Source organism: Chanos chanos, chromosome 10, assembly GCF_902362185.1.
Source record: "Chanos chanos chromosome 10, fChaCha1.1, whole genome shotgun sequence".
Lineage (NCBI taxonomy): Eukaryota > Metazoa > Chordata > Actinopteri > Gonorynchiformes > Chanidae > Chanos > Chanos chanos.
Genome location: NC_044504.1, coordinates 24117260 through 24189348, shown reverse-complemented (window position 1 = coordinate 24189348; position 72089 = coordinate 24117260). Strand labels below are relative to the sequence as shown.

Genomic DNA, 72089 nt, shown 5'->3' with positions numbered 1-72089 from the left:
GAGAAAAGTTTCTCATTATCACTTGGCAAAACACCTTTTTCGTCTCTCTTGTGGCAGAAATCGAGTTCTATACTCTATACTTTCTATTTCATGCAAGCAGTTACTGGAACATAGTTGCTACCTTCTGTCTGTAAATATAGTAAGCTACTTTCAGTCTGCGGTTTTAATTTCCAAACTTTGGTAATCAGAGAGTTGCAATGGTCACAGTGAGTAGTAACATGCCTTGTGCTTGTGCAATTTGTTGGGGGCAGGACTACTGAAAATGAGCTACACCAGTGAAGAAAGATGTACTGAGTTATTTGCATGGGCAAAGCCTCCAGCCATACCACTTACCTTGATTTTTCTTTGTGTGGTTGCATCCTGCCCTTTTTATGAAAATAAACGTTTTTGTGTGGCAAACATAAAATGGGCATTCTGCCTAGACATTCATGCTAGTACATGCAGCTCATATCCCTTGATGGTTTCCAGTTCCTCTTATGCATTCACATGATTCTTTTTTTCATTTTACCATATTTTGTGGCAGCCTTGTTCAGATGTGATATTGAAGAGCTGATATACAAATTTCAGCCTTTGCCTAGCTGAATAAGATACACAGATCCTGCTTTCATATACATTTTCAGAAAGTGTCAAGTGGTAGTAATTTGAACTTTCCCACCCAAATCAAGCTTGCCCTGTGCTGTTCTCTTGTCTTGGATGTTAACTGTGTTTCCAGTAGGTGTGAGTGTGGTCCCTTGGTAGTCAGACTATCCCACTGAATTTTTGTTTTGAATTAAATAAACCTCTGGATCTTGAAGTTAAAGTGTTTAAACAGATATTCACTTTCTCTATTATGTGGAGAATCGTTTAGATGGAAAGATAAACCTTTTGTAAGTGCTAAAATAGTCTCTCTGTGCATGCATGCATTTATTCCTGTTCTCTGGAATAAAACAGGGACTTTCTTGACCTGAGAAATGAAGCTGTTTTGAATGAGGGCATCAGTCAAGAAAAGTTTTGGTTTGAATCCCGACTAAATTAACCATGCCAAACAGTCTTACAGGTTGCCACAGAAAATACCACAACATGAAATTTTCTGAGGGTCCTTGAATCAACGTGTTTACTTTTCTTGTTTTTACGATATTCAAAACATTTAAAGAGCGTTTATCCAAGATAGATCGCTTCATTTCATGTACCGACATCAGCTCTCCCTCATCATAACAGTCTGCTGGAATGACAGTTTGTATAACAAGGTCAAGTCATTCTTTTCTGTAACTGGAAAGAAAATGTAGCATTACACATAGAGCACTACATAGCCCACCCACTGTTGCTGTCCTTTCGAGGGATGAGCCCAACTATGCGGTGAAGATGCCCATCAAAGCCGGGGGCATGTGGTTCAGATTCAGTTTAACTGTTATTACATAACCTTCTCCAGCTGGAAAATAACCCAATAACATTAATGTAATCATTGTATACCTTTTAGAGCTATCAAACATGCTTACTCTTGAATGATGAATGAATATGGAACTTACGGACATGGTACTTAACTGTGTTGCATGTTATCTTATTATTCTGTACTTGATACTAAACAGCTGAGCTCACTTAATTCCTCAGTTTTCCATCTCAGTTCTCCTTGAAACTTTTTTACTGAACATCCACAGTAGTCATGTTATTGTGTCCTCTACCCAGTGTATCATGTGATTTAGGTCCATGACACAACAGAACATTCAGTTCCCCTTGTTGCATCTTTCCCCTTTTTTCACTTTCTGCAATAGCTACTATAAACCAAATAAACTGATAATTCAGGATATCAAGCAGCGATCTTGTAAACTTCTTTTGTGAACTAAAACACACATTTTAAACAAAGTCCTTAAGCAGAGATGGTCTTTTATAAATTCTACCGCTCCTTGCTCTTACAGTCTCCTGTATTTCATATTCTGAATGACGTCTGTGTTTGTGAGGTAGCAGTGGCAATGAGGTTTGTGTCTTTGGATTGTGTATGACTTCTTAGTCCTGTTCTGTTTCAAATTTTTCAAGTCTCCTTCCCGTAGTTTCCTGTAGCTTCTGGAGATCTCTCATTCTTGTGTTCTCATTCCAGTGGTTTTATCCTTCTGTTCTTGAGTTTATATACTGAATTGGTATTGAAACATGGAGATGGTGCATTTCCAGATTCCATAATAGAAAGACAGGGCTCTGACTTTGCCTGTTTTTACCTGTTACTGTACACTGTTTTGGGGTTTTGTGACAAGTTTTGCTTTACTATTAGTTTGGGGATAGCCAGCACATGCTTAAAGTTCCAGTCTTTACTGGAACTGTTTGAATAATAGCAAATGGACATTCTCTGGAATACTGTGACACGTGAAGTGACCTTTCAGCCTGTAAGTAACAGGGACTTAGCTGGCGCCTGAAAAATAGTCTTTAGCCACAAGACATTCCTTGTAACCTAATGTTGGTTTACCCATGGCATTTCCTATGTAGGTCTTAAAGGCTTCACACACTGTGAAGCCTTCCACACTGGATTGATACAGACATTTGCTGTTTGGCCCCATGCCGTCTAGCCACAGGCCACTCAACGTGAATGATTTCTAAGAATGAATGAACCCGGTGTGAATATTAGTGCATAGTGCAAGCATTTTTTTTTGGCATCTGTGATTCCAGTTAACATTCTATGCCTCTGCTGTAGTGAAAGATCTGAATGTCAAATTTGGAAAACAAATGTTGTAGGAGCCATTATCCATATTAGTATTATATTTATTTATTCTATTCTACATTTAAGTTTTTCAATAATCCAAAACGAAGTAATAGAAGTAATTCAGAGCTTGGTCTTTGACTAATTGTAGTGGTAAAAACAGGTTAAGTTTTGTTCCTTTGTTTCCTCTGTTCCATGAAACTTTCCCCACTTCTATCGATGGATCCACTTCATTGGAAAACGAGTGCATTTGTCTGACGCATGTTATAGTCAAAATAAAGATGCGTTATTGTTGTTCCGTTGTTTAGTTTATTTGAAAAATAGAGTGAACATAAAACTGCGAAAATAAACTTAAAGTCCAATCTAAAGTTTTACTGTTTCCATTAGGGTTTGCAAACACGGTCAAAGACCGTTTCCGCTCACGTCTTCCGCCCGGCCCGCGTCACCGCACCATCTTAAATCAATTTTATTCCCGCTCCTGTAGTGGGAACGACTAATGAAATAATAAATGAACACTAAACAATAAACAATAAAAGCAAGATAAACTCCACAACAATTAGTCAAAGACCAAGCTCCTAATTATTTCGATTACTTCGTTTAGGATTATTGAAAAACTTGGAGAGGCCTACACTTTGGGCAGGACGCACCAAACAAAGGAGAGCGTCTCAGCGGAGGTATGTGCTTTTAAAGCCGAATAATTTGAAGGAACTTGGAATGATATGGACATAACTGGAATGGAAATTAACTGGATTTCACGAGGTTTATTATTTTGTTGGAAAATCCGATTCATCTTAAGAAACTAAATAAGAAAATAAGTTTTATTTCTATTGGAAAAGAAGTAGAAATTTATTTTAAGGAGCAGAATGGCTGACTCCGACTCGGACGTAAACTCAGGCTTACCTGAAAAGGATTTAAATGAAGCCAAAGTGCGATTGCGCTCATCTAGAGCCAGCAAAATGTTGCATTTAACGCGAAGAATGAATATTGTTAATTCTCTAATGGCTGACAATGAGTATGTTGATGAATTTAAAGGGAATATGGTGAAATTCAATGACATGCTCAACGAATTCAATGCTCTTCATGCATCATACATTCAAATGTTGAATGAAGAGGATAAAAAGGAAGATTTAAAAGGATGGTATGAACCGAAAGTTACACAAATTAACGCCTTTCTTTCAAATGTGACAAAGTGGATATCTGCTATCGAAAATCCCGATCCTCATAGCCTGCAGGAAATGGAGATCCATGCTGAACAATTGATGGCTCAACAGACAGAACTCCAGGGCTAGGAGACTAGAGCAACAGGTCAGGAGACCCATGTTCTCTACCCAGCTGAACTACAGAAGCTCAAAGTGCAACCCAGTTATTGGTGAGAAACTAAAAGAGACAAACAAAATCCCTCCTAATGATGTGCAATGAGGGGTGCATGGAGCCGTCACAAACATGTAGGATTCTACATTAATGGGGAAAAGGTCCACTGGATCTCTCTAACCAGTTACTTTCATTTTCTCTCGCAAGCAACTTTCATTCGCACGCGCTGATCATTGGACCTGCCACGAGAGGCCTTCAATCCCCCTTGCAAGGTTTCAATTGCTCTTGTGGGCTAACAGGACCTCTCTCGCCTGGTAACTGGATCTCTCTTGTGCAAAAAGGGTTCGCTCTCTCGCGCGTTTCGTATGACTTCTGTCCACAACAGCGCCTCATACCAGCCACTACAGTTAATGCACACAAATCGGGTGCCCTGCGGAGCAGCATCCACTAGTGATGGGAAGTTCGGATCTTTTTACTGACTCGGATCTTTGAATCTCGTTCAGTAAAATGAATGAATCTTTTTTCAAGTCATTCGTTCATTTCGTTCATTGGAACTAGTGTGGCACTGTAGCTGTCATCTGAGTGATGACAGAAAGACGGTTCTCAAACACTAAGAGTAACATGGTTTGCTTCACTTGGTAATGTTAAGCTCTTAAGCAACCTTTTGGACCATAGCCTACTGAGTTATTGAGTTGAAATGATGGATTACTTGATTTGCCCGTACGAGAGCACTGTGCCTATCAATAAAAAATTACCATTCTATGATAGCTATTCACTTTAGCCTACCTGATCACTGGAGACTCGTTGTGTATGAACTCGTTCCAACTGAAAGGCAAATTAAACATCCATTCAGTAGCTACATTGCACACTGCTAAGGAAATGTTCTCGTTGACCAGCTAACGTTAGATAGCTCTCCTACCCAGTAATAATAGCATTGACCATGTTACTGCTGTAACCATGTCAATAATGAACGAAAGACCTGAAGACCCATAGTTATGATTCAATGAATCAGTCGTTCCTACACTGAGCCTGCGCAGTGGCCATGTGACAAGTGAACGAGAGACTCACGACTCGAAGATCCATAGTTATGAGTCGTGAACAAATCACTCATTCCTAGATCGAGCATGCACAGCAGCCATGTGACAAGTGAACAACAGACTCAGGACCCGAAAACCCATAGTTATAAGTTGTGAACGAATCAGTCGTTCCTACACTGAACCTGCACAGAAGTTACGTGACAAGTGAACGGAAGACACAGGCTGTGTCCGAAACGGCATACTAGTATACTGCATACTGGCCCAGTATACACTGTGTACTGCACATTACTCCCCACCCTAGTATACAGTATGGTATGCAAGTATGAGAACTTTTGTGTAGTGTACCACACATTTGATATGGTTGGGCTATTTCTTCTGTTAAAAACGAACAACACATGACTACAGCAAACATCTATCAAAAGTATCCCCATAAGAAAACATACAAAGATTTATTACACCAAAATAAGCAAGTGATACATTTATATTCGTAACTGGAGCTGGAGCTGAAGTTGGAGCCGCCACTGTTGCTGTCCACTATGTTTTCTTTTTTCATTTTTGGCAATTGATAATAACCGTGTTGCATCATGGGATGCAGTAGCCGACAAAGTGAGCTCTGCTAATTTTCACCAGAGTAGTACGTCATCCGGTTAAAGGCCAATTTATACTTCTGCATCACATCTACACTGTAGGCTCTGTGTATCTGTGTACCCTACGCCGTAGCCTATGCCACAGCCTGATACGCACCTCCCCAGAAATGTAACTACATGTTGCAGCGATGCACGTCAACGCAAACCGCAACAACTATGATTGGTCCACTTGGTAGCACCCTCTTCCTGCCTCAATCAGTTCAATGGTAATACACACCATCTCCTCCGACGTCTTCTGTCTTTTCTGCATTGCAGAAATTTCAATAAAAGCAACTATTGTTCAACATAGCTCCAGCTCCAACATGATCTGCTCAGTTTCATTCGCCACTGAAAAATTTCCAGCAAAATGGTGAACTGAGCGTGTTTATTTTGAGGGCTCCGTTTGTTTGTCCCCCAAAGCTCAGAAGCTAGTCCGTTTGTTTGTCCCCCAAAGCTCAGAAGCTAGTCCTTCTTTTTAACGTAAAACTTGTTTATAGATATTGCTGTGCAAAGACTGAATTCCAACTTTTTATTTAACATTATTCTCGCCACCGTTTGTAATGCGCAAAGAAATTCAACACAGTGGCATAGAAACCCCACTGCAAACTAGTGTTTTGAAGGTTTAATTACAGAGCAACACAGACACACCAACGCACAAGTTGAAGTGGTCACAATGGCGTAGGCTACTCGTGTAGGCTCCACGCAGAGCCTAAGCAGAGGTATAAATCAGCCTTAACTGTCATGTACTATAAAATTTTTATTGTTCTTGTACTGCATACTACTTACTACTTTTCCGTCAAGATCAGTATATGAGTAGTATGTAGTATGCCATTTTGGACACAGCCACAGACCCGAAAGGCTCGTTCGTGAATGAAGCTGAGCCTGTGGCGTGCATGCACGGCCCAGGGAAAACTGAACGACACCTTGAATGACTTACTGTATTTTCACACTGAGAGCAGCAAAATTCGCTCAAACCTCCCTGCCAACAACGCTGTTGAACACTGTGGACGATCTGACGTTGATGAAATAGGCGGGTACAAGTTCGTTCGGAATGCTTGGTTATGCAAATGTTTTTTAAAGGGACCACAAAGCAAACAAACAGGTCGAGTGGTATCTTTGTGCTGACTGACCACCGGCAGGGTATAAGTTAACCTTGAGTTAACCGTGAAATATTTTAAATGTGAAGGTGATAAATCGATCGATGACAGAAATAAATTAACAATTGTAATTGCATATTTGGTAACAAAATAAACTGACAAAATACACTACTTAAAAGCCATTTTAATTGTGTGTCTTTTGTGTTGATGCTAGGCTAGGTCAAATTTCAGCATGGAGTTTATAGGACATATTTACTAGCCTTGGTCTTTAATTAACATTAACGTTAATTTGTGCGTAACCTACATTACAGTAACTGTGGTCCTGTTACTGATTGAAGTTTAGTGACTAATAAGTGTAACTGGTCAAGTCGGTGTTGTTTTGAGCTAGTGAATTGCATTCCCGCTTAAAAACAAGCATTCTGGAGCGAAAATGTTGCCTATAAATTGTGTTGAGCTTCATATCAAATTTATCTTATCACTAAGGACAAACGAGAGGTCGTTGTGTTTGGTGCGGCATTGTACTATCTGAGGTGAAGACGTTGGAGATCTGACTGTGTTCACCCGATTCTTCAGGCCCATGAGCAGCTCAGGGAATATCACCGGCCGGTGTAGGAGTTACGGCTGGACGACGGCAGGTTCCAGTCATACTTTAGGCTTGACAGGAGCCAGTTCGACAGCCTGCTGTCGGGCCCCGGATTGCCGGGCTGGACACCAACTGTTGGCGCCCTTAATGTAATTTTTTTTCTTTTTTTTTTTGCAGATACTTGGCCACTGGTGATTCCTACCACACCATAGCTTTCAGCTACCTTGTCAGAGTTAGCAGCGTGGCAGGTATTGTTGTATAGGTTGTCAGGGCCATATGGGATGCCTTAGTGTCAGAGTTCATGCCAGTCCCCACCACTGAGGACTGGCAAAGCATCGCCATTGACTTTCTCCATTGGTGGAACTTCCCCAGTTGTCTTGGGTCCATCGACAACTCAGGGTCCCTGTTCCACAATTACAAGGGGACTTTCTTGGTTGTGCTCCTGGCAGTGGTAGATGCCCAGTACTGCTTCTGGAGGACAAACAATGGCGGTGTGCTGGCTAACTCCACCTTCAGCCAGGCACTCCGAGACGGGCCCTTGGCCTGCCACAGGATGTTCTGCTGCCAGGTGCAGAGCATTCGGGACCATAGCCATTTGTGTTTGTGACAGATGAGGCCTTTCCACTCCATCAAGACCTCTTGCGGCCTTTTCCAGGAACCAACCTCTCCGGCACAGTGCTTTCAACTACAGGCTGTCACGTGCAAGGCTGATTGTTGAGAATACCTTTGGTATTCTTACAGCTCAATGGCGTATGTACAAAAGAGTCATTGGCATCAGCCCTGCCAACATGGACACCTGTGTCCTGCATAACTTGAAGGCTACCTGTGTCCTGCATAACTTCCTGAGGAGGACCACAAGCACCACCAGGATGCCCATACCATCGGCTGGAGACAGAGAAGCTTCTGGCCTACAGGAGGTCACCCAAATGGGCAGCAACAACTCCACACGGGAGGCCATACGTGTCAGGGAGACATTTGTTTCCTATTTCTCCGCAGAGGGAGCTGTCCCCTGGCAACCAGTGGCATAATTCATGGTTACAAACGGCTATTTCAAGAGCCACCAATTACTCAAAAAAAGCCTTATTTCAATTTTCAGCACAATATTATTATGTGATGGATAATTTAATTACACAACTTACCCATTGTTGCTGACAATTTAACTTCTTATGGACCAGGTTATCAGAAGTACACTCTCGGCTAATAATTTAGCACTGAAATATCATGTGACAATGTAATGAACATGATATATGTGTCCAAGATTAAGGTGTTCCATTTAGTATAATATTTTCAACATTGACGTATTGTTAGAAAGTGACAAAACCTGCTCACCCTACACTTTTTCAATTAGAATATGCTTTGAAAATAAAACACACATAAACAGAAATGTTTTCAAATTTATTATACAAAATGGAGACAGAAGAACTGTTTTCTAAATTGAGTGTGTGAGGGAGAGCACAAGGTGCAGCTGACCAGACTGCGAGGGAAACAAGCTTACTAATACTCCTCCCAGCCTTATCAGCTGCACCCCATTACTCTCTCCTCACTGTTCAGTGTTCAGTGTCTTCAGCCTCCAGACATTTTGCTTCATAAATTAATTTATGTATCTGGAACTTTAAGTCCTGGCGCCTCCTTCAGGACAAGGTCCTAAAGTCCTCCAGCACACTTCTAAAGACTAGGTTGTTGCTGTCCTCTGGAGCAGGGCTGGAAAGGGGGGGTTGGCTGCTAACAGCCTCAAGAGCTGTTAGCAGCCTCTCCTCGAACTCAGCGGTGTTGGGCCTCTTCCTGCGTTTCTGTGCGCATCCCTGACCCTCGGCACTCCACTGGCTCTGGCTCCTCTCACAACGGTCACTCAGCACTTGCTCTCTCTCTCTCCCTCTATCTCTCTCACTCTCTCTCTCTTTCTCATTCGCCTCCCACTGATCTTCTGCCTGACTGTGCCCAGCCATGACATCCTCTCTCTCCTCTGGGGTCATGGTTAGATCCATGCTTCTTCTTTTTTGTTTTTGTCCCTGTGCGCAAACAGGGACACGTCGTACAAGATGGGGAAACCCACCACAGCAATTATCAATTTCTCTTCCATTTTGCTTAGGACCAAAAGTTTGGTGGGAACAATAGCTTATACTGTTGTGTTCTCTAAAATTCTGTAGAGTGGCGCACTTCCAAATTCCTATTGGTTGCCTCGCTGCGATGCCCTTCGCCGTGACGCTCTTTGCTGCTTAAAGACACTGGGTCATAGAAAATGAATGACTGCCGGTCGCTTTGACGCTCTCGCCGCTCTCAATGTGAATGTACAGTTAGACGCTTTGTTGCTCTAGAGTCATACAAAAGATTAGTTCAAAATGAATTAATCGTTCACGAACAACACATTACTAGCATCCACATCTCCTTGACCTGCCTTCATTGGTGACAGCCAGGTAGCGATAGTGTTTGCCCAAAGCCTCGGCATTGTTTGTCATTGTTGTGAAATTAAACCACTGTTAAAACATCACAATACAGCCAGCCTAACTTAAGCAATAGCCCACCATTAAGCTTAACAACAAGCAAGCAAGTCTGGCGTAAAATAGCATATTCAATGAAAACGAGTGAACTCCGGTAGGCTAGCTCCTTTGTCAGGCAACTGAAACAAAATATACAATATACAGTTGTGGGCAAGCCAACTTATTGTCATTTCAATCTGGTAGTCCAGGACCTTAAAGCTCAGATTTTAAAGTTTAACCATTCATCTAATTTTACTAAAATCCTATTATAGGCCCACAATTGATTTTAACCAAACAAAGTGATCTTGCAATTCTAAATCAGACATGAAGCTACTTTAGCTGAATATTTGTGTTTTGTCAGCATTACAGTTGAACTAACCTTATATAAGTTATGTCTACCTTACAGCACTTGCAGTAATCTGTATCATGTATTTACCTTAAATATTATTAAAACATTGCCAAGTGACAAATAGCCCATTAAAATTTGTCTGCAGACAAAATAAGTGGTATATATTGTTGTAGAAATCTGTTGAGTATTAAACATCTGCATGAGTGTATGGGTATGCAAATAATTAAATATGTAAGTAAAAGATATGCTACTGTATGTAACTTTTTTTCTTTTTTTTATAAATAGTAATCAGAGGGGTGCACTTTTTTCCGCACCAGCCCCCCTCCCCCAGTGTCTGCGCACAACCCAGTGAAATATATAAGTTGAAATATGAGTTTACTTTCTTCCCTAGTGGAAATTCCAGTTGAAAAACCAGTAGCCAGTCTATTGGTATGAACTGGTCTCTATTGGTCTGTACTGGTTTCAGTTGGTTCCAACTGGGTTTTCAGATTCTATTGGTTTGCCCAGTTAAGAATACCAGTTGAAACCATTTAAAACCCATTCAGACCAATAGAGCCATGGGCAGTGGCTGCTCCACCAGTTCCACCCAGTTGAAACCAGTAGGATGTAACTGGTGTTGTCTGCTATTCATTTCAACTGGAATCAATTGGTCTCAACTGGTCTAACAAACCCAATACCTGCACTTGGTGAGAAAGTGCTGTACATGTCCAGTCATTTGTAAAACGTTTGAACCATTAGTGTTTCTTTTAAAAATAAGTGTTTTTAAATTGAACATGAATTCATATTCAATTAAAAAAAAAAACACTAATTTTTAAAGTTGTATGTTGCTTAAAGAAAGTTCTCTCCCTAGTGGAAATTCCAGTTGAAAACCAGTAGAAAATCCCAGTAGAAAACCAATTGAAAACCAGTAGAGAACCAATTGAAAACCAGTAGAAAACCAATTGAAAACCAGCAGAAAACCAACTGGTTTCTATTGGTTTTTATAGGGAAATTGAAACACATTCAACTGGTTTCACAACTGGTTTCTACTGGAATGCCCAGTAGAAAAACCAATAGAAATTTCTACTGGAATGTATTGGTCTGAACTGGTCTCAGATGGTTGAGAACACACACACCTTTGTATACTGCAGTCTATATATATACACCTTGATAATAACAATTTAACAGAGAATACTGAAATACAGGCAACAAGTAAATGTATAAAGAATGCCTTTATTGTCATCGTAAATGTACAACGAGAGTCAGAGTGCCAAGCAACATAGAAGGAATTAAGATAACTACAAAATGCAAACATAAAGAAAATATAGAAACATAAAAATACGAATATAAAATCATTTTTAAGTGGCAGTGCAGTGCCTCAGGAAATGTTTTGTTTGATTGATACAGCACGTTGGAGGATGGAAATTTCTAAACATTTAAACGGCAGTGTCAAATTCTAGGCTACTGAATAGGCCTAAACATGGTTATAAGGCATACAACATTCGCTGGTAATGGAACAATACAGAATTTCACTTTTAAAATCATACTTTGTCGTTCTTAATGGCGGTGACCTCCTATCCAGCTTAGCCTTTGTCGTTCTTAATAGCGGTGACCTCTCTGATGGGCGACGCTGTTTCCGTCCTTATTTCGGGGCCCTCTTGTTCTCGCTGTCGGAGCGAGTTCTCGATCGGCTGCATTACATAAAATCCGTAACTATGTACTCACTAAACGCATTAACATCAGCAGGCATACTCAATATAAAGCGGTGTCTCAGCTGTTATCTGGCCAGCCATTATGGTTAACTAAAAACGAACAGTCGCGTGTGCTACATTGAAATATACAGTCTCGGGACACAAAGGAACTGATTCGGCAACGTTATCACCTGTCTTTAGTTATAACTATCAATATAACTCTACTAGTATACAAGCCCACGAAGTGAGTACTTGTTTTTTTCATATGTAAAAGCTAAAGTAAGTTAAGTAAGATATGTTAAACACTTAATGCAATGAGTAGCTTACCGGTAGCAAAACCTTCCTGCTGGTCAATTTTTATTAATTATCTTTTGCCGGCTATAACTGACCAAAGAAGTGCACACACTGTTTATTTGGACATGATCACTACTTACTGAAACAATTATATTACATCAGAGCAAGCATTTTGATCACACGATCAGCTTGTCCTCCGTCGCGACTGAAGAGATACCTGGGAAGGGGGCGTGGCTCCTAGCCCTTCTTGAGTAATCTGATTGGTGTATTCAAAAATCCTTGCTGTAACGTCGCACGAAGGCAAGCAATCAAAACCCGCGAATTTCGCTTCGGGTAAAACGCAGCTTTACAGTTACAACCTACAGTTAGCCTTAGTTCGCAGTAAAAAAAAAAAAAAAAAAAAGTTTGCTCTGGTAAGGTACTTGGAAGATAATTATCGGGCTGTTGTTCCCTTTTCTCGTATAAACAATTTCGACGAAACTACCAAGTACTGGGTGTGTATTGAAATGTGTATCTTACCGTTTAACCGGTTCAGCGCTTGTGCAAAATTATTCTAACAGTGAGGAGTGGTGTGGGAGAATATTATGTTCGCGATCTGGCGGTGTGTAGGCCTAAAGCTTTACATAATTTGTTGTGTAAAAAGATCGGTAATTGAAACTATTTGAATTTGAGTTCAGGGGATCAGATCAGGTGAAAGAGTGAAGCCGTTACACCAGCGGCGCAACGGTTTTGCTAACTCAGTCAAGACCATACGTCCTCCCTATACATTTTCCTTTAGGTTTTCTGTTAGCTCCAATCTTAAACGGTTTTAGTCGCGGTTATTGTGTAAACGTCGCGATGGTGATGATGAAGATGATGTGTACGTGTGTGTGCGTGCCCCCCTGCGTGCGCGTGTGTGATCGTTTAGGTTTTCCGTAGACTCTTCATTACAAAATATATTAAACCAGTTTCAATTCAGAATGGTTTATCCTTTCTCTTAAAGTGCGCCATGAACTCTGACAGCTTGAAATCTACGCCGGCACCATTCATTTTTGCTCAGCTTTTCCTGCCAACATGGCGGTGTTTTGATGAATTCCCGGATTGCGTGACGTCAACTGTGTTTTCTCTTTAGGTGTACCAGGCCGTACAGGATAGTGACAATCATTTTGGAAAATGCGTAGAATGGTGATCAAAGGTTGTTTAAGGTGAAAGGGAATGGCCAGTGTCTGGCCGTACACAAGCCAGTTGTGATTAAAAATTATTGCAAGCGGACGTGGGTGGGGAAGAGATACTAGCACCTCTGCGGTGTGTAAATGTTTATTTGAAATGCATCTTATTTTGATACTTTTGTTTTTTGTACTTTTGTATTTTGTATTTGTATTCTGTTCATAGAAATGAGATAAATGCAGGCCTATATGAAAAAGTCTTTAAAAAGAAAATACACATACAATTACTGAAAAGGAGGTGTGCATGGTCCTGCTTACAATGTTTAATAAAGATAATTTAGAGGTAAATTCACAGAACATAATATGTGTCGGACTGTCGCATCATTTCACTTCTGTTTCTCACGTTTTTACCTGTAACACGCACAATGTAAATGGATAGTAACCTGACGGAGAAATTTGTGGAATTAATCAAGGAAACGGAATATCAAAAGACCAGCAGAGGGGGTGATGAGTACACAACTTTTAAATGTAAAAGTGAATGAATGAATGCATGAATAAATAAATATATAAATAAATAAATGTCTTACGGGGTTTTTTTACAGTCGCTGACACCCTTTTGTCCAATCTGTAGTCACATTTTCAAAACTCTAAACACAATTAACTGTTGTGGACCATACCATTAATACAATTCATGTTGTTTTCACAGAATATGCAGTCAATTAACACCTTTCTAAAATGCTTAAATTACTTTATATACAAGCTTACCCCATACCTAAATTATGGATCTTTCTTGTCTTATTTACAAATGCTTGCACACAGCATGCCAGAAATGAAAACCCAATGTTCAAAACCTTAAATATAGTATAAAGCCTCTGCAACAACAGCAGCTCACCAGCTATATTGAAACAGCTGGTAAGCATTTCTGAACAAACAGATCATTGAAACACTGGGAAAGAGCTGATTTACTGTCAGCTGTGTAAAATTAGACCAACCACAGCTGATTCAAATGTCGATCGGAGACATAGCCAGGTGTTCAAGTTCTTTCAATTACATGGACACACACAGTAAAAAGGGGACTATTTGGAGTGATTTTGTTCAATGTGGATACAGAACAACACAGAGGAGCAGAGAGAGAAAAAATAATGTCTGGACAAGGGAGAGGAATAGTTGAATGAGGGAGAGGACACCAGGCAGAGGAGTCGCTGTGGCTTTTTTTTGTATTTGTGTATTTGATTTTTACACATTTGTAACCAAAGGCCAGTTATGTTGGATATTTTGTTGATCACTGGCAACAATTTCATGTCACTAATAAAGCTTTTATTGCAGCAATTCTGTCACTTACTTTTTTCTACTGTACATTCTATTAAGTAAAAATGATTCATTCACCTTTAGAAAGTATGTTGCAAAAAATGCACACATTTGACACTCAACCAAAAAAATGTAGAGTGGTTTACAGTAAAAGGAAACTGAATTACAAAAACAAAAAAACAATGGATTTCATATTGCCTATTGTATATAGGTGCCAGTAGAATTGAAACATGAAAGGTAATGTAGTTTTTGTAATGACATCAGCTGTTAGTATTTTAAAAGTCATTGTGGTATGACTGACTATGTTCCTCTTGCACAGAAAACGTGGTGTTTTGATAGTGTATGTAGAGAAAGGTTTTTTTGCATTTGGAAATGTAAAGTTGGTATTTAATGAACAAAATATGGTTTGGGGCAGAAAATGAACTATTTGGCTAATTGTGTGATGTAGGTGTGTTGCTGTGTCAAGAGTTTAGACAAAGTATCTTAAGTATAGGTAAACGCTTGATTGTAAAAAACTGTAAGAACAAGAAGTTACAGAAAACCAAGGGGATCCAAGCATCCCAGTTTTGATTGGACATTATTTCTGGTTTGATCTTTCGACCTTATGGTAGGCTAATTTTGTGAGTTTTTCACTGCTCTTTCAAATGGGGCCTTGACCTGTATTTTTTTCCAACACCTTTTTGACTTACCACAAAGCAACATCTGGAGGTAGGCCTACTTACAGGTGGGATACCGGATGGGGAAAAAAATTGGTCCATCACAAAATCACTACCTTCTGCTGACTCGTGTCAACGTATGCCGAGGTGATTTGAGCAATTTACGAGTCGTTGCTTAGGTCTGCCTCTGAATGTTGCTTTCAGCCTTCTGTAAGGAGTCTTCTAATAAGGCAGCAGCATATAGGAAATAAACGTGGATGTAACGTTTACAAAATTCTTAGATTGAAAACAAATCTAGAGTAGGAAATAAACTCTGTTCAGATTAAAAATCTGAAACTTCAATTTCATAGGCGTACGTTCAGGACGCGTGTATTGACAAGCTCACAGCTGTATCGCAGCGAAGCTTAAGGCGGGCTCTTATTTCTCACCGCCTATAACTCAATGCACTGTTACTGTAAATGGCATTGACCATTAAACTGACGAGGTGTTCGCCTCTGTCGCATATTATAATACAAATCTCTCTCTAAGAGACGGAAAGCTAGAGGAAGCAATGGATAAGAACGAGACGGTGAATATACTGATGCAGTACTGCAAGGATATGAGACGTCAAGAGACACGCTTTCGGCTTGCCATGGGATTCCTTTTCCTCAGTTTTACTGCAATAGTTATTTGCCTGAGGCCATCAGCCCGAAGTGATGTTCCTAACGCTGAGGTAGGATCACCGTAGCACAACAGACTTAGAGTGACTTGGATATCGAATTATGTTTTGATGGTATCAAATCTTATTAAAGTTAACTTAAAATCATTTTTAAATGCTCAAAACATTTATTGAAATACACGAAATACATCTAACGGAACATCCAGAACAGATATTAAACCTAGGATAGATTGCTCGCAAGTTTCAGTTCTGCTTTGTCAACTGCATAATATTTGTTCTTTTTCACATGTATTATAGCATATTCAAGATCAACAACCTTCTGAGGACAGTAAGTTTTCCTTTGTAAACACTGTGTCATAACGTTTGTTCAGAAGTCTTCAAAGGACACATCATTCTCTCTGTGGATTGTTTTTTTGTGTTTTGTTTTGAAGTTAATGTTGTTTTCATCTTTTTTACTTGACCTTCATAGGCTTTTTCCAGAGACAGACAGCCAAAAACTCTGATGTTGATGCTGATGCTGGTGCTGTTGCTGTCCACTTGACACGTAAGTGACTGAGTCAGAAAGAGAGAGAGAGAGAGAGAGAGATGCTTATAATACAAGGACAATGCACATATCTGTGTTGTTTGTTAAAGCAATAAATGAGTATGGAATTGATGGAGAAATGCATATATGTCTTTCCATGTACCTTCCGTCTTTTGTAGCATTAAGATCAGTGCGCCCATCTCTGCTAAACGATTCCATTCAGTGGAAGGAGAGTCTCACCAACGGCTTCAGCTTCCAAAACAACAGTACATCTGTGGTGGTTCAAAGCGCTGGCCGATACCTTGTCAATGTGAGATTCAACTTCCGTGTACCAGATAGTTATTGTAACATCAAGAAAACTGTCTATCTTAATATTAAGGTCTATAAGTTCCACCTCAGCTACCCAACACTGCAGGAAGTCATCAGTGCCTGGGAGTCTATGCCATGTGAGGACTACTGGTTCCAGTCAGTCTCCATGATCCAAGTAGTTATGCTCAAGGCTAACACCCAGCTAAGGGTTGACATTGCTGAACATAATCGTAACCTGATTTACTGGGGTGGGCATAATTACTTAGAAATCATACAACAGTAGCATAGAGGACTTTGTCGTATTACTATGTACTAAGATATGCTTTTGCCATGTACACATTAAAATCCACACCTATATAAAGTTTAAGTATAATTATACAAGGAACTTTGTACAGCATATGTATTTGCACTCTTCATTGATCAATAATCATTGTTTTTAACTAACATGCAAACTCGTTTGTTATTTAAGAGGGATTCATACACTGACTGTAATCAGTGAACATTTGTTTTACTTTATGATGGGTACTTATTGTATCCACTCAATGTACTCTGCTCTCATGAGTAGACATTTGTCCCTGTTTTATGTTAAAACTGCCCCTTCATGTAATGATAAATAGAAATATTACTATGTAAATGTGTCCCCTTTGTAAAAGGATAATATTCAAATATCATTCATTTAAAAAATAAATATAAAAATAATAAAAGAAATTCTTGTACTGTAATTGTTTTTTGCATTTGAGAAGCAATGGCTGTGTTAAATACCTTGAGAAAATGTTATGGTGTAGGTCAGAGTGTGAATTATACAATGATAATCGAGGGGGTCAACTTTTTCTGCAGGGCTATATAGCATGGGGGGCGGCACGGTGGCGCAGTGGGTAGCGCTGTTGCCTCACAGCAAGAAGGGTTCGGTTCCCGGACGGGTGCTCAGGGTCCTTTCTGTGTGGAGTTTGCATGTTCTCCCCGTGTCTGTGTGGGTTTCCTCCGGGAGCTCCGGTTTCCTCCCACAGTCCAAAGACATGCAGGTTAGGTGAATTGGAGACACTAAATTGCCCTTAGGTATGAATGTGTGTGTGAGTGTGTTTGTCTGTGTGTCTGCCCTGCGATGGACTGGCGACCTGTCCAGGGTGTTTCCCCGCCTTTCGCCCTATGTGCGCTGGGATAGGCTCCGGCACCCCCCACGACCCTGATCAGGATAAGCGGCTTGGAGAATGAATGAAAAAAAAAAAAATGAATATATAGCATAGGATATATAAATGTTTCGACTCCTCCGAACTGTTGTTTCTTTACCTCTTTTGGGGGGGTTCCAAGTCTTAATTAGGGGGCTCAGACGCCGCCCCCCCCCCCCGTAATTCGAACCATGGTGTAGGTGTGCCGTAGAGAATGCCATGACCAGTGCAGTTTATGCATGACACAGTATAAGTTTGTACTGGAATGATCTGTTTGTTGTAACTGCTAATACTCTGTAATATCGTGAGGTTTTGGGAACAAGGACAATATTATATAGATTATTTGAATTGGAATTTTGATACTAGATCCAAAGTAAGTTTGAATGTGAAGAAAAACATCTATTACCATTACTATTACTCCCTGTACTACTAGAGTTTACAGTATTTACAATATATTTATACTGAAGCTTCAGTGTTTTTGGTATTTTTTATGTGCTTTAAGAAAAGTTGAATGGAATAAAGGAAGTTATGAAACACTGACATCCTTGAATACAGTAAAAAGGCACCGAAAGGGAAATAAAAGCAAAATAAAATAAATTCAAATGAGTGGTCATCCAGTCTGCTGAAAGCACATTTGAACATTTCAAGCCAAAAACATCTCATTTTCAGCTATGAGATACTTTTCACTTAACTGCAAATATATTCTGAGAAAAATCTTACCACATTCAAATTTACTGATTCAAGATTTGATTTTTAGCAGTACACATTAAGCGATGTTTAAAATCTGTCCTGGATTTCACATCTCACATGTAGTTAATGTGAGAAAAGTTTTACAGCAACCTTAAAGAGTTAGGCAGTCCTACTAATTGCCACATAATACCACACAGTACCACATAACACCACAAAGAACCACATAATACTAAATAAATGCCTACCACATAATACCACACGATACCACACTGTACCAAATAATACCACACAATACCATGCTATAGCTCATAATACTACACAACACCACATGATACCACACTATACCACATAATACCACACTGTACCACATAATACCACATAGTACCATATTTTACCACATAATACCACACGATAACACATGATACCACATACCAGCAATACTACATAATACCAGACCAACTATTACCACATATTACCACACAGTACGTGATTGGTGTTATTTTTCTTTTATTTATTTTTAAGACATTTACATCTATACATGTTCAGTAGACACTGATGAAAAGCTGTTCTTTTTGACTATGATGTGGTCTAATGTGGTATAGTGTGGCATTATGTGGTATCGTGTGGTATTATGTGGTTCATTGTGGTATTATGTGGTAAAGTGTGGTATCGTGTGATATTGTGTCTCATCCTGTGGTAATATGTGGTACAGTGTCTTATTAAGTAGTTTAGTGTGGCATCGTATGGTATTATGTGATACAGTGTGGCATTGCGTGATATCGTGTGGTATTAAGTAGTCTAGTGTGTTATTATCTGGTAATATGTAGTACTGTGTGGTATAATGTGTTATGGTGTAGTATTATGTGGTACTGCATGGTATCATGTGTTATTATGTGGTATAGTGTAGTATTATGTGGTACAGTGCTGTATTATGTGGTATTATGTGGAACTGTGTGGAATAGTGTGGTATTATGTGGTCTTATATAGTAAAGTGTGGTACTTTGTGGTATAGTGCGGCATTCTGTGGTATTTTGTGGTAATATGTTGTACTGTGTGGTATTATGTGACATAGTGTGGTATTAAGTGGTGTAGTGTGGTATCGTGGGGTATTAGTGAAAGTACACTAATTTTCCCATTAGTGTATTTTCACGCCCACGTAGCTCATTTCGGTCTAGAGTCAAACAGACCATATTTCGTAGCAATTTAATTCCAATTCAACTGACTCCCTCCTCCAATATGATTACTGTAAGCCTGGTTACAGTGAAGTTAGGTTTTATTATCAGATCGCTTTCGCCTAAGGCGTTGCTTGGTTAGCGACCTGATCAGTGATCTTAGCCTTGACATGATAGGTTTGTGTGAAACTTCGTTAAAGCCAGACGTTTTTCTCCCTTTAAATGAAGCTTCACCCCCTAACTATTCCTTTTCCTGGGCTGCTAGGGCAGCAAAGAAAGGTGTGGGTGTAGCTCTAATCCATAACACTAAATTTACTTCTAACATCCTTAGTTTACCTAATTTTGACTCCTTTGAGTTGCTCTCCATGAAGCAATATGGCACTGCCTCATCTTTTCTCATAGTAGTGCTCTATCATCCCCCGGGGGCCCAATGGTCAATTTCTAGATGAGTTTTCTGAATCTATCTCTATACTAGAGTGGATAAAATCCTGATCCTGGGGGACTTTAATATCCACATTAATAACAGTTCTGATTCTCTTAATAAAGCTTTTACAGCTATCATAGACACTCTTGGCTTTAACCAATATGTCCATGAACCAACTCATTTCAGTGGCAACACTTTAGATCTTATTCTAGCTCGCGGACTAGATATCTCTCACGTCGTCGTCTCTCCTTACTCCGCGGCCCTCTCAGACCATTTTCTTATTACTTTCCAAGTAACTCTTCCGTTCACGCCAGTAGTCTCTACCACGGTTCGTAGCTGCCGTCGCGTAAATGCTTCCACCACTGCTGCGCTTGCTGATCTGCTTCCTACTGCTCTCAACTCTTTCAATGATCTTTGAACGACTTGACGGACAGCATAAATTCTACCCGTAATGTGCTAGCTATGGTAGCACCATTAACTATAAAAATAGGCGTAAACACTCCTTGGTATAATAATGAAACTCGCGCGCTGAAACAGGTGTGCAGGAAATTGGAAAGAGACTGGCGGGCAACACAACTAGCGGTTTTCCGCCTTGCCTGGCACAACAGCCTGATAGATTATAAACGCGCTCTCTACACAGTCAAATTCGCGTATTACTTGAAAATAATTAATGTTAACAAAAATAACCCCTGGTTCCTTTTTGATACAGTATCTAAACTTACCCAGAATCACTCCCCGCAGTCTAGCCCTTTTACTGCAAACGATTTTGTTGAACTTTTCTCGCAAAAATAGACTTAATTCATTGTAATATTCAAATTAATTTATCAAATCAGACTGCCTGCATGCTCTCTGTTACTGCCCTTAAGATTAGTCAGGATGTGCACCCTTTAACTCAATTTAACCCTATCTCTCTAGACGTGCTGTCCAAATTGGTGCACTCTGCCAAACCAGCTTCTTGTCTCCTTGATCCCCTACCTGCAAAACTTTACATAGAGCTTTTCTCAGTTCTCGGCCCAACAATCTTAAACACTCTAAATATGTCACTTAAATCTGGTGTTGTACCCTCCTCTTTTAAAACAGCCGTGATCAGGCCTTTACTTAAAAAAACGAACTTTGACCCCGAAGCCTTAAATAATTATAGGTCGATCTCTAATCTCCCGTTCCTTTCAAAAATACTTGAAAAAATTGTAGCTGCTAAGCTGATAGCCCATATGTCCTCTAACAGTCTGTTTGAAATATTTCAGTCAGGCTTCAGGTGTTTTCACTCTACTGAAACCGCGCTTACTAGAAAAACTAATGATCTTTTATTAGCCATGGATGCTGGTGCTACTTCTATTCTTATTCTGCTTGATCTGAGTGCAGCATTTGGCACGGTCGATCACACTATATTGTTAAAGCGCCTTGAAAACTAAATTGGCATTCGTGGCCTGGCGCTCTCTTGGTTTCTCTCTGAAAGAAAGCAGCGTGTCCACTATAATAATGTGACCTCTGAATACAGTAAGCTTAACTATGATGTTCCTCAGGGATTTACATGCTCCCTTTGGGTGACATTATTCGTAGTTACAACATTAACTTCCATTGTTATGCTGACAATAGTCAGATTTCCTTACCTATCCAGGACAATGACCGCTCTGAAGTCTGCTGGCAACCGAGCCTTTTCCTCCCTTCCTCTGGAATGGTTTACCTACAGAAGTTAGAGAGACAAAATCTCTCAATACTTTTAAAACAAGATTAAAGACTTATCTATTTTCTCGAACTTATGTATAATATAATTTTGATTTGACTTTGTTATAGACATGTAAAGCCCTTTGAGACTATAAATAGTGATATTGGGCTCTAAATAAATGTTATTATTATTACTATGTGGTCCATTGTGGTAATATGTAGTACTGTGTGGTATAATGTGGTATGGTGTGGTATTATGTGCTACAGTGTGGTATGATTTTGTATACTGTGCTATTATGCGGTAAAGAGTAGTATCGTGTGGTATTATGTGGTCTCGTGTGATACTGTGTGGTATAATGTGGTACGGTGTAGCATTATGTGGTATAGTGTGGTACAGTGTGTATTACGTGGTAAAATGCGGTATTACGTGGTACAGTGTGGTATTATGTGGTAAAGTATGGTATTAATTTTCATTTTTAATTTTTTAAATATTTCAGATACTTTATTAATCCCAGTGGGAAATTCAGCCTCTGCAATTTAACCCATCCGAATAGTGAAAACACACACACACACCAGGAGTAGTGAGCAATGAGCAAACACACACACTTGGAGGAAGTGAGCACACACACATGGAGCAGTGGGCAGCTACACAGCCACAGCACCTAGGGAGCAGTTGGGGGTTAGGTGCCTTGCTCAAGGGGAATATGGAGGGAGGGGAAAGCACTGTATGTTCACTCACCCCACATTTTTCCTGCTGGTCTAGGACTCCTGGTCCAGGAGTTCAAACTGGCGACCTTTCGGTCCCAAGCCCACTTCTCTAGCCTTTAGGCCACAGCAAATCATAATGTTGTGGTCATATGTGGTACCGTGTGGTGTTATGTAGGGCTTGCACAAGTGTGTGTGTGTGTACATCAATTAAAAGACTATGCAGCTATGATGTGTTGGTCCCAGTGCATAGGGCAAAGTATAAAATTAACAATATGATATGAAGATAACACTTGGTCTTATCTTACACAATGATGGAGTATGGGTGATACAGACAATATTTTAACTTTATTGTTACCAACATTCTATTCTAGCCCAAGATAGAAAGCTCAGTCAACAAAGTCTGTTGCACACACTATAGAGACAGAACGCATTTAGGCCAAGCTCATGCCGTGGGGGAAAACAATGCTGCATTTCCCATTGATTTGCATGGCACAGTTCTCTTTATTGTCTTAAAACTAAAATTGCAATCATGCTAAAAAGCTGTTGCATAGTGGGTTGCACGGTGAATAAGATAACTAGCCCTGATTTAAGCTTTTGCAGGATTCCGAAATGCAAAAAGACGTAGTAGTTAGCTTTAAGCTATTAATAGACAGGAGGGCTACCTAGCCATGGGGACCTTATGCTCCAACTACCCAGATGTCATGACAATGAAACTGATGCTAATAGTAGTGCCAGTAATATGTAATACTAGGCCTACAGTGAACATTTGATCTTACATGACAATATGGCAAGTTCATATGACACTAATTCAGATTGATACAGAACATCGCGTGTAATGGTAATAGTAGCGCTAATAACATGTAATAGTGCAGCTATATTTGAGCATTTTGATCATAAATGACAAGATAGCAAGATGACAAGTTCATACGTCTTTGATTCAGCTTGATACAGAAAAAGGAGGATAATGGTAATAGTGGTGCTAACAATATGTTTCCTGATAGTATACAATAGACTTGAGTATCCCTCTTCGAGAAGAAGATCAATGACATCTGCGACTCCTTCCCCCCTTCCCCTCCCACCTCGGATCCTGCACCCCCCCCCCCCCCCCCCCCCACTATCTTCTCCTCCTTCTCCCCTCTATCTGACGCTGAAGCTCTCTTACTTATAAAATCCCATCGTCCCACTACCTGTCCTCTAGATCCCATCCCCTCCCCTCTCTTTCAGGACATCTCGGACAACACTCTGCCCTTCATCTCGTCCTTGATCAACAGCTCCCTATCTACTGGCATGGTTCCTTCTGCCCTGAAGAGAGCACGGGTCAAGCCACTGCTCAAGAAGCCCACCCTAGACCCTGCTGATGTCAGTAGCTACCGTCCAGTCTCACTCCTACCGTTTCTCTCCAAAACCTTGGAACGCGCAGTATATAACCAACTCTCACCATATCTTCTGCAGTACAATCTCCTGGATCAGAATAAATCCGGATTCAAAGCCGGCCACTCCACCGAGACAGCCCTCCTTGCTGTCACGGAGGAGCTCCACTTGGCTAGAGCAAAGTCTCTCAGCTCTGTCCTCATACTCCTAGACCTCTCCGCAGCATTCGACACGGTCAACCACCAGATCCTCCTCTCATCCCTTGCTGGGCTGGGCTTCGCGGGTTCTGCACTTGCATGGTTCAAGTACTATCTGTCTGACCGCTCCTACCAGGTCTCTTGGAGGGAATCGGTCTCTTCCACCCACCCTTTACACACGGGTGTCCCACAAGGTTCGGTACTTGGTCCACTCCTCTTCTCTCTCTACACCAGATCACTCGGTCAAGTTATCTCCACCCATGGCCTCTCTTACCACTGCTATGCTGATGACACACAGCTGTTCTTCTCCTTCCCCCCCTCTGACTCCCAGGTTCAACCTCACATCGCAGCCTGCCTAGCTGACATTGCCTCCTGGATGTCTGCTAACCATCTCAAACTCAACCCGGAGGAAATGGAGCTCCTGTTTTTTCCTGCTAAGAACTCCCCAGCGATCGACACTGCAATCACCATTGAGGGATCTGTGGTGTTCCCCACCACAGCAGCCAAAAACCTTGGTGTAACCCTCGACAACCAGCTGACCTACTCCAGTCACATCGCAGCAGTCACTCGATCCTGTAGATTCTCCCTATACAACATCAGGAGAATCCGCCCATTCTTCACACAACAGGCGACCCAGCTCCTGGTCCAAGCACTTGTCATCTCCCGCCTGGACTACTGCAACGTTCTACTGGCTGGCTTGCCGGCCTGCCCCATCAGGCCGCTCCAGCTCGTACATAACAATGCTCCACGCCTGGTATTCAACCTCCCTAAGCACTCTCATGTCATTCCACTGCTTACTGCGCTCCACTGGCTTCCGGTAGCAGCCCGCATCCAGTTCAAGACACTGGTGCTGGCCTACCAGGCCACAAGAGGCTCCGCCCCATCATACCTTCAGTCTCTTATAACTCCGTACACCCCAACTAGGACCCTCCGCTCTACGACATCTGGACAACTGACGGGAACCCGGGACCTCACTCAGGGAACCCGGCAGCCGCTCCTCCCGACCATGCCTCTTCTCCGCCATTGCCTCGAGGTGGTGGAACGACCTCCCCCACGCAGTCAAGCCTGCGGAATCTCTTGCTATCTTCCGCAGGAAACTGAAAACCCACCTCTTTAGAACACACCTGTCCCCCAATGCCTAACCTCCCTTTCCTAAAAAAAAAAAAAAACCTTTGTCTTGTATCTGTGTTTGTCAAAGTATTCCAGGGGCGCAATGCGAAGGGGCAATTTTACGCTCAGTCTTATTGTGATCTCTGCTCACAAGGTATTAGAAATCCAACTGATGCACTGATTGTAAGTTGCTTTGGTAAAAAGCATCTGCCAAATAGCTAAATTGTAAATTGTAAATTGAGTATTTTGATCACAAAGTCAGAAAACGTTAGCTATCTAGACTAGCTTAGTCTGCCTGGTGATTCGATCAGGTAATGGTACAAGTCAAAACATGATGGCTGGCCAATCTGTGGTATGGAAGTCCTAAGATGCAATGAATTTACATTTAATTTAGATTCCGTTTTCTCGTGATAACGTGTTAATTTATTTATTTTTTGTGTGTGTGTGTTCTCGAGATCTCGACCTGTTTATGTCATTATTACGAAATAATGAAACTGTGTTTTCTCGGGATTTCTTGAGAATGTAAATTCGGGAAAACGGAATGTAAATTAAATGTAAATTCATTGCATCTAAACGCTTCCATACTGTGGGGTCATTTTTGAACACTGATTTTGGGATAGAAAACACTGAGGGAGTCAAATCAGATTTAGTTTCTCTCTATATATGGCCCTTTCTTTGAGCAGAGGGGTACTGAAGTAGGCTGGTGTAGGCATTTCATGTTAAAGCTGTTTCAAGACATTATGTGGTAGGCATTTATATGGTATTGTGTGGTGTTATGTGGTACTGTGTTGAATAATATGGTATTATGTGGTACCATGTGGTATTATGTGGCAATTGGTAGACCCCGAGTTGGGTATGGACGTTGTCATGAAGAGAGAGATAACAAATTCCAAAGCAACTAATAAGCCATTACAATGGCATTATAATTATGCAGTGGTAGATATTACACTTTCAGTTTGTGTGGGTACTGTGAATTGGGATCACTCAGAGATAGAGTAGTCTTGCGTTTTTTTTTCCACTTACTATAAACTGCATTTTAAGAAACCTCCACAAGAGGAAATGGCAGTCACATGATTCATGATGCGACTCTATTTGTTCAGTCATCCCACATCCAGAGAGCTCATGAGGCATGAGTTCTATTTTCTATTAAGCTTCAAAGTCTTTACAGTCTGATAATCAGTTTGTCACAAAATCACAATAGGGATATAATGGTATAATTCAAAAATAGCATTAATGCAAAGTGAGAGAACTGTACATCTGATTACTATACGTAAAGCAGAGGAGCAACATTACCCTTTAAGCACTTTCTGTCTTTCTTTCTTTCTCTCTTTTTTTTGGTGAATTCCACACTTGTTTCAAGTGTTTATCATGATGATATGAAGCTTGAAGATTAATTAAAATAATTAAAAAATACAAAGAACATTAGCAAATAATGATTTAAGATTAATGAACATTGACTGTCTATAATGAAAAAGTTGGGCCTTTATAAGAAGTCCAGAGGGCTTGGTTACTAATTCTGGTTAGTAATCTTGGTTACTAATTCTGAAGGAACCAGCTAGCATAAATGAAATATCTCACAGTCATATTTCAAACATGTTTTTGTTTTAAAGAATCTTCCCCAATATTTCAATTTTGTAACTCACTTGTAAGTTTAATTTACTATTTGAATGTTCAGAACCAATGTGGCTGCTAAATACGGAAGTCATGATTTATTTTGTTTGTTGTCTTAAATGGCTGGTTTTGTACAGCCAGACTTTTAGGTGACAATTTCCCATCAGTGAACCAGAGCAGAAAGATCCACATTAGACCAAACTGAAGTCCTTACTTTATTTTATTATGTTATTTTATCCCAGAAAATGACTTATCCAAATTGTAGGTCTTATTGGTGTATGTTCATGGCACAATGAACAGCCTCAAATGCTTTTGCCTATTCTGTATTACTGCCACATTACACCGTTGGACAGTATAAGGCTTTTTACTCTATCCTTGACCACACAGATGCCTGGCATGTGTATTATTTATGTATTTATGGAGTAGGAAGAGACTCTGGTGCCCCAGGAACCACACTGGTTGTTCAATTCAAGTACCTATCATAAATATTTAGGTATGTATTAGGGTTCTTGGAGAAATATAAAGTCCTACAGTGTGTGACTCACTCTAGTATAAAAAGATGAATGGGATTCTTGAAGTTAGTGTATTTTGCCCTCGACCTCTGTAATTCCTGTGGGTTTGAGTTCTTCCTGAAAATGTGTGAACTGTTGCTGTCACAGTTCCTGTATGTTTCAGCTCCATGTGATAAACCACATCCTACGCTTCCTTTGCTGAAAATCCCACACCATAGAAGCCTGTGCCAAGCGAGTTTGTGTGAGTGTGCCAAGAGGTTGGCCCTGGGGAAAACACTGTGGGGAGTGTATAGGCCTATTGCAAAATCCTAGCTGATTTAGGGTTCAGTGGTATTTGTAAGAGCTGGGACATATGACATAAGAATCTGATTAAAACTGAAGTTTGTGTAAGGTACAGTCACCACTGATTCATCAACAGGAAGACTTTTTATGGCAGTTGTACAGGAAGCATCAAAAAGTAATTTTCCAAAACATTTTTATAATGTGTAACAGATTTTTCACACAGTAGATAACATCCCCTATGTCTCATTAGGCTAATCAGTTATTCAGGTCTAATCAGTTGTTTGGGTCACACAACAATGAAATGGAATGACCATGTGATGACGAGGGGGAGATAAATTCATATAAAGCAATTAAACCAAGAGCTGCAAGGACTATTAAATTTGAGAGCTGTCAACCAGCCTCTGCATAGGAAATGTTCTTTCTATTCTCCAGCACTTCAGTGAGGATTAAAAGACTTTCAGTCTGTCTTTGGCATGAACTCTGGCTCAGTCAGTGTTGTGTCTGGCTTCCTGTGTTTCCTTTGAGAGCTTGTGGGAATAAGAAACACCCAGTATTCTGTACTTTTCTTTACTTTTGCTTTCTGTCCATGTGTGAGGGGGGTTTCTATAGGAGATCTGATTTGTTTTAATGACTAATAAGACTACTTTCTATTGAAAATTGTTATGTTGCATCATTTGTATGTTGTTTTACCAGAAACTGATGTTTCTCAATCCGCGAATATGGAATTAAAAATTAAACATTCAGACCAAGCCTGATGTACTTTGCGCATGGAACAGTCTTTGAGGCGCAACTGATTTGCATGTGCAGCTGTTAACCAACAGGTTGGTGATTTGAGCCTACCGAGGGATGACACTGCTGTCTTCTCACATGCCTGGTTTGTGCTCTGTTGCTTTGGATAAAACTGACTGTTAAATGAACAAACGCATGTATAGCTATAATATCTCTTCATATTAAAGCAATTGTGATGGTTAGCCAAGTATTTTGAAAAGCACTATTCTACAGTGAACAAATACCTATAAAATAATATTATTTATTTATTAAGGGTGTAACGGTTCTGAAACCAAGACCGAAACCGCGATACAAACTGTCACGGTTCCCAGAATACGGAACCATCCTCGTCCCCTCCACCCCTCCAAACACAACTTGCTGCCAACCGCTGCAGGTGCAGCCTTTTGAGCTCCCATTATGTTACTAATGTAACAAAAGTCTTTTTACATTTCACGGTTAACACTATAACACAAGTAAATCATGAAATTATTATTCTATTTAAAGTTATGTCTAGTTGTATATTTTTGTGTTAGGGGTATAACGGTACACATATTTGGTACAGGACGTTCGGTTCGGTGTGCATTGTGAACCAAGTGAATATAGTCTAGCTATAACCACGCACGTAAGGTGCATAACTTTTTCATGCTCTGATAGTCAGTTGACCGTCCGAATGAGTTGGTGCAAGCAAGTATTTAAAATAATTTTTCTCTTACTTGATTTTAATTATAAATGGATTTATATGTTCTGCATTTTTATGTGTGTTCCTCTCCGTCTCTCCTATAAGCTTGTGTTATTTTCTTTGTCCCTGTGAAGGATTTAGAATGGAATATGCTGCTAAAAAAAGGTAAAAAATAAACAGTAAAGCAAAGGACTGAGTCATTTGGGTGTATGTTTGTGATCAGAAAGGCGCATTGGTGAAAGTAGACTTGCCCTGACAACTGACTTGGAGGTGATTCCAGAGAATCTCTGACATGCTGGTATTGAGACAAGCAGGCCCAAAAAAACAAGGGAGATCCCACACATCATAGGCTAGACAGAAATTGTGTTTGTAATGTGAATATAATACTTCCAGACACCATTACACCTTCCAGGGCCTCATTGTAATCAGTGCTACCAAAAGTGCTACCATGTGAGATATTCCTGGTAGCTGTGAACCAAGAGGACAAACACAAGACAAAATTGCAACAAACTAGTAAAATTAGAACACACTAGAAAAAGAACAATAATAAACAATAAAAAAACCCATTTTGTGTTATATGAGAAAGACCTCTTTACATCTGTTCATCAAATGTGATTTAACCATATACATGGAATGAAAAGGATAAATGATAATAATGAAAAGTTATTAATATCAATGGAACCATTTTCTCAGAATTTAATGCTAAAATGTTCTAATCCATTTCTGCTGTTTGGACATGTCATATTTTAATTTTATTAACTGTGATTGTATAAACACAAAGTTTTGATGCAAACATGCAAAAATAAGTTTTTACAAGTATTTTGCTTGGGTATGTTATATCAAAAATACTGTACAGGTCAATGTGTTTTGTTTTTTTTTTTAATAATGAGAAAACTTACAGTAGGGGTTAACTGGCCAGTGTTTCTATCTGTTTATGCATGTGAGAAATTTGAGTCAGTGAACAGAGTATGCCTGCACTGATCCATGCATGTGCTGTGAGTGGATTTCATAACAAAGCTCAGTCATTCATTGAAACACCGATTGCTCATGCTTGAAGAGTATTCCAGCCAACACCTGAGAGATGAAATCTCATCATCTGATATTATGAGTCATCCTTGACCTTTCACTAATATCCTCTTTTTCATCTCTTATCTCATCGTTTAGTAATGGCGAATCTCAAAAAATAGGCACAGATGGGTTTGCATTTGTCATGCAATGAATTTCCTGTAAGAAAATATCTGATACTTTTAACAATGTGGTTTTCGTGCTCTGCAGGAAGTCTGCTCAGACACAGGGAGGACCCGACAAAGATGAATCACAAGAAAAACAGATGACAATCATAAAAGTCTCGACAATGTCTCAGACACAAAGCAGCCGTCATGAACTGAAGATGGTTCTGGATGCATGTGCAGGCTCCTCATCAACACTTCACCTTAAGGGTCACAAATTAACAATTAATTATGCTGTCAGTACATCACTGATTGCCCATAATTAATTTATTATTCCACTGTTAATTAAGTCAGAGTTACTACACAGTAACAGTCTTCAGTAATTAGTCATTGAGCACACTGATAACTGGTAGTTTAGATAAGATAAGATAAGATAAGATAAGATAAGATAAGATAAGATAAGATAAGATAAGATAAGATAAGATAGCACTTTCTTAATCCCCAGGTGCAGAAATTTGGGAAAGATAGCTCTGCCTTGGCAGACACTCTTCTTAAGTGTATTATTACTCAACAGTATAAACTTAATAAGTATCCAGCAACTACCAGCAAATGGAAAACTAATGAACTGGTAAGTATGTTTGCTCATGTAAAGAAGTAGTATAGAAACTCACTAACTATTTATGCATTAGCCCCATTTATTACCCTACTCACCTGTGAATTAAGCTTCTGATCTACAGTGACTTTTTACCTCCCTTGTTCAGCCCTGCAGAGAAGACAATGGCTGGGCCTTCCTGACATTTCCCATCAGCATGTGCAGTTGTTTTACTATGCCCCTGCTGTCTGTGCACTTTGTTCATTAGATACTACTGTAGTTATTTGCTATTACCTAAACATTAATTACTACTGTATGTGCCCCTCCAAGTAAAGTGGGGGATATTCACTACTAATTATACTATGAACTCATGATGAAGAGAGGATTAATCACTGTTGTATTAAGCACTGTCTACTTGTTTTTGTGTCCCCCCCAAGTAAAGTGGAAACCATCACATATTATCCATCAACTAATTTATGCCGAATGATTCTACAAAATAAATCAAACAAGAATCAAGTTTCAAGTTTCACGTTTATATAGAGCCCAGTATCACTGTTTACAATCTAAAAGGGCTTTACATGCCCACAGCAAACAAAACAAAACAGGCTGGCACTCCTTGACTTAAAAAACAAAACCCAGGTGTAACAGGAATAACAGAGGAAAAACAGAGAGAGGAGACCCCTTCTTGGCCAGACAGATGTGCAATAGGTGCCGACCCAGTGGGCAATTACAATTTCAAGTAAATACAATCAGATCACAAACAAGAATCAAGAACAATTCCATTTTTATTGTAGAAAAAAAGAGGTAAAAATGTTACAAACACGCGGCAAACCTGGACAGTTTTAGAAATCACAGTTTTTTTAAAACTAGAAAAAACTGAAATAGATATTTTTGGAAAAAAAATCTTTCGCCCTCAGATTTATGGGAACACATTAATGTTTTTAAATATTTGACTCTGCTGTTGGCAGACTGTTGAGGAAATTCTACAGCTTATTCAACTATTCACAACTCAGATGTGCAGTAATTGGCCCTCCTGTTTCAGCTGATCACATGTTATTTTTTAGTATAGCTGACTTGATGACTGCTCTACATCTTCCAGTAATAACATAGAGCTTGCCACCTTTTCAACCACCCCGGCACACATTGAAAGAAGAGCGAAGCTTTTACATGTATTACTAGATCTAACATTTGTAATTCAGCAATTGGTGCTATGTCAACTATTGCTTTCCTGTTCACACCAGAATATCTGTAAGCCTCTGTTTTTGTCTTTTCACTTGCCACTGCGGTAATGTGAAATCACCTCCTCTAGCCTAAGGACTGCAAAACAAAAAGATGTCAATCACAGTGCCTCCCAACCCTGTTCCTAGGAAGCTACAGCACTACACCTTTCAAGATTTCTTGATATCTTACAGTATGTCAACAAAACTGAATCACCTGCTTCAGACAAGAATTTCATTGGTTTAAAGAAGTGAAGTTCATGGGTGCTCAAGGTCCTGGACACCCACATTATCCACACCTATGAGCTCATCCTTTTTGGTAAATAAGAAGTATAGCCCTTTCTACTCTTCTTCTTATGGGCCCTCTTCTTACTCCTCTTTTCTGATAAGTCATCATCTGAATTCCTCCTCTTCTATTACTCTTTTTCTAGTGATTTTTATTGTCATTGATGGAAGATGATGGGACTGCCATGTCACTTCACATGCTGACCTCACTATCACTAGTCTCATCCACTCTGCAGGGGCCAACTGAGGTGATGGAACCAGCAGAACTGGGACCAGCGTAATCCTATTTCAGTGCTAAAGCTGCAGGAGAACGACAGGATAAAACAAAGTTAAGATGAGATGCACAACAGTTGCGAGAGCATTGAGTAGCCTTTGCATCTCTTCAGGTCAACTGAAATTATTCACCATGTCAGCATTAGCACATCAATATCTACTTGTGTTCAAAGTTACATGTCTCTATCTTTTAACGTCTAACGGCAATGGGCAGAAATATTTCTGCAGAGGAAGAACAATAAACATAAGCCAAGGGTTAACTGGGGACAACTTTATCCACACGATCACCTTATTCACACAGATGATTTATTTTATGTTTAACTTACTTACGTTCTTGAGTAACACATGGTCACTTTTCTTACACAGTCACTTTTTTCACAGGGTCACTTGATATGTTTGCCTAACTGATCTGGTCACTTCATTATAGTACGTTTACCTTCTCTTTCCTTCTCTCAGCACTGTAAATTATTTTATATCATCTTATCTCGATAGATCAGAGATAAATAGGATGATGTCTATGCTTTTTTTTTTGTTTTGTTTACCGTTTTACCCCACAGGAACTCCAAGCAAATCACAAATTTGACAAGCAAATACAGGAGACCAGCATCCTGATGGTCGGTCGAGCACTAGCCCATGTTTGCTAATACACCAAAGCACACGAGTCATAATGGGAGAATCAGAAAAAGACTGAGTTCCAACAGCATCTGCTCCTCCAAACATTCTCATCTCATCTTGATAAGCTCAAAAGAGTTCAAGAGTGAGAGAGAATCTCAAGGGTCTCAGAGAAAGAGAGAACTGCAACATGTCTTTCACTGATATTTGTCCAAGAACAGTCTTGGAATGTCAATGCTTTCACAAATAAAACCCAAACCGACCAGATCCAACTCAAACGCGGCAATAAACACTTCAATTTACCTAGATCTACTGATAAAACCTCATTATTGTTTTATTTCAAATGAGTTCTTCAGTTTAAATAGTGAAACTTCTAGTAAAACCTCTTGTCTGTGTTACCTATTTCAAATAAACGCTCCCAATACATGTACAATGCCCCAGAAAAACTACAGAAACAAATACCAGGGACAACATATTCTTTAAGAAATTCTTTTTTATAAATCATTCAGAGGTAGTTGTTCCATCTAAGAATACAACATACACAGTTAATGACCCACAACAATAGCATTAGACAGAGCCCTGTAGCCCTATTAAGATGTTGTTAGCGCATGAGACATGTTTCAAAACCCTTTAAGATGTTTCACAGTGTAATGATCTAGAAATAATAGAAGACACAGCATCTCCGAATAGTTATATTCATTTTGTTTAAGTTTATTTCATTCAGTATGGACCATGTCTTTTTTAAGAACAAGCATAGAGTACACTGATAAATGAAAGACAGGGTGAAATGAAATGACAGGACAGAATGGATGTCACAGTGAGAGAGGTGAAAAACCAAACAGGGACAGTAACAACAAATCATACAGACAATTCATTTTATTCATGTTTACAAATCTTAGTTCAAGATTGAACAAATCTGTTTCTCGCCACACACAAAAAAAATCCACTCTGAATTCAAACAAACAAATAATGTGGCAAATGACAGGAAATCAAGACCAGGTTCACATGGTTTCAGCAAAACACATTTGCAGTCCAAAACAGAAGCACACACCCAGGTCCATCACAAGAGTCAACTCTGACATGACAATGCACGAACCAATTCTTGTCCTGGTGCTCTAGTACAAGAATTATTGTTGTTCTAATGAAAGGTAAAATGGGACAAGTTTACCTTCAAGTTTACGTTTGCTTATGTTTGTGTACTACAGTTAATAATGACATGTAAAGAATATAAAGTTGAACCGACAGACGATTTTTTTTTTTTTTTTTTTTTTTGGAAAACTTTGAGGAGAACCACCAGGACTCTACTTCACATGAAACCAAATGGCCATAAAAAGACTGAATAGTGAATTGCCTCGATGCTTAGGTTTATCTTGATATTCACACATGCACAATGACTCACTGGATTTCTGTATCCTTTTCCCCAGTCTGAAATATCCTCAGAGGAACTGTTGCCAGAGTACCACAGCAAAGTTGTGCATGTCTATATCCCCGCACATCTATATTTTTGTTTACGGGTTTCTTAAGTGGATTTTTAAGTGTATGTGTGTTTTTGTTTGCATGTGAAAGTGTGTGAGTATGTGTGTGTGTGTGTGTGTGTGTGTGTGTGTGTGTGTGTGTGCACGTGTGCGCATCTGTGTGTCTAGCTCAGCAGCTCAAGGTATGTGACTGGCACCTTGCCTTTCTGGTTGCCTCTCTCTCCGATCAGCCAGTCTGGGTCCATTCCTGGTACTGTGTATACAGTGATAAGCTGGAGATACACACATGCACACACAAACAATCATAAGAAGTACATAAATGAGGACTTTTAAATACTTCATTTAAGTCACAAGTATACACAACCCCCCCCCAAAAAAAGTTACAGCATTCTAAATTCACACTACAGTTACTGCATAAACCATTTGAAAGGGCAATATACACAGAGTGGGAGTCAAGTACAGAACACAATGAAAACACAAACACAGACATATGAAAAGATGTACTTTGAAGAGCTAGATAGTTAGAATTACAGCCAAGGAGCACAAAGATGTGGCACAATGCTGGCACCTTTCACTGCACTAATAACCAGCGATATCCTTCTCTTCTATAATTTTACTTGAGCTGAGGTGCATAATAAGGGAAGGAAAGCTTTTCTCTCCTTTGAATACAGACAACTCAACTATTTCCTAATCCATAACCTGACACACTGCGTGATAAGTGGTGTATTCGGAAATATCCGGACAAAGTAAACTTCCTCTAAACCTGCTGTTTTCCGGAGGTATTCGGATGCCCGCAGAACTTTGTTATGCGGACCTGAAAACCTCCGCAAATGGTCCGAATACAGCTGTTAGACTCAGGTTTTCGGGCATCCGTGTGACCACAGTCGTTAGCTGATGGCTTGGCCTTTCAAATGCTAATAACAGTCAGTGGTCTAGGTGGGACTGGGTATAGAAGCCTGCCCCCCTTCCTCGCTGTTACTTTCTATCAGTTAGCCTATATGTAATATTTAGGCTATATTTGGATAACCACACAAACGTGTTAGGTGTTGCATGGTGTATAATACAGCAGTGGTAGGTCCATGTAGCCTTTAATGTCATTGCTCTGTCGTGCAGCTAAATTACAATGGACTCTTCAAATGGAGCATACAAAAACACACTGAAAATATAATTTTAAACACAAGTCTAAATGAGAGGTTCATTAATTACATATTTGATGGTTATGCAACTGTCCTTTACTTGGGGTCAAAGGTATAGGGTGACCAGATGCAAACAGACCAAATGGGGGACAAGTAGTAAGTTTGTGTGGGACAATGTGGGACATGTTACTAACGCTGAGAGATAAGGTAAAACTTAGATATAATGTCAGTCTAACTGAATAAGAAACACTTGTATTGATAGACATCCAACATGCATTGGCCATTACAGGCCCATCAAAGGCAACTGTACTTAAGCAAAGCAGCAGGCATCATATAGCTCAAGTCTTTCAAGTTAAACCCCTGACCAAATCCAACTATAAGAATAAATAAGGCTCAAAATAAAATATGACCTAAAATAAAACAATTTCAATGCAAATCTTTATATCAAGCCAAAATCTCCATTGGATGAGTAGCATGGTCAGGAGGGATAAAAGAACTTTTTCCTTTCTTTTTGACCATAATGTCGGCTGACAGCGTTTACCTTCATATCTGTAAAGTTTTACTAAGTTTGGTTTTTGTGACGTGGCAAAGAAATTCGTCGGCCCCACAGCTGCACAGTTTGACTGACTGCCGCCACAGCCTCTTGATGACCGCCCTCAATGCTCTCCTCTCAGCCATTTGGTGAAAGCAAGGCTTTAAAAAAACTCGGCTATGTTGCATTTTACTGCTTTTGACATAGCGCTATTAAATAGATTAGAAACTATGCCACAACGGCATAAGCAGCTCATGTGCCGGGCGGGTAAAAGACTGGATCCATATATTTTTCATTTCTGACAGTTAAAAACCAAACGACCAGCAAAAATGCGGGACATTATCTCAGTATGAGGGATGCGGGACAAAGGATACAAGAGTTTTTCAATAAAGTTTACAGGGCATAGGAGTTTTTGTTGTTGTTTTTGTTGTTGTTGTTCCTCGCTTGTTTGTTTGGAATGTTTCTCCTCAGTACGAGGACGCGCCCCGTTTTCAGACCACCCACTTAGAATCTAAGGTTGAGTCCTGTCCAATCAGTTTTCTGTGTGTGCATGGCGTAGAGTGACAGTAACCAATAGCATTGTGTGAAAATGCAGCGCGAAATTTGCTTTGGGCAAGGGGTTACCTGTACGTAGGAGAAGCAAGTCACTGAAGGATTACAGAAGTTGTACTCAGTATTCTGTCGATAGTGTGCATTTTGAAGATGGCTTGCAAAAGAACACTTGAGTTATTGAACGGACAGCGGAGTGGAGAGGCTACTCGTGCGCCGGGAATATCCAATTTTTCCAACGCCGAGTCCGAACGAAAACAAACAATTGGTGTCCCCGTTAAATGCATTTTTAAGAAGATGTCTGAACAGCAGCAAACGTTCATGGAGAATGTTATTCGGCGGTTGGACAGGATGGAGTCCCATCAAAGAGGCGCAAGAGGAGTCTGCCCAAAAAAGAAGACGAGCGGGAAATAATTCTGTTTTGGTAAGTTTATTTCTGTAGCCTTCTGGCTTTTGTCTTTGACTGCCGCACATTCTGATACGTTCACATTTCTTTATCTGCTTTATCCCTTAATGTGGTTGAATTTAACTCTTGTACTAATTTTGCTTCTACAGGAAGCTGTGCGGAGAATGCATAATGCTGAAAACAACACGCACAGATATGATCCATGGACAAGGTAAGACAACGTGTTTTGCTGGTAGACTATATCGTCGCGATTGTTTCATAGCAGTGCCTGGAATTCTAAACGAACTTTTAATCAATCTTCCTTTCTTCTCCATTTTTTTTCTCTCTAGCATCCTGCAAGACCTACTGAGACTATTCGAGTTACAGGATGAACCAAGAAGGGAATCTAGAGAACAAAGAGGGGGGCAGGATCGCCACTCGAATGAGGCAAAGGAGGAGAAGAGTAAGTCAAACATCATTTCCCCAGTAGTTCTTAGACTTTTTCTCCATTTGCTGTTTTCAGCGATCTAATTTCTGTTTTCACTGTGTTGTGCAGCAGCACAAGGCCAGAGCTAGTGTTCTTTAAACTGAGGAAGAGGCTGCCATATGGAGGACCGCATCAGTAGATATCATTTCTGAAGAGGAGGACGCCATCTTGGATGGAAGGCCAGCATGGGTCCTCCCGCCTAGCACAGAGTTGTCTGCACTGGGTGGGGTACTACAGAATAGACTGGACAAAGACCAAAAATATGTTGTGAATCACCATGCACGAGCTGTTGCGGATAGATTCACAATGGAGACCACGGAAGCTGGGTTGTTCTTGGGAATGCTCAACATTTAGTTTCATTTATGCTCCCAAAAAGCATTTGTATTATATACTATGATATTACAGTGTATTCTGTTCTAATGTATTCTATTCTGTTATATGTTGTACATTGAGATATATATATAAAACTGTCAATTTATATGCCTTATAATTTATATTATACTGTATTTTCTTTATTTATAATAAAATTTGTGTAATTCATTGTTGTTTGCCAGACTATCTATACAATCTACCTATGATCATAAAACAACACCACCACCAGTAATAATAATAATAATAATAATAATAATATAAACCATATGAAATCATGTCTGGGGACCCACAATGGACCAATGAGGAAGGGTTTTAGAGGAGGGGCAAGACATTGCTCCACCAGTCCAAAGTAAGACTTTTGACCAATTGCAGGATACCTGGTGGCCCAAGGTGTGAAGTGCAAATGTTCCCTTGCAAGCACCCCCAAGGGATTATTCACCATGGCAACTAAGGGCTCTAGGCAGACCCCCAAACACGGTACATATTCCATGCCGCGTAACAGAGCTGCAAACTGCTAGATACAGCCGATTATCTGTGGAGTATCCGGGAATATACAGGAGTATTCCAGTCCGGATACACCTCTTTTCACGCAGTGACAAATATAGTCAGACAGATACAGTCAAAGACAATGTGTTAAGACTTGACGTTAACTTATGTCAGCACTTGTTCACTGCCTGTGTTTTGAACACCGTTGATGACTAATAGAGGGATGACTTATTGGGTTATTTAAGGGTTGTAATTCCCTAGACCTGACCTTAACATAAATCTTTTGCTAACGCCTGGAAGCGGTTTAGCACACAATCTTGGCCAAGAAATCTTTCTCACCTTCTGTTTTACACTGAGAGTTAATTTTACAGTAAAGGTTTCTTTAAGCTTTAACACTAGAAGCGCCACGCCGGTTTTACCTACTTATACCTAGAAGCGCCGAGTGCCGGTCATTTGACCGCTGTGACTACCTACTAGGAGCGCCGGGCTGGTTTTACCTACTTAAAGCGCGGCTAGGCGGTCAAATGACCGCCGAGTCATTAGACAAGGACACTGTTACTGACACATAATGATCGCTAGATGGCGCTTCTTGCACGAAGCAAATAGTTTGCTTATAAGATCAACTCGCGTTCGGCCAATGTATCATTCATTTCAGTGTTAGCAGTCGATTATTATTTCATTAGAACGTTTGTTGTCCAGCCCTTCCATCATTCAACATAATGTTTTGATTATTTATTTGTGGCAACCGTGTTTTCAAAGGCATAAATTCCGGAGGAAGTCTTGATCAAATTCGACTGAGAAAACCATCTGAACAAGACTAGTTCAGGCAACTTTTTCATAGTATTTGATTTTTAACATTTAATCTTCTACCTTGGAGAATTAGTTTATTATACGGGATGTCACACACGTTGCGAGTTAGACTGCGGTTGGTCTGTAAATGCGTAGCCCGATTGTATCAACATTCAGTTGTCGACTGACAATGATCACGTCGTTGCCCCTAGTGATTAATTTATTGTAAGGGCACGGTCCAGGTAGTGCAAAAATCAGAGACAATAATGATTGTAAATTAACTGTTGTAGGCAGCGATTACAGATTTGAACATTCTAATTGTTGGGCGACATGTCGGGTGACGGAGTAAGCTCTAAACTGGACTCTATACTTACTCAATACAACAAAATATCGGAATGACAAGACAGGCAGTAATTGGTTGAGAATTACAATGCGTGTAAATCAAAACTTGTGGAAGTTTAGAGTGTGAGACTGCTTTGGGTGGCGCTGGAGGAGTAGACTAAAGCGTTTCAGTTCCGAACTCGTCTGTCTCCGTGAAATTATCGCTTATACCACATTATAAGCCCAGCCGAGCATATCAAGCTTTACACTTGCATTTTAATAAATTAATTATCTACCACAACTAACAGATCATTCTATGCCATGATAGAAGCAAACACTACGACTTTTCAAGGCATTCAGTGGGCTATGAGAAGCCTAACACCTAGCCTGCCAAGCAACCTACGAGTAACACCTCCCAACCCCCTCCCGATAAAGTGCCATAGTCTATTGTTAGTTTCCCGCACTAGAATGATTTGACCAAAACTAGTTCATACCACGAGTAGCCTACCACCGTCTATCATGAGTCTCAGCTAAATCTAATTCCACACATGTAATAGAAAATGTAGGCACCGCGTGGAAATGAATAAATATGCATGGATGTTGTTTTTACAAAATATGTATGTCGCAATGGATTTTCGTAAACAAAGCTGTGTCAGGTGTGTAGGCTTTTAGAGTAAATAACGTAGCATAAGATGGCCGAATTTTTACCATTTATTGAAACTAAATTACAGCACGAAAAAAGCCCTTCTTTTTGGTAAATCGACAGCTGTGTAGTTTATTTACAGTAAATACTTAAGAAAGAATGAAATATACATTACACACGATAGATACACGAGATAGTTTATACAGTGAAATGCACTAAGTAAATAAACAGATAAAGTACTTTTCGAGCTATTTAGTATCCTGTGTGTCGGGATGCTGTAACCACTATTACACAGCCTGTCCAAGTAGGGAATGTTGTACCTCGATGTTTTGTGTTCCCAATTCAAGTGGAGAGATATTCGACCGACAGCCTAGAACAATAGCCTAGGTGTGATCCCAACCCCCTCCCAACGACCGCGTCATGAATCACTTGGTCAACCAACTCAGAAGTTCCCTTCAACGCAGACCAAAAGATTGTTTGCCAGTGCCAACGAGGTGAAGAAATTTTCGGCCTACTGCCGGCGTAATGTCATCTTTCCCTAGATAGAGAATTGCGCTCAACATGTATTTTGTTTCAACGTCAGCGGCCACCCAGAATTTAATAGCAAATTAGTTTAACACTAGAAGCGCCGAGCGCCGGTCATTTGACCGCTGTGACGTCTTACTAGAAGCGCCGTGCTGGTTTATCCTACTTATACCTAGAAGCACCGAGCGCCGGTCATTTGACCGCACTGACCCAAAAAAAAAAAAAATCTTTGCACTCGGTCAAATTTCAGGACCGTCCTTTCATGACTTCGCCTAGATTTGTGCATTTTGTCACCCAGCATCCTTAAATTTTCAAAATCACCCCGGTACAAGCTAATTTAAAGCTATTTTGCTTCTAATTCTGTGAAACTGCTGTCAGCCTCGCGTTCGGCCATGTTGTTTCCTGCCTTTCAAGGCTGCGATTCTCTTTTCTCGCAGCAGATGGCGCAAGGGTTCGCTCGTACTTGTTTTCTGTCTTTATATATATATATATATATATATATATAATCAGGGTTTTATATATATTAATATATATATCGAGAGTTATAAGAGTCATACATTAATATTACATAATGCGCAAAAATGACGACAATTTAATAACTATGAAGCGCATTTTTATTTGATGTAGGCCTACATGGGCGTATCAATTGTCACTGATTTTTGCACTAGCCTACTTGAACCGTGCGTAATTAGTCGTCATATGACTGATAGTTCGTGTGTAAACTAGGGTAAGCTTTATTCTCATGTCATGACATTACATTATTTTAGAGCCGCAAAAATAATTTACAGTCTTAAAATGCAAATGTTTTGTAAAGCGGACAAACGTATAATAAACGCATTTTTGTTTCACGTAGAGGAGCGTAACTAATTATTATATGACTTAGATAGTGAGCAGGAATTTTGCGAATGCTAATTCATTCAATATAATAACACCCTACGCAAGAGACGGCACAGTATGGGTTGAACAAACTGCTGGCGCGAGAGTGCAATATCATGAGAGAATATCATGGGACAATATTACAAGTCCATTGGGCAGTTTAGTGTGTTTGACTGACACAGAAATGTGGTGAAAGATTCAGAAATACTCTGAAGCAGAAACTGATCGAAATGATGATCGAAAATAAGTTCAAACTGCAGGTCTCCTTTATTTGTGAGGTCTTACGGGCGGTAAAATCATAAACCCGGACGACTACTGGTCTGCTAACGTGGGAAATCCCATTTTCAGAGACGGATGTCTCGACAGAGATTCCACGATATCATGCGCTATCTGCGCTTTGATGACAAGAATGCAAGGGCTGCCCACCTTGTGACAGATAAATTAGATTTTCGATAAAGTATTGCTTCTTACACACCTAGTGAGAAATTAACTGTAGATGAACAACTGTTCTCTATCAAGTTGTTACTGTGTCGTTTCACACAGAACATGGCCATTAAAATTACTCCTGAGTGTGAAACTCTCTACAAGATCATAATTCTAAGAAAAAAAAAAGTAATGCTTATACAATCCACATTCACTACATCGAACTATAATTTTACGCTAGAAACCTCGACATTCAAAACTCTAATGAGTACCTCATCAGCCAGAAGGGAAAGCTCGCTGGTGTCTGCAGCGTCGTAATCGTAGAGGACCTTAGCTTTACGTGTACCCGTCGCAGGGGGCTGCACCTCCTCAATCTTCAAGGTACCAGGCTCCAGGGCGTTGGAGGAGATTGTGGGACGATGCGGTGAGGAGGTGCCCAGGGGGGCACCCGAGGAAGAGGAGATGGGAGAGGAACCTACTGACAGACCAGATGTGGATGGGTTCACTGCAAAGGCGTTAGGGAATCTGAAAAACAAAGAACCATTGGGAAACAGTGAGGGGGAAAGAGTAACACAAACAGACACAGATATTTTGTGCACAAAAACAACAGTATTTAAAACCTCCTTTTCCATATCTTCCTTTCTTTATGCTTAATAAAAAAGGAAACTTAACTTACAGGGTTTTTTTTACAATCGCTGACACCCTTTTGTCCAATCTTTAGTCACCTTTTCAAAACTCTAAGCACAATTAGCACAACGTCCATCTGTTGTGGACCATACTATTAACAAAATTCATGTTGTTTTCACAGAATATGCAATCAATTAACACCTTTCTAAAATGCTTGAATTTTCTTTTCATACAAGCTTACCCCATACCTAAATTATGGATCTTTCTTGTCTTATTTACAAATGCTTGCACACAGCATGCCAGAAATGAAAACCCAATGTTCAAAATCTTAAATATAGTATAAAGCCTCTGCAACAACAGATATTGAAACAACTGGTAAGCATTTCTGAACAAGCAGATCATTGAAACACTGGGAAAGAGCTGATTTACTGTCAGCTGTGTAAAATTAGACCAACCACAGCTGATTCAAATGTCGATCGGAGACATAGCCAGGTGTTCAAGTTCTTTCAATTACATGGACACACACAGTAAAAAGGGGACTATTTGGAGTGATTTTGTTCAATGTGGATACAGAACAACACAGAGGAGCAGAGAGAGAAAAAATAATGTCTGGACAAGGGAGAGGAATAGTTGAATGAGGGAGAGGAAGAGGACCAGAGAGAGGAGTAGCTGTGGCTTTTTTACTGTATTTGTGTATTTAAATTTTACACACATCAAAAGGCCATGTATGTTAGGTATTTTGTTGATCACAGGCAGCAATTTCATGTTGCTAATAAAGCTTTTACTGCAGCAATTCTGTCACTTACTATTTTTTTCCACTGTACATTCTATAAATTAAAAATGATTCATTCACTTTCAGATAGTGTTGCCAAAAATGCACACATTTTGACACTCAACCAAAAAAATGTAGAGTGGCTTACAGAAAAAGGAAACTGAATTATATAAAAAACGATGGATTTCATATTGCCTATTGTATATAGGTGCCTGAACAACTGAGACATGTAAGGTAATGCAGTTTTTGTAATGGCATCAACTGTAAGTATCTTGAACGGCAATGTGCTATGACTGACCATATGTTCCTCTTGGATAGAAAACACCTGCTAGTGTTTTAAAAGAATGACTGGATATTGGGTCAGGTTTGCTGTGTTTTGATAGAGTCAGTGTCCATAGAGAAAGTTTTTTTTTGCATTTGGAAATGCAGAGTTGGTATTTAATAAACAAAATGTGGTTTGGGGCAGAAAATGAACTATTTGGCTAATTGTGTGATGTAGGTGTGTTGCTGTGTTAAGAGTTATCTTAAGTATAGGTAAACGCTTGTTAGTGATTGTAAAAAACTGTGATAAACTTTTGCTATGACCATGTGAGGTCTACAGGTTGTTAAGTGATTGGTGGTATTCCTGTCCCTAATGTGACCTTAAGAAACTTCTCTTTCCCATCCATACGAGAAGAATACTCACGAGTCTCCATTTGCACTGCAGGCATAGATGGAAAAAGACAATGAACATGTTACAAGATACAGTTTAAAAACATGTTTATACACAGACACAAAGACAAAGACACAGACACAGGCACAGACACAGACACAGATACAGACACAAAAGCTTTATAGAGATATAATTTGTTTCTTTGTAGACCTGTAGGTGTACATTCTGCATGTTTGGCTTGTTCAGACTTGCTGTGTTCAGCTCTTTAAGAGGTTCTCTCATACTTAGAGTGCATCAGACAACACTCAACTTCACCACACACACACGCACACACACATGTGCACACACACACTCATACATCTTTAGGGTTTAATCTGCAGCCCTTACAACCCCTCCAGAAGAAAGTAAACCATTTCAAAGACATACAAATGAGAATTTAAGACTGATGATGGTCACTTTGAAGGTACAATTGTAACAAGTCTACATTTACATTTTTGAATTAGATTTCATATCCACGTTACTTAGTTTTAAGTGTCACAAGAATCCTTGCTATATGATATGCAATGTGCACAGTGTCTAGAGTTTCACAAGCTGCAAGTTACACACTGACTAAAACTGGAGTTGGGACGTTTTCTCCAGCGGATTTTGATCTGCTGTGTGACCTATGGATCTAAAACTCTGACCACACACAATCACATCTGCAGGTGGAATATCCCACCATAGCTTTTAACTTCACACCACAAATAATTCCTTTTTTGACTGACTGGATGGAGTGTTATAATGTCGGTGAACAGTTCACTGCATCTTCCTTTGAGAGAGAAACCTTTTCTTTTCTCTCCCTTCATCCCTGCTTCTTTCTCACCTGCTCAGTTCTTTTTGCAGCTCCTGCATGAACTGCTGGCACTGGGCATAATAGACAGTCTGAGCTTCCACAAACTCACGCAAGCACCGCAGGTGGTTCACCTGCACAGGACACAACAATCTGCTCAAACACCCTTAGCCTGTTCTTAAATGTGTAAGACAGTCTGACCCATTCCAAATAGTGAAAAAAAACTTTAAAATCTGCTTCAGCACTTTAAAACAGCTTTCCAAACTCAGAATAACACTCAAACCATGCCCAGATGTTCTGACTCTAAAATGACATTCTCAGAAATATTTAGAAAGGTAATGCTTCAAAGTATACAAATATATTTTACACGTGCCTGTATTTCTGCTTTATCCACTGAATCACCAAGGACATGGTCACTGTATATATCGTGTACACATATTATATAAACACAAACATTCTGTAAACAGCAGATAAGAATCACTAAATAGGCATTAATAACATCAGCAGAATGTACTGTTTCCTGTGTGTGGTGTATGTTTTGCTGGAGTGACTCACATGTGTACTACTGATCCCTTCCAACAGAAGACGAGTCACCTCTGCCTGTCTGTCAAACTCTGTCTGAGCCACACGCAACTCATGCTCCGCCTGGAACGGCAGCAAATCACATACACACACACACACACACACACACACACACACACACACACACACACACACACACACACACAGAGGGGAGAGTTGATCAAATGATAGGGGATAAAGAAATAAGCTCTATACTGGAAAAAAAACAAAACAAAACAGAGTCTTATACAGATGCACAAAGCACACATGCACACGCACATTCCTGTTGTCGTAAACACTCATTTATAAATCAGAGCACTATGGTTTAATGTAACCTAATGTAATGTGTGATCAGATTCAACAGACTCTGAGAAAAAGAAAGCAATGAGTAACTGATTCATAGTCTTGCAGCAGATGACATTTTAAGTGGGAACTCACTTTGTCAACTTCTTCACTCCAAAGCTGGGTCAGGCAGCATGAGTAATCACAGAGACCAAAAACATAAAGAAAGTCTATATCTCACACAACATACTCAAACACATAGCTAGTACTACAGTAAAAAGAAATCAAAGTCATAACACGTTTTACAAGCACCACTTGGATTGTCTGGGTTCCAATTTGGAAACGAATAATTAATTTATATAGGGTGACCATATGACCATATTTTGGTTTTCAAAAAAGAAGACGGGTGGGGGGCGGGGGTTGCATTCCCCTCCTGATTTGCGGGGAAATTTCAGTGTACATCACTTTTGGCTCCTGTGGTTGCAAATGTAAGGCTGAAGCTTGACAATGCAATGTGAAACTGCATCTGTCCTTAATTGCCACAATACATAGCCAACTAGTCTTTAATAAGACAGATAACTGCTAGCATGATAACAGTGGCAAGATGACCTTATTTCATTCCCTTCACGTTTTGGTGGCATTACAGCTTTCTTAAGGTCCCTTGGCTGTTGCTGCGATGTTACCGGTAATGAAAGAGATGCAGTTTAACCAATGTTTAAGGCATTATAGTGTACATGACCATCCATTGGTGGCGTGCGAGAGGGCGGGACCTAACGAAAAAAGTTAAAGCAATGCAAATGCACACACAATGAACGGCAACTGTGGACAACAAAAGCCAAATCCTGGACATTTTTGGTGAATTAGAAATCCCAGCCGGATGCATTTTTCAGGTCCGAAAAAGAGGACATGTCCGGGAAAAAGAGGACGTATGGTCACCCTAGTTTATACACAAATGGTTTGTGGACAAAATGCAAGCACTTACACACACACACACACACACACACGCACACGCACACATACAAGCAAAATGTGGCACAAAGGGTAAAAGAAACGTTGAAGGACTGGTGTGTTTTTGTTGCTGTTGTTGTTGTTTTTTGGAATTTTGTTGGATTTGTATCTTTTTTAAACATTTACAAGGCTTCACCCAAGATCTGTAATTTGATTTAAACACATATCCAGATTACCTAATGGTCATAAACTGAGATAAAATGTATTTATAGTAGAGCCCGACCGATAAATCGGCATGCTGATATTATTGGCTGATATGATTTAATTGCAGATAAATCATTATTGACGTATATAACGACCGATAAATGACAATTCAAAAAGAGACAAAAGATGGATCCTTCACTCATGTAATAAAATTCATGTCAGCCACACCTGGTTTTGCAGCAGCAACGTTAAAGCTGATATGTCAGTCAAACATCAAAATTACGTTTAATGTTACAGTAGTTGAGTGGTGTAGACTAAGCTGTTGACAAACTTGATTGTACGTTTATTTATGAAACAGCAGGGTAGCTCTAGCGAGTTTATTAATAATAATAATAATAATAATAATAATAATAATAGAGCCCAATATCACTATTTATAGTCTCAAAGGGCTTTACATGTCTATAACAAAGTCAAATCAAAATTATATTATCCATAAGTTCGAGAAAATAGATAAGTCTTTAGTCTGGTTTTAAAGGTATGGAGAGAGTTTCCTCCCTAACTTCTGTAGGCAAACCATTCCAGAGAAAGGTAGAACGATAGGAAAAGGCTTGGTTGCCTGTGGACTTCTTTTTAACTCTTGGAACGACTAATAGTCCAGAATCTTGAAAGCGCAGGGTGCGAGGGGGGATATAGAATGTGATTAAGTCAGACAGGTAAGAAGGCAAAAGCCCATGTAAAATTTTATATGTTAATAACAGGACTTTAAAATCTGCCCTAGCATGAATTGGGAGCCAATGAAGGGAAGCCAGGACAGGTGTAATGTGATCAAACTTCCTTGTTCTGGTCAGAATTCTGGCAGCTGCATTTTGGACCAGCTGAAGACTTTTGGTACTGAAGAATACAGAACATTGCAGTAATTAAGGCATCAGGAGGCATCTGTTTTAAGCATCAGGAAATTTGAAGACTTAATAGCACAGAGACACGCCTCTTGTCGATTCAGAGCGGTCATTGTGCTGGATGGGTAAGAAAATCTGAGTATTGTCAGCATAACAATGAAGTTAATGTTGTAACTACAAATAATGTCACCCAAAGCGAGCATGTAAATAGAGAATAGAAGAGGGCCAAGGACTGATCCCTGAGGAACATCATAGTTAAGCTCACAGTATTCAGAGGTCACATTATTATAGTGGACACGCTGCTTTCTCTCAGAGATAAGATTTAAACCAAGAGAGCGCCAGGCCACGAATGCCAATTTGATTTTCCAGGCACTTTAACAATATAGTGTGATCGACCGTGCCAAATGCTGCACTCAGATCAAGCAGAATAAGAATAGAAGTAGCACCAGCATCCATGGCTAATAAAAGTTACTCTAGTAAGCGCAGTTTCAGTAGAGTGAAAACACCTGAAGCCTGACTGAAGTATTTCAAATAAACTGTTAGAGGACAGTTGTGCCAGGCAAGGCGGAAAACCGCTAGTTTGGTTGCCCGCCAGTCTCGTTCCAATTTCCTACACACCTGTTTCAGCGCGCGAGTTTCATTATTATACCAAGGAGTGTTTACGCCTATTTTTATAGTTAATGGTGCTACCATAGCTAGCACATTACGGGTAGAATTTATGCTGTCCGTCAAGTCGTTCAAAGATCTCTGCTGATCATTGAAAGAGTTGAGAGCAGTAGGAAGCAGATCAGCAAGCGCAGCTGTAGTGGAAGCATTTACGTGACGGCAGCTACGAACCGTGGTAGAGACTATTGGCGTGAACGGAAGAGTTACTTGGAAAGTAATAAGGAAATGGTCTGAGAGGGCCGCGGAGTAAGGAGAGACGACGACGAGAGAGATATCTAGTCCGCGAGCTAGAATAAGATCTAAAGTGTTGCCACTGAAATGAGTTGGTTCGTGGACATATTGGTTAAAGCCAAGAGTGTCTATGATAGCTGTAAAAGCTTTACTAAGAGAATCAGAACTGTTATTGATGTGGATATTAAAGTCCCCCAGGATCAGGATTTTATCCACTCTAGTTAGAATAACAGAGAGACATTCAGAAAACTCGTCTAGAAATTGATGAACATTATTCGTTAGAAGGATACTTCGAAGAGGCCGACGGTTTTCTCGTTGCCTTTGTTGTCTCTGCCTGAACAGTGCTCCAGCTCTTTTGCCCAGCTTCCCTTTCCAGCACCGTTTACATGGTGTGGCAGGTAGACTAAACAATTTAAATCTAAACAAATGGAAGTCCGCTGAGTCTGCTGAATAATTTTTGGTTATAAAATGCGTATCCATTGTAGATCTGATGTCGATCTGTCTATCGTAGGTGATCATGACGTTCAAAAATTTAGTGTTGTTGCATAAAATAACGTGAATAAATGAACAAAAAAAGTTAAATTTAAGGAAAAGCTCAGAAAACGACAGCAATCTTGACGGTGAGTAAACAAACAACGGTCCTGTCATTTCTCCCTCGTCTCCTCTAAAAATTCTCTTGCAACATTGTTTACAGCAGCTTATAACGCTGTCCATTGCTAAATTAGGCTACCGACAAAGTTAGCTAATGCCATGTTTATCAGTGGAAGACCGCTAACGTTAATGAGCAATTAAACTAGCGTTTGACTTATTCTGCCAAAATGAAGCAATAAACATCTGCGACTCAAATGTCTGTAGTTACAGTTGGTGCATTGGAAATTATTAAATCAGAGGGGACACGTAAATAAGCGTGAGGTGAACAACTATCTAACATGGCTTGATAGCCAAAAAAAGTCATCTAGTTTCTCTTTCAAACGTGTAGGGTGAAATCCCAAAGTCTCAAGTCCTCGATATGACATGACTACAGTCTTGTGGTGTTAGATGCATTCAACAGCAACGTTTACTCTAGCTCACTGTATCAGTTTACTGCATTATCTATCAAAACTTTAATATATTTTGTTGTACCTTTGTTCAAAGTACTACTTATGACAACAAAACAAACTTATTTTAAACTGCATTATGTCATGTTATCTTGGTAAGGACTCTTACATAACTACACATAACAAATGTTAGGGAAAAACTTTTGCTTATGTTATGTGTTTCTGGGGAAAAAAAGAAGAGGATCAAATATCGAAATCTGTATTGGTCTGAAAAATCCTATATCGGTCGGGCTCTAATTTTGAGGTTGGGTTTATGTAACCCTGGTCAAATACATGTTGATGAATAGAGAAAAGAAAATTAGGAATCCAGAAAATTAGGAATAAATACAAGTTAACTCCACAAAACAGGTCACACTAGTAGAGAGCTACTTCACGCAACTATAGGGACATTTGGTGGTGTATGGTTATATCAACTGGTAGGACACTATATCACAGACTGCCACTCCATTTGGTTTAAACTACATCCCAAACTCTGTATTTAGAATACAACCTTTAGCTCATCGTTCAAAGCTGAATCTCCAAATTCACTGGCCAACTACCAGACCACAGGATTGGACAAGGACAGAAAGCACACAAAGACTGTTCATAAAGCAGAATTCAGCAAAGCAAACTTTACCCCATGCCCCTCAGCTCTCTTCTTACTCTAAGAACAATTATCATGTGTGAGAATGTGTGTGTTTTTGTTTTACTCCTATTGTTCTGGAAGGTTCTCTGTGCTTCTTACCGCAGAGGCGCTGGCAGAAAGAACATAATTTCGAGGTCTAGTTTCCTGAAAATCAGGTGCAGCCTACAAGTGAGGAGGGGAAACAGAATTCACATGTAAACATGCATCGACACAGACAAGAACAAAATGAAACAAACAAACAACAAACGCATTTAAAATGAATGGAAACTTCAAAAAATAAAATTGTCGACGCAAAAAAAAAGCATACAGCAACAGCATAAAGGTACTTCAGCACTAACTGCCTTACCCATGAGAGAAATGAATCCCGTCCTTCCGCACACCTTTTTTTTTTTCACTGTTATTTGGAGGGTTTTTTTTTTTTTTTTTAAGTAACTGATACATGACTATACATACTAATGGTCACTGTATACCTTGAAGAGATGGTAGATAAGGGCTAGGTGAATTTGCAGCATGTGCACACACTTAAAGGGAAACTTTACTCTAGTTAACATATGGGCCCATTTTGACAGTTATCTCCTTGCAAGTAAATCGATGAAATGATTTTTCTAACTCGTTATTCAGCTGATCAATATTTACCAAAGTTTTTCACATTTTACAATTTGAGATCTAGTAAGAAGTATACATCAAGGTATGACTATCACAGGCAGACTGCTGAATATTCTGCCTTGGAGACCAATAGTAATAGTCATTACATAATGAACAATGAACAAATCAATATAAATTAACATCATGTCAGATCATTACAGAAAATACACGCTCTTAATGAAAATTGCAAATACCTGAAAAACAAATTATTTGAAGACTACCTAAGGTACCTAAAAATGTTGTGATGTGTGTTATAATGAACCCATATGCCATAAAACGGTGCAGTTACCCTTTAATCCAGATAACACCATCAGAGCAGAAAATCTCTTTCAGAAACTGAAGGCTGACAGCAGCGTAAGCACACCCAAAGCATAACTGACCCCAAAAGAGAGACAGAACCCAAAAGAGAGTGACTACAAAACCACAAAATATCTTTTTTCAAGTTAGAATATTTCATCAAGTCATCCATTTGTAACTTCAAAGTAAACATAAAAGGTACAATTTAAGTGGGACAAGGCTCCACAAACAAACACAAAAAAATAGTACCTAAGAAATTTTGTCCTTTTTTTAATAGAGGGGTAGATCAAATTATTTTCCCAGTAAGTGTAGTTTGTGAAGTGAGTTTGAGTTTATTTGTCATTTTCTGGGATATGTAGATCTTGGAATCTATACAGTGTGAAAAACAGAAAAACTACCCCTTGCCTGGTAACACTGCTGCCTGCAGTCCCCAGTTCCAGTTAGAATGAGACAAGCCAAGCCCAAAATGTTCATTTCAGGCCAAGGCAGAATCCTGGTATTACAAGTCTTGTTTTTCTACCTTAATAAAAATGTACGGAGTGTGGATGTTGTGATTATACAGAGGTCTGCTAAGAGAAAAGTTACTTCCCTCTATAACTGCTTAAAGAGGTCCGACCTGGAAGAGACTGGACCCATAAAATGAATGAAAGAATGAGTGAATAAGCCTAGTTGAGCAATCTCAAAGCAGCAGTATATATACAGACTGGATTGAGGGCTCAGAAGATCAGAGGGGGTAACAGAGGAGAAAGGCTGAGAGAGAGCGAGAGAAGCTAGATTCTGAATGCCTTCAAGGCCTTCTCACTGTTCATGGTTCCCTAAACAAATGCTCCAAACACAGACCTGCTGTTCTTTATGAGTGCCTCAAAGGATCCTGCATTTATTCAAAATTTCAACAATACTAAAAGGTGCACTGTTTAAGTTTTAGTTCCTAGTTTAAATCAAAACATTAAATTAGAAATATATTTAATATTTCGGTCTCTGCATCTAAAATGCTGAATATGAACGTGACAGTGATCATTTCCAGATTTGTGGTCAAATGAAGTATGCTCAGGCAACATTCAGGGATAAAATGGGTTCATTCCCAAATCACCCATCGTAGTGCAATAATGTTTTGTCATTTCAGAGTTGAATTTCAGTTAATTTACCCCACTGAAAGACAATTAATGTCCAGCTCTCAATTAAACCTTCTTTTAACATCATTAACCTGAGACTTTATCCATCTGGTAACAGTTAGTGGCTGTGCATTTATGAGAAAAGGCTTTCTAACTTGGCCAAAAACACAGTGCCGTACAGTCGCTATTCTTGGATTTAACAGCACAAGCCAGACCCACAACCAGTCAGAACACAAGCAAGTCATTCAGTCCTTGAACTAAGGCGGTCTCTCTTCTACAAAGTGATCTCAAACCTGAGAGGAAAACATTTCTCTGCAGAACTGAATATAATTCTATAGCAAAAGCATTCTCCATGTCTATGGGGATACATAGGAAGTTTGAAATATGTCTTCAGTTTTTAAAGGCCACCCAGGTCAAGGTTTGGTTTGTCAGTCGTAACAACAGCCACTTGAGCAGCCGTGGGCGTGGAACCTCATTTGAAAATGCATTTATCAAATTCAACAGTGATTTACCACCTGGTTTAAAGCACTAAACTTCTGTCATGTGGGTCCGAAGCTCTCAATTTGAAAAACACTGATTTAGATGATGTGAAAGCCCTAAATTCAGTGTCCAATCGGCAAATGCATGGCTAATTGAGTTGTTGTTGCGTTAAGGGATGAAACAGGTAGGAAACTGTTGGATGCAGTAGATCAGTTGTGAATTTTGTCTTTGACCTTCCCTCTGAAACAATTACAAAGTTGTTGTTTATATTAAAAAACAGAAAAAAGCTGGCTATTTGCATAAATTGTTGACAAGACAAATGCGATACAATAATTAAAGACTTTTTTGGGGAAAAAAACAAGGATTGCATTGAGCGAGGTGTGTTCTCAAAAAGACAAAGGATGTTTGGGTCTACTAGACCTGAGGTTATATCATATTTCATTTGAAATAGCCAAATTAGCCAAGCACTGGATTAAGGAAAACTAACTAAAGTGGGTTATTATCAAAAATAGCCAGGTCAATCTTTACACAGTTCACCTAATCCTATCTTGTCTCACCCTAAAGAAGTTTGGACCACAATACATAAGATGTTAGAACTACTTCACTGTAGACAATGTCACCCCTCTATATGGTATAACCCTATGATTGTTATTGGGAAGACACCAGTATATTGGAAAAAGTGGCACCTTAATGGGTTATGTTATGTTGGTGATTTGTACAAAGAGGGTGTATTTATGTCATATTCTGATATGTCAAGGAAATACACTCTTACAGGAAAAGAACACTTTTTGAAGTGTCTCCAAATGAGGAACTGTATTACCTCTAGGACTCAACTGTATGGATGGAAACCACATTATGGACTTCTTCAAGCTGCCAGCGGAGTGCCTTTGTGCTTCTGTCTTTAACAGACTGACTAATGGACTGCTCAGTAGTCATTGTAATAAGTTGAAAATAATGTGGCAGAAAGACCTAGGATGTACACTGGAAGAAGAGGAATGGTGGAAAATCTTGTCCAATTGTGGCAAATATGTCAGGGAATCCAAAATAAATTCATTCGCTATAAAACAATACACAGGTACTATTAGACACCAATCAGATTGCAGAGGATGAGTTTATCAACTAGTAATTCATGTTGGAAATGCCAGACAGCAATAGGCACATTCTTACACTGTATTTGGGAATGCCCAATTGTTCAGCCCTTTTGGAGGAAAAGTTTCAGACACATGAGTAAGTGGCTGGGTAAGGCGTTGCCAGTATCTCCAAGAGCGTGTTTATTACAAGGCAGATCACAAGTACATAACTTATCAAGAGAGGAAATCTTGGTTGTTATGGCTTGTGTTATTAAAGCTAATAGAATAATACTCAGGTATGGGAAAATACCTAAACTTCCAAAATTGAAAGGATGGGTCAACCACCTCATATGAATCCATGCTGGTGAGGATGACTGACAGAAACTATAATAAAGGACCAGTCTGGAATAATTTTTAGAACTATATTACATTGTCTGACGATCCTGAAATATGATTGCTGTCTTTGTAACAAGAGTGACAGGGTGTCTCAGCATTATGGCAGCTTGTCTATAATTTAGAAGGCTTTCTTTTCAGTCAATCTAAAATAACTTAAGTTCAGTTGAGAGACATTCACTTACCCTTTTTTGTGACACTTGTTTGGGTATATGAGTTTTTCTTTTTTTTTTTTTTTGTACCAGGACAGTCATTTCTTCTCTATCTTATCATAAGCAGCTCAACCATATCTGCATAGTTTTGTGCAGAAATAGCAACGAAGCTTTCAGTTATCTGATCAAAGGAAATGAGGTCAGAGGAAAGCAGTTATGGCCACAGGCTAAGAACCTTGTCAATGAAGCCTGCAACAGCAAACAGCAGAAATAAAGTAAATAGTTTAAATATGAAACATCAATACAATCAGCGTCCAAAAATGCCCCATGAAATCTTAGAAGGCCCCTGAAAACCGTGATTGAGGGGCAAAAATTGCCCCCAGGATTTCAATATATATATATATATATATATATATATATATATATATATATATATATATTTTTTTTTTTTTTTTTTTTTTTTACCAGTTTAGGCCAATATCCTAGTCCCAAAAGCAACCAGGTGAAAAATCGAAAAAATCTGAAAGTGAACAGGTGAAAAAAAATTCAATTCACCGCCACCAAACAAGCAAGCATCATCGATTTGTTTATGGTAAGTAACATTAACACTAACGCTAGAGACTTTAAAATGTCTTGCGCCTCGCATAGCCAGACCTATCTCCATACTTTGTTTTAGCACTGTGTCAGCGCTGGAGAAACATTCATGTTCCAGCCTACATGTGGGGCTGCATAGTCGAGTCTATCAGTTTATTTCATCCATGCTCAAAACAGCAGCAGGGCTAAATTTGCAGATGAAATAAAGCATGCTAAAATTTTCGACTGCAGTTATTTCCAGAAGTGCATCAATAAAGAGGGAATATTACACTCATTTTGGCTCTTTTGAGAGGACTTGTAGTAGCTACTAGACTGTAACTGCCTGAACCACTTGACGCTGTGGCAGGCAATGCATCGGACCTGCAATAATGAAATCATTAGACTGGTTTTGACTTGTAGAAGAAAAGTGCCCCCAAAATTTTCTAAATGCCCCAGTTTGTTAGAAAGCCCCCCCCCCCCTCCCATTTACAGGATCATGAGGGGGATAGTTCTCTGAGTGAAACCAACAGAAAAAGAACAGACATGAAAGCTGGCTTTAAGTTATCATTTCCAAAGTAAATCACTCCAAAGTAAATCACTCCGTCTTTGGTGTGGTGAGTCTGATATTTGTCTGGTATTTGTGAAATCATCCAAAAGCAACCTGCCTGAAACATGGCTAGAGAGTGAGGAGACAGCTTTTTGTTACTACCCAAAAGCTTACTCCTTGGAAATCCCTCCCAGAAAACCATACAGTTATGGATTCGCTAAGTGCTTATAAAAAGAAGCTTACAACATATCTGTCTCACATTGCTTTTAACTAGGTGCTGCTTTAAATAGTTACTCTTGTCCATTATTATTATTATTATTATTATTATTATTATTATTATTATTATTGTTACTGTTGTTGTTTTGTTGTTGTTGTCGTATATGATGTATTAAGAATAAGGGTCAGATTACCACATATGAGAATAGGGCAGAACACTCCCATAATGTTGTCTGGGCATCACTAAAGCATTGCATTAGTTGTGATGTTAACTTGCTTTGGGTGTCCTCAGCACTGGATTTTCTGACTCCTGAAAAGACTCCAAGTGGATCTAATGAGTAATGAAAAAGTAATAAAACTCACTTTATTAGTGAAGTGTTGGACAGATTAATAGTCTGCAAGCCATTTTGTTTGCTCAGTTGTTTTTTTTTCAACTGCTGAATAATCATTCATTGACAATCAACAGTGAATGTTAGCAACCATCACATCACAACAGAGTCTGTTCTGAGAAACAGAAAGAAGTGGGGACAAATGTAAGCCCAGGGAAGAAGGAGAGAGACAAGAGAATTAGGATCAGCGCAGCAAGAGAAAGCAAGCACTCACACACACAGGGATACTCACATCTCCCTCACACTGTGTAAATGACAAAAGAGAGACACATTAGTGCACAACACACAGTGAAAAAATGGTAGCAAGGTATGTGTTCTTACATGAATGGTCTCACAGTGAAAACACAGTGAAAAATTATTCACTGTTACCCAGTGCTTCATTTGTAAATCAGGAGGTCCCGGAACACAGAGAGGGTGCTGTTCCGGGCAGGTTAGGGGAGAGAAAAAGTAATGGAACGCATCAAAAAATCCACGGTGCCCGGAACACATTGGACAATGTCCAATTCTAAACAAACCTAAACATCACCCTGTCGGGGTTTGTCTTGTAATAATGACCGGCTCACTGTACATTATCTCTTACTTAATAATCAGAGCATTTACAATAATCACTGAAAATCAGCAGGGGGGAGACTGTCCCTCCACTTCCCTGTCGTTTCTCTTTTGTCTGTGGTTTGCTACATTGGGCAAAAATGGAATTAGGGCCGAAAATTCAAGCAGGCTAAGAACCTGAACTAAGTGACGTGTTCTGTCTGTCTGTCCGTTCATCTCCTCTATTCCATTTCAGTGCTATTACAGCACGGCACCAACACACAACAAAGAGCGCTGTGAACAAACAAGCGATTCACAAGTAATCTCAATGGGAAATAAAAGAGTGACAGAACAGATAACATTAAATATCACACAAATTTTATTTACAGACTTTGATAGTGACAAAGGAGGTGCCGCATCCAGGAAAATAGGTGCCGGTCCCAATCTGGAAGGTCCCGGATCCTGCTCTGGCAGGATTCAGCAAAAATGAAGCCCTGCTGTTACCATCCAGTGAATGGTGTGGTTAAACAAGAGTATTCTCCAGTCACTTCCTAACCGTGCCACACACACCACAACATGACTAAAAGAAATTCCCACTATGACTCAGATATGGTGAAAGGACTTTTATTCTCTCTGATCTTCTTCAATTCAGTATACCAACTCACTCTCTCATTGCCATGTCAGTGTTCTTTTGACCAAGTTTCAAAATTTGGGTCTGTTGGTTCGGTATTTTAAGTAATCACTTGGTATATAGTTTCAACAGACATTCTGTTTCTATGTGCTGATAAGAGCCAGACAGAAAGACTTTATCCAAACATGCATCCCTGTCTGTTTCTCCACTTTGGCAACACATTCTTCAGTATTATTTTAAAGATACCAGCACATTCCAAGAGATTTCCCCTCGCAGACTGACGCACGTAAACAACAAAGAGACCAGACAACATGACTTATTCATAGTTTCCAACTCCCCCCAAGTGCCCAATATCCGTCTACTATAAAAAAGGAGCTGACAACCAAGTGAGGACATGTTGATATTTTCATGAACCATGATGTAACACTTACATCATGGCAACATTCACTGTAATCTCTCGACAAGGTCCCCTGGAATTGCCTGTCTTGCAATATCTCTCTCTATTCTCTTTTTTTTGCTGACTCGTGTGCTGACCATTGGACCTGCCACTAAAGGGCTTCAATCCCCCCTCACAGGGTTTCAATTGCTCTCGCGGGCTAACCTGACCTCTCTCGCACAAAAAGGGTTCGTTCTCTCTCGCGTTTTTCACACAATTTCTGTCCACAATGGCCCCTCACGCTTGGCCACCCGGACGGGAATTGAACTCAGGACCGTGTTGCTGCGAGGCAACAGCGCTACCCACTGCGCCACCATGCCACCCTACGCATGACCTATCACTGATAAATGAAAAATCCTTAATAATCGAAACTCTAATGTAACTGTTTTACAGGCATCAGGTCATTAAGAAATAGTGAAGAGCGATGAATAGAGAGAGAGAGAGAAAGACAATGAGAAAAAAAAATCATGGGATCGACATGCAGAGCTGAAAACTCACAGCAGCCTTTGCTTCAGCAAGCTTGGCTTTCTTCAGGCGCGTTTTACACACGTCAAGGTCAAGACGACGATTCTCCAAAAGCCGCCGTTCTTTCTGCACAGAACATTAGCAGTGGATGCTTATTACAGTTGGAGTTAAAGGAGGTAAATCTATGTGTTCAGTGACATGTTCAGGGATAGACGGACTCACTGAGATGGTTCTCCAGTCGCCTTCTAGAAAGTTCCGTAGTGGCGTGAGAAAGCTGACTGCAGATGACTGCAAGAACTCCCGCTCTGCTCCACCCAGTTTTTTCTGATATTCACCGACAGTGATGAGAGTGCTCCCTTAAGGCACACATATGGATGCACACACACACACACAAACACGCACACACACACACACACAAACACAGGCACAGGCACAGGCACAGGCATACATATGAGCACACACAAAGAAACATTCGGTCAAAAAGATGAAAGTCTAAGCAAAAACACTGAGGCAGCATTACAAAAAAAAACCTGGAGGATATTAAAGCACCACCGAGAAGAGGAAAAAAACATTAACAATCTTATATCATTTTTCATTGACTGGCATTAAACTATAAATCAGTTCATTCAGATTTCATCTATAAATTTAAGGAGAATTATCACATGGTATGCTAACTAATTGACCACATGACAAGGAGCATGCATTAGTGTTTTTGTGCATGTGAGTAAATGTAAACATTCTGCTGCTGTGAAATACAGTGTTACACTCTGACATATCACACAGCTGAGGCAAGAGCGCCTCCTTCTGATGATACACACCAATACACCCTAGCATGTGCAGTGTATTAAAATTCTCTTGCATAGAATCAGTAGCCAGATGTTCAACATACTTCAGAAATTTTATGATAAGCATACTGATAAGAACTTGAATTTACAGAGAGAAAATGAATAAGAATATTCTAGAAAAGTGTCATAGTATTCAGTCACTGAAACTTACTGCAAACACGTGATGGCCAAAACTCAACTGGAGATCTGTTGGTTTTGAATTCTAGTTGAACCGTGGCACTGACACTGAGTTTTTTCGATGCCACAAAGTGATACTTACCGTATGGAGTCCCTGGTCCAAAGTCCTTAGCAGCCTCCAACATATACTGACCCAACAGTTCCCCATTTGTGGTTCTGGATGGGATCTTTCGGTCCAACTTCTCATAGAAGAACTCTTCAATACGAGCACCTGGACAGAGACACAGGCCAGAGAGTGGAAGAGAAAGAAACTGCATCGCTCACTTGAAGGGATCCCCAAAATACAAACATGCACATCCTTGTTTAGCTACATCTGATCAGTCTCAGAACTGCAATAAAATGGTCACCACCAAATTTCCTCTCACTAAAGAACTACAACCGAAAAAAAAAATCAGAAACTGACCACAGACCATTTGCATCATTCCATCTAGAAGCACAGGGGAGATTGTAATTTAGCACCCAGTCAGTTCGCTCTCAAATGGTGTGTGTAGTTAGAGATAGATAAAAACTACCGCAATATTATATTATCTGATTCCTGAAAAGGAAGCTATTTGATTTGACATGGTGTGTGATTTGATATGAATGAGCCATTTAAATAATATCAAATTTCCCTTATTTGCATTTCACCCTTATTTTACATCCTCTCCCAAAAAAAAAACAACTGTAAAAAAATTGACAACAGTGTTAGAATTAGAAGCAAGTGGACAAAGGTTGCTGCAAAAAATCATCAAGGACTAGGTGGAGAACTCTTTCCCCTAAACATAAACACAACTACAGGATAAAGCTTTTTGTATATGCACAGGCAGAATGATGGACAGGCCAGAACACTGGCATTCTATTTTAGAACCTTCCGCGAGTTCTAAAACAGAATGGCACGTTCTCAAAATGTGCATCACTTTATGTAAAAATTGTGAGCTACAGATTCCAGACAGATTATGCTTAGCAACAAACTCAGAATCCAAAATTGCCAGAGCAAAATACACACACACACACACACATATATCGCTACACACACAAAGTCACAGTAGTATGACGACATGTAAGCAGACGCTAAAAAGAAAGATCTATATAATCTCATCAGCAAAGGACAGCAAAATAAACTCTCTTAATTTTGCTGTTTGAAATTTTTGGATATCTTTTACTGTGAGCTAAAGCACTACTTTTATGGTCATTTTAAAATGTATTCCTTAGCGATGAAAGAGCGTATGACATGAATGTGGGAAGCTGCAGAGACACAACAGAAATAAGCAATAAGCCTTCCGTTAACTGACATCAGCCACTACGACTGTTCTCACGAGAGAAGAAATCACTAGAACATTTTAATGAAAAAAAATGTGTTTTTTAAAACTGAAATTCTAATTAAAAAAAAACACACACACACACACACTAAAAAAGGAGCCCCTGAGGGCCTCTCTGTGTGTGCTTGTGCTTGCCTGTGTTATGTGTGTGTGCAGGGTCCAAAATTTGTACCCGCCACTCGCCAAATGGGAGTGTAGAGATCAATACTGGCGAATAAAATAAATGAGGTCAGTCGCCATTGGCGGGTTGCTGAAATAGGCCTACTTCACTACAAACTTTCATCACAACAACACATAAGGCGATTGACTACGTTTCTCAATTCTTTGATTGACCCTCGCTGTCCACCGTCACTATAGCTCGACCCAAGAGACGTTGAAATTTAAGTTGCAGTAGATTGTGTACGATATGCAGCGCTGCCAGCACACAAACACAAGATTAATTTTGAGCATTCTGAATATATGGAGTTGAGTACACACGTGTTGTTTGCAGACTGCGTGTATGAGATGTAATATCAGTTATCATTTAAAAATAAAAGTTGAGTCTCCTTACAACAGCATCTGAAATGTTCATTATTATAGTTCCCTTTAAAACATCGACGGGTAATTAGTGATTACATTCTTTTTAATCTTATGCAGTTCTATGGCCGGTTGAAAAATATTGTGGCCGGCAAATTTTTTCAGTTTACCAGCCACTGGCAGGACAAAAAGTTTATTTTGGTCCTTGTGTGTATGTGTGTGTGTGTGTGTGTGCGCGAGCGCAAGTGTGTGATTTGCAAGTATAGATTTTCACTTAGTAATAAAGCCCCTTGGATTGAAGACATATATCAGTTTGTGATTAGTAGCATATTTATGTCATGTCTGACAGACTCAGAGGGACACAAGAGGGAAAGTGGTCAATCCTCTGTGGCACAAAACACTACGATTCCCGATGACTTTTTTTTTTTTTTACCTGAAAATTCGTCAGAGATTGTGCCCTGCACAATGACATCACAAAGTAGTGACACCTCGATGATGACATCGCAGGTGAAGGCACAAAAGCCCTACATGACTATGCATGGATCAAGTGAAGACATCTGCATGAAATGATTACCATAACTAGAAAATAAATAAATAAATAAATAAATAAATAAAAGCAGACACGCCTACTGTGTGCTCTTGTAGAAGGATTGTTTCTAGATCAACAGAAAGTGACTTGTATCACAATAATGTAAAGAGAACAACAACAGTAATTATAATACAGTAACTGAAGACTTCTCCTCCATCAGAGTGAAATTTCACTCATTTCAAAGATGGTGTTCAAAGATGGTGTTCATAAGACGTTAAAACACATCATTGTCATGCTTGTACATGACTTTTAGATGGAATCTTTTACATAAACAAACAATGCTTCCCACAATCTGCTCTATTCATCACTAGAGCCAAATTAAAAAGGGAAGACTGAATCGTTTCATCATTTGATAAACATTGCTGTTTGCTCATAGGAGGTTATCGAGATATTCTGATGACATAAGAATGGCTGTTCCAGCTGGGTGTTTCTGGCTATGGTCTAGACGTTCTCACAAGGTTCCCCAAATGGAGACATGCTGTACACAGGCTTACATATGCGACATTTGAGAACATTTCACACTCCTGTCTAATCTTTTAGAATATCCTTTTATACATAGAAGGTGCAGAAATTAAGAAGGTGATTCAATTCTGCAGATCAAGAGTTTGAGAATTCTGCACATCCAAACCCGTTTCATTTATATTTATAATCCCTATCAGCTGCTCTTCTCACACCAAACCAAAGATGCTTAACAAGCGACATCTTGTGCTACCAGAGGAATTTTGCCCTGACAGATTTGGAAACTATGAGTTCTCCTTCTATGTTTAGAAATACAGAACAGTGTTCCAATGGGACCAGTCCGGATCAAAACAGCCAGAGGGAACAGCCAGCGCTAGGCGGGGTTTCCACAGATACTCGACAGGGGTTGTTAAGGGGTCGATGGGAAGAGGGAGCCTAATCACTTGGAGGAGAGAGACACTTACCAGTTTGGTCAACTGGAGCATGAAGGAGAGTCAGAAAGACAAAGATCAGAGGACCCTGATTATTCACCACAGACTCAGTGTCACAGTCAGGCAGACACAGAGAGAGTTTATAAATGTAAAAACTAAAAGTAAAGAATAACAGCACCATCCTCTTTATCTTCCGCTGTCCAAAAAAACCTCAAAAAGTTGTTCAGAACTGCACTCTCAGACCAATATAAACCACCACGGACAGACAAACAGAAATCAGTTACTATGTAATATGCACAGTGCAGTCTAAATCTTGTAAACATTGTCAAATGTGAACATTTTACATTTCAGAATAATATTTAAAATTGAAAGAAAACTTATGACTTTCACCTTCCTGTCTAGTGGGGTTATTTTGGTCATTTTTCAGAAGCTTTCTGTAATTTCAAGTGTTTTATGTATATAAAAAAGCCAAAGTTTCACCTGCCAAATGCTTATTATGGCAAAACAAACATCCTCAGAAATGGTGAACATTGGTCATGATTCTTTTTTGATCAGCGCAGAGAGGCCCAGGGTAAATAAATCTAGCCTGTGCAATGTCATACTTTATCCTGATCATTTTCAGTCAGGTCTGAGTGTGCTTACAGTTTTTTGATATAAGGGCAGACTTTCAGAAGGAGAATTTCAAAAACTCTTTCGTTATAAGGGTGTTAACTAAACTTTACGACCAGTAATACGGATTAGCAGGCTATTTTGTCTTCACCAAAGAGTTCTGTCTCAGAGAGGTCTACATGGGTCTGCTTCAGACTAGGTCTTACTTGGATTGGGTTGCAGCAGAATCTCAGTCTGTCTCAAGATCTTCTCAGTCCAGTTCTTTGTGCAGTCCGCTCGGGCAATCAGGTTCTCCAGGTGAGCATCCAGTTCAGTCTTTTCTGCCTGACCCAGCTTTTCCTCTGTAAACTAACCAACACAACGGAGCGTAAAAATCATTTCAGATCATTTCAAGGGAGCAGTGTCCATTGAGTTGATTTTTTTTTTTAACTCAGCTGAGGCAGATAAAAAAAAGAGAGTGATCATTCATTAAAATTCTGATTACTGACAATACATTCTGGCATAAATACATAAAATATTTTGTAAAGATTAGGAAAAGATTAAGAACAGGAATATGTTTCATGGCAAATATCAAAATCCATCTCCAATTATATATCAATCATATTATAACCAGAATGCTGTTTACAGGTGTTAAGTGTTTTCTACACACTGAAACTGTTAATAATTGAATACAGAGTGCATCATTGGACTGACAATGATTCTGTCGAGAACAGAGAACAGTTTTTAGGTGCTCAGGCCAGATTCTTGTTAAAGCAGCAAAAGAGTGATCAGTGTTGATGGGATGACAGAGTGGACTGTTAATGTAATCAGCATCCATGTTTAGGAATCCTGTGAAATAACATAATGACTATTCCTAGAAGAGGGCCAGGTTTCAGACCAACCAGACTGAACTGATTGTGCATTTCATATGTTTAAACAGGATTTCTCATCATTTCTCCAAGTTGAAGCTGAGGTTCCTGCTTCCTTAACACATGCAATAGGCTGTTTGGTGGGCATTTTGCTAAAGAAGGGTCTCTCTCAATGACAGCAGTGTGTGTGTACATGTATGTGTTTGCCGTGTGTGTGTGTGTGTGTGTGTGTGTGTGTGTGTGTTTGTTTGAGGTTGTGAGTGTGTGTGGAAGCAATATGGACATGATGTATGTCTTTCAAAGTTATCATAATAGCCTCTACAGAGTTTTCTTAGAAACACAAGGTTTTATGAAGCCGTGTATTTTTCACTGGCTGTGAAGCCTGAGGTATTGCTCTTACTAATGGGAATTATGACATAAATTTTTAAAAATCAAGCTTTGTTTTTAAAAAGCTGTGTTCCTGGAAAAAGTGAATAAGATTCTGCTGGAGGTAATGAGCTTAGCACAAAGTGGTAAAAGTCAGTGGTGTCATGTCTCTCTCTCTCTCTCTCTCTCTCTCTGTGTATAGCCTCATTAGCAGTTTAAATAAAGAGATAGATGGAGTATAACCATCTTGTGTGGAGAAAGAATGTAAATTAAATGCATGAGGCAAAAAATGTACAGACTACACTGTGTGGTAATATACAAATCGGTCAAATAACCTTGTAGACTGTTCTCTCACAGTTTGTTCTGCCACAAATAATCCCAAAGAGCCAGCCACAGTAATTCCATCTATCTTTATTTACTCCCACCAACTCTGCTTAAAAGAGAACAGTGATTGGATGGCAACACCTGTCACTCCATCTGACAGTGAAGGTGACAGAGAGGAGTAAATCTTCCTGTCTATCTAATGAGAGACCAGCCCTATGTATCAGTAAAAAATCATCCCCAAAATACATTTTTTATAGTTTTACAATATGAATGAATACATGCAGAGGAAAGTATTACAAAGGGCTGTCATATGTTTACATCAGGAGACGCTCACATTTTGACTTGTGTCAAATGAGCAATGGGTTTGGCAAAAATTGTACCATTTGGAACCCTTTAATTATCCCAAATACATAAGGTTTTAACAGGCATCAAGGCTTCAACAACTTTTGTAGGCTGACTAAGCTGACTCAGTGACCTTGGTGGAGCAAAGTCAGTCTGGCATTCAACAGAGCCCTGGGCACCAAAAACCAAAATATCAGTTAATGTGGGAATATCACAAGGCTTTGGCACTCGCGCTCGCTCTCTCTCTCTCTCTCTCTCTCTCTCTCAGACACACACACACACACACCACAAATCAACTGACACATGCATATTTCAAACTGTTTCCCTCAAAACAGGACACAGTTCTTCCTGGTTGTTGTCGCTTGCTGAATTGAGTGACCTTTGACCCACAGAGGAAAGTGACCAGAGCTTGTTCACTGGGAGCAGAACAGATAAATACAGAAATAAACATAACTAAGTGATGTTTAATATTCTGCTCGCATAGGGGGAAAGCCCATGCTGACGAAGAGAGAACTGAGTAGGCCTGTAAACTAGCTAGCAGGATACTGCTGCAAACACACACACACACACACACACACACAAACCGTCAACCAGAACCAACATCACATGTCGTCTGTAATGTGAGCAGTGAACACGAGAGTGAAGACAGAAGTTAGGGCTGTTCTCATTTTTAACACAGTCCCACGTCTATGTGCCTGACACCTTTTTGTTCCATCTTTGCTTATCTGCTTGCTTTTGCGAATTAAAAAGCCCTTCTGCAATCAGTATGTAAAGAATTAACCCTCTCATGCTGTTTACATAGTGTCAAAACACACACACAGCGCCTGTTTGGCAATGAACACACTCCTAGGCACACATAATGCCACGGGGTTATGGGTTCCCACTGAACAACTTTTCTCCGGATGAAATAGTGAGAGATAAAATTTTTCAAAAGTTTCAATGATGGTTCGGGGAAAAGTGGTAGAGGTGCGAGAATTTTTCAGTATTCAACTACAGCGGCTGCACGTATAGGCCTACAGCTTACTCATATTTACACTATAATACAGGATCCCGGATAGAAACTGATTACTCAGATGATTACTCATGATTACTCCTTTCACAACGCATGGAAATTCTGCAACTAGCCAAAACCAAACTGCTACTGCTTTAAAATTCCAGGGCTGAGGAAAAAAACACCCTGCAATAATAATAATAAGAGAAACCTATACTGACTCATACGGTGAAATATCGTGCAGGAAACATTTGAGCCAACACACATCGGTTCAGTTAAGACACAGGGTTTCAGGTAGTCAAATGTGTGGTGATGTGTGGCCATTGGAATAAGTTAAGTGTCGAACGTATGTCTGTTGTGATGGGTAAAACAGGGAGCGGTGATCTCGTATCGCAGTCACTGTCACATGCAACCTCGAGCGCTACGGTCCACAGCAGCCATAAATAATAGATAGAGGCTTAGCTAGGTCTTTATCGGCTTACAATGGCGAAGAAAACGTGGAAATTCCCCTAGAAGAGTTGGAGGGAAACGCTTAAATGTGCCCGTTTGTGAATTTGTTTGGGACGCGCTGAGAGTATATCGCCATAGTCAAGACTGTAAGTGGGTAAAGAATGAGTGAAATGTAATGCTGGAGGTAGCTGGGAGAGACATCGGTCATCCATCCATACGAAAGCGTCTACATCTGTCATTCAGGAGAAATACGGCTAAAGGAGACTGCCTCTACAACAGCAGAGGAATACAAATAAAAATTTGAAAGACTTTACCTGTACAGCCCGTGTGAAGAAAACCCCGGCATCAGAAGCCAGTTTTTTGACATTGAAATCCATGATTTTTAGCTTGTACGTACGACTGGGTTCCGCAGCATCGGCTTATTTTGTATCCCTGCAATGAGATCCCCAGCTCGCGCAGGACCGTACTGTGAGGCTGGGAACTCGAACACTACCCACCTTCTTAATCGGTTTTCCATCCGTGATATCGGCGATCGTCTACTCACCCTGGATATTAAGTCTACCAGATGGCCCATCATCACAACACACAACTTCATTATATAAGATTTTAATTATACTCGGTGATCACTTGCATACTGAAGACTGACAAATCATACGTAAATGTAAGTGGTCTGCCCTGGCTGTCTATAATGTATATATAATATGCCTAACAACCTACAGCCTAATTTTACGGCACCTGAGAAAAACAAAACAACATGGCCTGCCTACCATTTACAAGCTTTTAGTGATATGAAAAAATCCCCATTAACAGTAAACTTTTATTTATTTTTTAAACCCCCTAAACTGTGCCGCTTTGACCTGTCCATGAGTCACACAAACTTTGAAAAAAATTTCATCTCTCTTTTATTCAGCCATAACATTGTAATCATACAAAAAGTATGTATATTAATGTAGCTCTGGACAATGTGATGAAACATGGAAACAGAGGCAGTTGACAAGTGATGTCTCTGAGAGTCCTGTTGTAAAATCCAACATCATACCAGCCTGTGTCTCAGCTAGTAAAACTGGTCTGGTGCTGATGTTCTCATGGTTCAGTTGGTAATATATCAGATGAAGTGGTGAGCCATCCTGGTCAAGCTCCTGTGTACATGGTTGCCTGGTGAACCGGCCTGATCAAGTTCTGTAGACCAGCTTTGATAAGAGGGTCACGATTAGCTGGTGAACCAGCTTGGGTTATCAACTACCTTAATGAAGCAGGTCAAAACAACTTTATCTTGCAGTTATTAGCATATAAGACAAGGAAGGACAACAGATTTAAAATTTTATTATTATTGTTATTATTATTATTATTATTATTATTATTGAATGATCTGTTACTTAGCTTTGTTAGTCTTAGTGTAATAGCTGTTATAAAGTGAAGAGAAATAATTATGCACAATCTTGTATGTGTTTTTGTCGTTGTCGTTGTTGTTTTTGTATCTTAAAGAACTATTACAGCTGTGCAGGTTTTAGAATAGCTTTTACTTAGCTTTTTTCCATGAATTCAAAGCTCATAGTAAGTGGCTTGTAAACCGGGTGCGGCTGGCTAATGGCCGTCATCAAACCAACTAGAACTGGCAGCTGGGAAAACCTGACGGTAATTCGCTAACCAGCCAAGGCTGTTCTTACTCGTAAGCAGCGTGGAACCATCTTGCCAATACCAGCTACCAGCTAACCTCCACCAAAACACAGCTTGAAACCAGCTTGAGATGGTAAAGCGGTTCATGGACTGATGAGCTGGATTTTACACCAGAGAGGATGGATCAGTTTTAGCATAGTTTGATCAACCTGATAAGTTTTTTGTGTGTGTGTCTGTGTGTGTGGGTGTGCTGTGGTGTGGGGGTGTCCTGGCATCCACCAGGTGGGCCCTCTTTGAGCAGTATGTATGTGGTCTTTAAGCCATCCATCCTCATATATTCTGTCTACATGCTATGACTCACTGCTGATGCCACTATACCCCCAACGCTGCACTTGTCCATCTATTTGGCATGGTCCTGTACCCACTGGCACAGTCGTAGGCAGTAAGCTGGGGGGCTGACAGTGGAGAAGCTTTGGCCAGGGTATCTGAGTCTCTTCCAAAGGTGTTCAAGCTTCTTCTTAAAACCATAAACGGTGAAGATGTCGATAATCCCGACGAAGTAACGGTGTTCTGGTCCATCAATGACATGCAGTGGGTTCTTAAAGTTGGGCAGGAGTCTCCGGTTCTGAGCCTGGAACTCCCTCAGTTCTGCAGAATCAGCACCAAATCGGCTCGACTCTCCGTGATGACTGGCAGCGTCCTCCCGACCACTGGCACCATGCATTTCCATGATGTGGCACTCTGTCAAACCCCCAGTGTCTGTCTCTGACACCAGCAAAGTGGAGTCTTCCTCAGGCACCACCCCTGGGACAGTGGGTGTTCCCTCATGAGTGGGGCTTGATCCAGCGTTCACAGATCTAGAACATACAAGGGAGGGGAGAAATAGCCTTAAGGAACAAAGACAACATGGTGCCTAATCCTATGTTTACTTGAATGAAAATTTGTTCAGTTATGGCTTGTTGGCTAGTATGTGATCTGGAACACATTGGTTCTGTTAGATTGGAAACAAGCAGTTGTGACATGGCGTATGTAGGCTTTTGCCCCAACACTCTACACTGTACACTCTACAGTGATTCCCCAATTCCAAGTCCTGACAAGTCAGTGATGATTAGGTTCAGGTGGGTCAGATTAGACCTGGATACAAAACAGGTTGTGCAGTGCATCCACACACATGACCGCATTCACAACATTTCCACCTGAGGCATGTTTTGTTATTATGTGTTAGTTTGATAAGACATTTTTGAATTGATAACAGTACACTTGCAAGCATTTCAGAATGTGGTTATAGTTATTAGTAGATGTTTTTTTTTTAATGCCGTGCTTTAATTTTTTTTGAGCTGCTTTTTGCAGGCGACAACATGAGCTAGACATTGGGTTGCTCTACATGCCTGCTGGTTCCTCGTGGTGTAGTAAGGTTTGAGAAGGATCTAGAAACACAAGTGAACATTAAGGTAAAATCCTGTTATTATTTTCCAAAGGCTAAGGTCAGACCTCCAGTCAAAATGTTAAGCAGCCCTGCTCTGACAGACCCTCTTCGGACACAAGGCTGTATTAGGTCAGCAGTTACACAAAGGACACTTATTCTGAAACCACAATAATACCTAACTCAACCAGTAGGGTGCAGTATCACTGCAGCTGCCTCTTTTTGGGCTCCTGGATGCAGTCATGACAAAGACATTCTGTCACAAAGACTCAAGACTCAAAGACACAAGTGAACTCAGCATTCCTCACAGTGAGCAAGAGCTTTCAGGTGTACTGGGACACAGCCAATCATTCATTTACATGCAGAGAGAAAAAAAGAGACAGACAGAGATAACTAGATAGAGTGAGAGAGAGGGAGAAAGTGAGAGAGAGAGAGAGAGAGAGAGAGAGGCAGAGGCTGCGGAAGAAAAAGTGTGGGGAGAATTTTGAGTGTTGGAAGGTGAGGCAGAAAAACGAGTGTAGACAGGTGAAGTGAAAAATCCTTACTTTTTGGTGCGCATGATGAGTGTGGCGAACGAGAGGCTCTGGTGACGCTCATCCTGGTGCAGGGGCTGATGGGCCAACAGGAGGCTGTAATCCAACACATTCAGCTGCTGCAAAAACGCAGTATCTATCTCCACCTGACGCACCAGCCACGCACGCTGCTGATCTACGCACGCGCAGACACACACACACACACACACACACACACACAATCAGTAATCATACAGCTTTTCTAAAAATGGAGCTATAATCTCAGTGGAAAATTACACCAGGCCATTTGTCACTAAATTAAAGTTCTTGACCATGTTAGTGTCACACAGCGCATGACTGAATTTTATGAATATTTCATTAGAGAACCAGATTCTAATCACCAGTAACTTTACACCACCACATTACAAACCACATATTTCAGTTGCTTATCTGGCTAACAGCATTCAAAAAGTTTCCAGTCATGATGTCAATACTGCTGCAGTCTTTACTATACAGCAAATCTACAAGTGCTGATTTTTCCTGTTTAAAAGTCCCTTCACCTGAAGTTCATTTCAGAAGTTATCTTACATTCATTAACCCTTAGACTGTTACAATTACTCACACAAGGGCATTGTTTACAAGTCCTCTCATGATTGCATTAAAGTGTACTTATTGTACAATTTAAAAACTGAGAGTTCATTTACAACTCTTTATAACCCAGGTTTGGTATACATACCCAGTGTGATGAACTGGCCTTCAAAATTTAAGTCTTTCAAAACCACAATGACCTGGCTGCCTTCTGGCGCTGGTTCGGTCCAACGACTCAGCTCACAGCCCTTGATATCATACCTGCAGAAAAAAAACAGGGAAGGGAAGAAAGGATTGCCAGAGGATTCTCAGAGGAGTAACGTCGTAAGAAGAGACTGAGATGGTGGTGTAGTTTAAGTTAGGACTGTGTTCGGAGCGACACCCTCGAGGGTTGGGGTCAGAGCTGAAATGTTAAATTAAGTCCTGTGTTCCACCAGTTGACAGAGGAGCTTGAAGATTGGATTAGGCTGTCTTTTTTATTCTTCAATTCGTAAAGACGGATTAATGGATGAATTGATCTCCCTCTGGTGGTCTGATGCCTGACTCTAGCTGATACTACTCCCATTAGACATGGGAAAGAACTACTGAGCTTCGAAAAGACAAATCAGGTTTAAAAGAGATTTCAACTACATAAATACATAATGAATGAATGCATAAATGTCTTCATTAATTCATTTATTTGATAATATGGTTAAAGTAATTATGTATTAACTGATTAATTTAATACTTATTCTTCACAAAATGCTGCCTGCAAATGGCTCAGATAACCCATTTTTTCAGGGGCACCACATGTTCATTTAATATTTAATCTTAATATTAAAAATGTATTTTCACTGAAATACATTACAATGCAGCAGCCTGATTTACTACAGCTTTCAGAACACACAATAGTTAAGGCAAAGTGACAACATGGCAAAATATGACTGGCTGAATATCCACTAAGCAATGCCTTGACATCTAGCATTTTTAATAAACACGAAGCATAGAAATGGGTGCAGGAAACAAGAGCTGGAGTGAATGTATAAAGAGGACAATTCTCTTTAACTGAATACTCAAAAACAAACCAGTTACCTGGCTCAGTCAGTGTTTACCAGTGTAAACGTTTCACACATCACGTCACAGTTATCTTACATGCTTTAATATCAACATTATTACAATCAGACCCCTAAAGAT

At 39.8% G+C, this 72089-nt stretch overlaps 2 protein-coding genes across 5 annotated transcripts in view; both read right to left on the bottom strand.

Moving 5' to 3' along the window:
• Positions 1-34847: 34847 nt before the first annotated feature.
• Positions 34848-67156, bottom strand: sh3glb2b (SH3-domain GRB2-like endophilin B2b). Of its 4 annotated transcripts, XM_030786530.1 has the most exons (13): positions 67091-67153; positions 63662-63803; positions 59636-59764; positions 58754-58887; positions 58565-58657; positions 56704-56715; positions 50697-50759; positions 46087-46110; positions 45643-45732; positions 45121-45221; positions 44292-44306; positions 42480-42732; positions 34848-34955 (listed from the first exon to the last, which is right to left on the bottom strand). In XM_030786530.1, exons 1-13 carry the CDS (start codon positions 67151-67153, stop codon positions 34848-34850), a joined length of 1227 nt encoding a protein of 408 aa, XP_030642390.1. The 4 variants fall into 4 exon arrangements, with proteins under 4 accessions (XP_030642390.1, XP_030642391.1, XP_030642393.1 ...); XM_030786531.1 differs by lacking the exons at positions 44292-44306; positions 56704-56715; XM_030786533.1 differs by lacking the exons at positions 44292-44306; positions 46087-46110; positions 50697-50759; positions 56704-56715 and having other exon boundaries at positions 58754-58883; positions 59632-59764; positions 67091-67156.
• A 1637-nt stretch (positions 67157-68793) lies between these two features.
• The window catches only part of pip5kl1 (phosphatidylinositol-4-phosphate 5-kinase-like 1), a 12371-nt gene continuing 9075 nt past the window's right edge, over positions 68794-72089 (bottom strand). Inside the window, exons 8-10 of the mRNA XM_030787508.1 lie at positions 71065-71177; positions 70362-70524; positions 68794-69250 (exon numbers count right to left, since the gene is read on the bottom strand). Coding sequence (XP_030643368.1) covers positions 68794-69250; positions 70362-70524; positions 71065-71177 — 733 coding nt within the window. The remainder of the gene's footprint in view (positions 69251-70361; positions 70525-71064; positions 71178-72089) is intronic.

Coding starts and splice junctions, on each gene's coding strand:
- sh3glb2b (XM_030786530.1), bottom strand. CDS start 67,153: ATGGATTTCAATGTCAAAAAACTGGCTTCTGATGCCGGGGTTTTCTTC. Junction 59,765..63,661: donor TCTGCTGCAACCCAATCCAA/GTAAGACCTAGT, acceptor GTCTCTGTCCAG/GTGCTCGTATTGAAGAGTTC. Junction 58,888..59,635: donor TGGACCAGGGACTCCATACG/GTAAGTATCACT, acceptor GTGTGCCTTAAG/GGAGCACTCTCATCACTGTC.